At 32.7% G+C, this 72089-nt stretch overlaps 1 long non-coding RNA gene across 1 annotated transcript; it reads right to left on the bottom strand.

Moving 5' to 3' along the window:
- Positions 1-35247: 35247 nt before the first annotated feature.
- LOC107875008 lies at positions 35248-44645 on the bottom strand. Its single transcript, XR_001675687.2, has 3 exons — positions 44274-44645; positions 43781-43846; positions 35248-35500 (listed from the first exon to the last, which is right to left on the bottom strand). It is a non-coding gene; the product is annotated as an uncharacterized LOC107875008 (long non-coding RNA).
- Between the last annotated feature and the right edge of the window lie 27444 nt (positions 44646-72089).

A 72089-nucleotide genomic window follows, 5' to 3' on the forward strand; every position in this document is an offset into this window, starting at 1 on the left:
TATTGATCGCATACTCATTTCTTGAGCTATGATGTCTCATATCATAGGTTCAAACTCTTAGGTTCCCTACCCCATTTAGATATTCCAGTACATCAGCAGCTGCCATTGTGAGTCCTCATATTTCAAGGATCGATTATTTTTATTTCCATGCTTTTAATTCAGTAGTTAGTTGGGGCCTATCCTATCAACTCTTATTTAGTCAGTTTTAGAGGCTTTCGAAAACTTTAGATAGTCAATCAGTTTGTCATTATTCTTATCAGCTTTCAGATAGTTGTTTTCAGATTTATGACTTAGAAATGTTTTAATATTTAAAACCTTATGGCATATTTCGATATTCCACATATTTTTATTTTGTTATTATTGTTCAGTGCTCACATAGGTACCATCTCATGGGTTAGCTTGTGGTCACTTATAACCGTAAGCATTGTGTAGCTTCTAGGATGTAATCCTAGGGTATTACAAACTTGATATTAGAGCCTAAGGTTTTAACGTGTCCTAGGAAATCTGAATGTCACGTCAACTAGATTCTTGTACATGGGTATAAAGCGTGCCACACTTATGGACAAGAGGCTACAAGCTGTTTTATGAAAAGTTTCCCTTCTTTCATATCTCAGATCATGCTATAGAAAGGTCCTTTAAGAAATTTATAAAGATTTTTATCTTGCTATATTCATGACAGTCCTGCCTTATTCAAGCTTAAATCCAGATAAAGATTTTCTCAGATAGTTCCCACAGACAATTATGGGATTGTATGCAGGCTTAAAAGTATCCCATCAGTGCCTTTATGTTCCAAAGTATGAAATATTTCATTCATGATTCATGAAAATCATGCTTTGAGATAAAGCCAGATAAGCTTTTAGATCCCTCCTCAAAATTCTATGATAGCATATGATCTAGAATTAGAAGAATAAAACCAAGAGTTTGGCAATAATAGTAGAGCTGGGATAGTGTCATCTTAATTCGAGCAAATTATATTTCATGAGGGCTAGTTGTATGAAAGGTCAACCAATAGGCTTGAAGCAGTCTATACAAGAATTTAGATTTGTTGTTTTGAAATATTTATTGCGGATGTAATATTTGTAGGCTATGATGAAAGTAGTATGGTTAGTAAAGATTTGGGAATATCCGTGTTATGTGTTAGAATCTAAGTTTGAATCTTTGAAGGTTGAGCTAGTAAAAAAAGAGTTGAAAATTCTATGTTAGTCAATTTTAAGTTGTTACATGATGATTGTTGGGGCTATAGAGGGCTCAAAGTTTTATCTCAGAAGAAAGTACTAGCAATAAATTTTACATTATTGGGCATAGTCATTCAGGGTGATTTTACCAATTATGTGTATTATTATACCCCAGATTCTAGAACAAGTGGTGGCAGTTCAGTTTAGAAGTGTTGATTAAGTGGTTCCCAGACTTAGAATGATGGTTTTAAGCTAAGGGGGAGATAATAGAACAAGTAACCAAGTCAAGCTCTCAGATTCTAGCAGTGATGCTAGTGTATTGTTAAATATCAATAGGGGAGGAAGATGTCCAACCCATTCTTATCTCAGTATAAAGTTTTGTATTTCAGTTACCATGATATCTACTCAAGCCTTACATGTTAGCCCTATGATCATAGCTCATATTGGTGCACTTTATAGAAAATTATGTACGCTTCCAGTTCCTAGTAAGAGGACTTCCAGTTCACCTAGAAGTCCGAATCATATTCCATGAATTTATGAACTCCAAACTCAGGTCGTGCAGCTCATGACTCGTGTATTCATGATCTATAGTATGTTTAGTTCCAGTACTCATGCTATACTCCTAATAATCATCGAAATTTAGATTATGTCATGTATATCCTTAGTTTAGGTCTATTGATGAATCCATGATATTGATATTATATTCCTCAGGCCTCTTTTAACTATCAAGTTCTATATAGTGTTCATTTATGCTTTAGGTTCTCATGTTTTAGCCTTTCAGGGACCTTTCCTTATGAAATGATATAGTTATAAACAATTGCTTAGATAGGAGAGGGTAAAAGTTTCATGTTAAGGAAAGATTGTTGCATGCTTGTTTTACTCGATGTTGTAGTTATGAAGATAGGCTTGAATGTCATGTTGGTGTGTAAGTGGATAAATGCATTATGCATTAGTGAATGGCTAGTAAGAGGTTGTATTTAGTTATTGAAGGGGAAATCAGAATTATTCATGAGATGAGAAGTTGTGAAAATAAAAGGGGTGTGTTGAATTCATGATTCAAACTAGTATTACAGTGTTATGTGTGCATTTAATATATTCGAGTAGGCTTGTACATAGTGGGAGAATTCAGTCTAGCTCAGACTTTAATAGGTAGAGTTATCAATGCCAATGTGAATATTTTTAGTAGTCTCAGGTAAAGTGCAGTATTAAGGTGAAAGGTATAGTTGAGAGAGTATTTGAGGAGTATGTCTAAGCTTGACAGTTAGTAGTTGCAGTTCATAAGGCCTAGTAGCTCTATCCTAGCTGATATTTCGTAGGCTTGTGTTCCATATTACAGAATTTTAGCCTTATTATGATTTCTTATCCAGATGTCTTATTCAGACCATGCCCAAGATTTATTGCTCCCTAAAGTTATTAGGACTTCATAGAAAGAGTGTCAAATTTAACGTGTCTCGATAGTAAGAGAGTGTGGCATACTTTTATTTCAGATTTTGGTAGATTTATTCCTCTATTACAGCTTAAGGTGGTCTTTCAAAAACTAGTGGAGGTAGACTATTCTGCAAAAGCAAAGTCATTATACAATGATTTGCTTGCTTTTATATTGTGGTACAGATGGAGAAAGAGAAATTTTATTTCTTATGGGGAAACTATTTCATCTAATAGACTATTATTGGATATTAAGAGAAGATTATACCTATTTTCCAAAGGTAAGTACCCTTAGATAACAACTATACCTTACCATTGGACACATCTCATTCATTTCCTAGAAGAATATACTTTAATGGTTAGTTGGATAGTGGTAATGTGGGAGAAGGATCAAAGTGAAAGTTTCAAGTGCAATTGCAATGGAGCATCAAGAGAAAATTCAAGGCCTAGTTCCACAGAGTTTTGCATTAGATATAAGGAGGTGATGTGAGGTATGATAAAGGTAAAAGGATTGAGGATAGTATAACCTTATTAGCTAAAGCTAGGTCTATCAAAGAGGGCATGGAATAGTACATCAACAACCAACTACTACCTACAGTTGTTGAAATAGATTCCTTGGTATTGAAATAGTTCTGTAAAGTATTTGACAGGTTCCATGGAGGATTATTTTGGAAGTTTGATGTCTTAGAGACCTAATGGAGAATGGAAACATTTCCACGGAGCAAATATATAGGGACGAAAAACCAAGTTATAGATTTTTGAACTAATCTAGCTATTAATTTTGTAGGTACTTTATCATTTCAAAGCATACATAAGTTACCAATTGAGGTAAAAATCCTAATCAACATGGAGAGGTTGCAAATAGAAACTATTAAAACAAAGAAGTGCCAAAACTCAAATTTTGGTAGCTAAACTAGCACAAATATCAATCAATAGTAGCAGGTATAAGAGAGTTATAATTCATCAATTTCTAAGGGTCTCTAACAACACAAAAGATAAATTTGCGGTCAACATTAAAGATTTAGTGTTCAAGTTTGAATCTACAAGATTGAGAAGACTAGTTGAAATTACTAACCTTAGAACGGAGTGGGGGACCAAACCGCTAAAAAATCTCACTTTAGTAGTTGTATTAGCTTATTTTGAAGCTCAATATGTTGAGAGTGACTAGTAAAGTTTAGTCAAAAAGAAATAGTGAAGGTTCATTGTCGTTCCCTAGAAGTCTCTTATACTTTTAGAGATCATGAGATGGAATAAGTACCTACAAATAGTCAAGGAAGTATTCATCAAAATTGATTACAGTATGTTAATAAGACTTGTTGACATATGAAGTGAAACCATTCCAACTCTTGTATTTTAAATTCCATAGATTGGTACTTTATAGGTAAAAGCTTCGTTGCTCGTCAGCTTGACCAACTTGCAAACATCATCTTCAATATTTTGGTTCTTCATTGAAAGTTTAGAGAAGATTTAAAAGGAACTTTTGAGTTTGTTGAAGTTGAATGATTTGAGCTATCTGTTTTTGTTAGATTAATTAGGTCCTTGTCTTTTCATTTTTTTTGTTTCCTTTCATAATTGGTTTGGGCATTTTTTTTTGGTTTTCTTTCATAATTGGTTTGGTCTATTAGGCCTAGTTGATGGACTTGTCCATATTTAATTTTGGAATCAGTGCATATATATACAATTTAAGGCTTTTATCACCAAATATATTTACTTTCTAATGTACACACACACATATTTATATGTAAATATATAAAATTAAGTAAATAATTAGAATGCATAATAGTTTTGATTTATTATTGAGTTTAAAATATTTATTTATATATCAAAAAATATTTTGTTATGATTTAGTTGGCTTAAATTTAGGAATTTTCAATTTTCATTACTTAATAAAATCTTTTAGGAACAAAATTTATTATTTGGGCTAAATTTAGGAACCTAATTAATAAAATACGTTTTACACTCTCTATTAAATAATATTTAATTATTGCAAAGGAAAACAAAGCCCCCTCTTTCTCTCTAATGATAGTTCTCATTCTTATATAATCTCTCCCAAGAAATTTGATGTTCAATCAGATATGCTCTCATAATTTTCAAGTTTCTTATTAATTTGATCGGCTGATGTTAAATTTTATTTTTGGTTGTTTTGATTTTGTGTTTGTTCGGGGTTTTCATCATTGCAATTTTCTTTGGTGTGTGTTCATCTTTGAAAATCATATCTAAAAATCAAAATTTGAATCTACTCGACGCAAGAGCTCCAGATTAGTTGAAGAGTAGTTTCGTGTTGCATATCTTCACACAAATCTATTTCGATGGAACCCTTAGTACATGGAATGGATACATAAACCGATTTTAACAAAATTGGTTAAACCAAAATCATGGATATCAAATTTTGGTCCATTTTGATAGACATAAAATCATTGATATATACTAGTTTCATCCATCCAATTACCTCGCCCACAAGCCTATGCCTGAAATCTCCCATCAATCTATGTTATGCATACATTTTATAATATATATTTTACTACTCAATTAAACCTAGCCTACATGGGCCCACTACCATATAAATCGATTTGAACTTGATTAGCTAAAATAATATAATGTTGAACATTTTTTTAAATAACCATCATTACAATCGAAATCCTTAAATATGTATTTTAATTGAGATATTTCTAACATTTAAGACCAAATAATATTGGTAATATTGAGTTTCACCTAGAATTGAGTTTTATGATTTTTGGAGGAAGAAGAAAAAGAAGTACACACACTCAATGATAAAGAAGAAGATGAACAAGAAAGGATTTAGTTAACTATGAAAGAGTAAAGGCACTTGATGATGAAGAGGAAGATGAAGAATAAAGATTATTTGCAGGTTAATTATAAATGAGGAAAGTTAGGAACAGTCTATTTTTAGTGAAATTTTAGGGGGTGATTGTTATGATCCTCCACATTATTTTCTAAATTTCCAATCATTTTTGCCAATTAGAGCTTTCCCATAGCTGGCCCAACTCATTTATGACTTGTTGGAGCTGACAGTTTAGTTATCAAATGGTTTATGTATTTTTAGAGCTAATTGTCTGTTTTGAAGTATTCGTTGGAGAAAATTGGCTACTAGGGGAGAACAATAGTCAAACAACCACATATTCCAATTCAAACAGTTCCAACAGATCCAAAATATTAATTTTAGGCTAAGTGGACATTTGGTTTAGGTCTCAAGGCTTTCAGACTCCTTCTGGGTTGTTGGCCAAAAGTTAAGAAAAATGGAACTTGAGTGTGGGACCCACTATTGGTCAAAATAAACTCGAATTGAAATTTCAACCAAGCTATTGAGTTTGGTACATCAAATTTTAAAGGGTAGCATTGTCTGTTTGCATATATGGGATTCTGGATGAATCCTGAAAGGTCGGTAGAGACTTGAAAAAAATTTTAGCCTTCAGCTAGTGCATTCTCTTAAGTGCCCATTGGGTAGCTTGAGCAAAGGCCGCTTAAGCGTCCAGCCAATCGCTTAAGGGACCAGGCTTGCTTAGATGAATCCACTTAATCGAAACCTTTAACGCTTAAATGAAGGCCCCTTAAGTGGCCAAAGGTTTGCTTAAGCGACATGTATTGATGGTATCGCAAAAATGACACTTGGCTGCTTAAGCGATGGTCACTTAAGTGGCCTAGTGTCCGATTAAGTGACAGCTGGGTAAAATAAAAGGTCCCAACTATTTCAATTTTCTCCCATTTTCACCCATTTTTAGGAGTACAGAACCCTAGAAAGTGTGAAAAGTTGGGAGAACCAATAGTAGGCGATTTTGGGGTGTTTGTACTATTGAAATACTTATTTCTTCTCCTAATTCTTGATAAGTTATCATTAATTCCATGGTAAGTTTATCAATTAATTCACAAAATCCTTTGAATATTGGTCGGTTGATTTTAGCACCATTTGAGCTTGGAATTCACCAATTCTAGAGGGTAAATATTCTTTGAGCATAGAGAGATACTTTGATAACTTTGATAGTGCGATTTTACAAGCGGGCCCCATATGTAATTTTATTTGATTTTGTACTCAAAGTATAAATATTCAATATGGGTACCGTTGTTCTCGTATGATTAGTTGATTATGTTCTTAAGAGCATTGCATCATTCAGAAGCTTTTCATTAAGGAAAATAACCAATTTAGCAAATATCACTACGGATTCTTTAATTTTGAGGTAGGCTAGGTTTACCCTTCTTTTATATTGAGCTTAATCGTAGTATAATTATGAAAATATGCTATATATGAGTGGGAAATTAGGTTTTGGAGGCATAATTAGTATAATTTTAGACTTTTAGCATACTAGATAACCGTAAATTTAAGTGTAATTGATTTAGTTGATCATGATTAGGGTAAAAGTGCTATCATAGGACAAAATGTGGATCATTTAATATCCAGAAGTAAATTTAGATGTCTTATTCTAATCTGGGGTAGAATTTGCCTTAGAATGAATTTCGGAGATTAGAAGTGGTCTTCTTTGACCCACCTTAGGCCAAGACTATTATCAGTTCCTTGTAACTTTATAGGTGTATTATATCCTTTAGATGGTATACGTAGTATCTTGAAGAGGTTATTTCTATGATACTTATGCTTGATTTGTACTTGGGATTTGATACTAGTTCTTGTTTAAGTCTGATGATTTATGGTCTTATATGGAATTATTCCTGATTTGAGTGTCAGTTCAAGTCAAGAAATTGATTATCAGAGTTCTAGTTTAGTCTGACATTTGATTATACAGGTTCTGATTCTAGTCCAGCATGGAGGGGTTGCTTATGATGTCTATTTAATTTGTTCTAGTCCAAGGTTTATGGTATGGAAGAATTCTTGGTTATGGATTGAGATGCACTTATTTATTATAAATCCAATTACTTAATATCTTTGATTGCACCCTCCGGGATTTTGGGGACCTGGATTGGGTTATTTACTTTTTACACTTGTTGCTTATGGGGGCTAGTTCTACAGTGATAGTTATACACTCCTTTACATTATGGTTCTGATCTAATTATTTATCTGTAATCCTTGACCTAGCTTATTTATATCACATATTTATTATACTTATATTATGATTTAGTTTAGTTGAGCAATATGCCTACCGAGTACCCATGGACTCGGTAGTCATACTGTACTTCTGTACCCTTTTTGGTGCAGATTTAAGTACTAGTAACTGCCGCTAATTTCACAATTGTTCTTCTTAGAGTTTAGAGATAGGGTGAACTCTAGAAGCTGGGGTTAACCTTTTCTCATTCTTCTACTTTTTCCTAGTTTTGGATTATCCGAGAATAATGTATATTAAATATTATAGTACTCATATTTCTTTTGTTAGTGGATGTCACGACCCAAATCAGGGCCTAGCCGTGACAGGTATTTCAAGTCCCTTGTGGACCGAAGATCACCCCCTTTACCTCACCTAACTAATATATCAACCACAAGTGACTGATGAATTCCGATATATATAATAAGATAGAGCAATGTAAGACTAACATCAACTCATAAAATGTATAATCCATTCATCATCACCACACACTAAACAAGCGCACCTAAGTCCATAGTAATCCATAAAGCCTCTATAATCTAAAGTCAATAGAATATTAGGACATTACCCCGACAATAGCCAAAATTCAAGTCTAACAAAGTCTATGAAATAGAGTAAAAAAACCACGAAATGAATGCCTTCCGAACTATGGAATCTCACCACTTCAATGTCAACTCACAAGCTACTGGAACACCTGGTCACTATGCAGAAAAAGAACAAAAAACTCTGGTCCCTGTATCAGGTGTGGATATAGCGTCCAGAGATGGTTAGTGATTGGACAGCTAGCTTGTAACTCAGGGATAGAGGAATAAAATAGTGCCATAATAAAACTAAGTCAAATCATCATATGCAATCACATGTATACATACATATATATATATATATCATGCCAGGATAGGTAACAAGGCTTAGCATGAACTTTGAAAATGTTATCCTGCACTGTGTAGCATAACTATCATATAACAAGGCACCCAAGGGCTATATGGGCACAACTATTCCCTAGCTGGAAGGGCCCTAATACGTGTAGCCCCACGAACCAAACAATATCCCTATTCGTATATGCCATTATGGGAGACTCGAACCTCCCGATAGAATTAAGGTGATGTATCACCAATGTATACAATATGGAATCCCTTTCCATTCATATATTCATTTAGAAGACTCAAACCTCCCGGTCATATAGACACCCACATCGGCTAGTATGGTTTCCGGTGTGAGTCCTTCAGAATCCACTTTAAAGCCCAATTTAAAACATCATTTTCATATACACATAACCATTAGTCCGATTACTTACCAAAGGCATCCCGTTGGTATCATCATGCTAACCCCACTTGCAAGCGTTCAACATGCCATAACTATTATCATTCGAATTTGGGTCTCAAACCCATTATCTATACAAAGTCATCAATTCAATTTAACAATTTAGGGAATCAAACCCATTTAGCCAATTAAACCACTAAGGTTATAATTTAAAATTTTTTATGACCCACAAGGTCTTCATGAAACCCTTTTCCAACCATTTACATTATTATGTCAATACCTTAGTTCAAATTATAATTCAATTCAGTTCATGGTCAGCAATACCTTCACAAAATCGTTCATATTTTGTTAGCATTCTCATACCAAGCATTAGTTCAAAATACAATTCATCATATGACAAGATACTTCTCATAGACATTTTCACAAACAGGTTGAGGGCATACCATTATAAAACCATTATTCAAGTTAAAAACTATCAAGTTAGGGTTAATCATGACCCCTTAGTTTAAATCATAATTTCCAAGCACCCACATGTGCAAAACCATTATTAAATCATGAATAAACACAATTTAATACATGAGAGAATCATACTAAACAATATGCATTCAAACCCTCAACCACGGATTTCAAAACCATTATTTATGATTTAATAAAAATGTTTAAAACACATGATTTGTATGAACTAACAATAAGGCAAGAGTCACATGCCTGAGTTACAATGATTCACAGAGAGATTTCAATCCTTAAGCCTTTAGATGACCACTTTGATGAAACCCTAACCCAATCTCTTTGAGTGGTTTCTATAGGGTTTATGAGAGTGTTTTTTTATCTTCCCGAGTAAGGAATAAGGGACCAAATAATATTATAATACATGGGGTCTTGAGGGCTTGGGATGGGAAATTTCTAAAATACCCTCAGCATAAAAGTTGTAAGAGACTCATAGGAGGGTAGGGTATGGCCTCTTCACTCATTCCCATATCATACGAGTGGTACCCTCCACTCGTACCTTGATTAGAATATTGTATATCACATTCTCTCCAACATACAACTCCTTACCCTAAATCATACCCTACCATATGACTAGTACCTTTCAAGTCGTACCCTAAGTATAATATCAAGGCTAGACACTGAATAACATATAATTTGGCACTATACTTCTTATATCATGATCATACAACTCATATGATTCCTTCTCGTAACTAGAATAGAAGTTGTCCACTATGACACCAACCAACATACGACTAGGATCCTTGACACGTATCCACAAAATACAAGTGGTATAATATAATCGTATGATGCACAAAAAGTTTAAGACCCAGGAAATTTTTCAAGGGCCAAAGTTTGGGATATTTCAGTGGCTCTCCAACACAACTAGGTCATGGGTTATATTTATCATCTTTAACCTTTATATTAGTACTACTATCCATATTATTTACCTGATTTATTGTAACACCCTATATTTTTGTGAAAGAATTCTAATCGTCGTTCCTGCGTGTATAAACTTTAATCTTATGATTTGTATGTTAATACATATTTCATGATTATTATCTTATTTTATTAAGTGCTTGATAGGTGAAAGATTTTCATTGAAATCACTTAGAACAAAGTAGAGCTAAGAGCCTTTGATTTGTCTAAAGTTTAGTATTTGATTCTATAAAGGTCTACTTTGAATATGTATACATTTTGATATACATAGAATTTTGTAGTTCGAGGCCAACCAAGTTGTATATAATTAAGTTATCTTTCTAACGATACCAATTTTGCCTTAATTCAATACCAGATCAAAATGTTATAGCCATTTTTGTGAAGAGAGGCAGTGAGGTCGCGCGATTAGCCCGCGATGCGCGCTCCATCGCCCGCACCTATTTTACAGTTTTTATTTCCATTTTTTAAGATCAAATGGGTCTTTTCCTCCACCCTAATTCATCTATAATAGATAATTAAAGCCCCAAAAGCATAAGTTACATAATTATTCATCTTTTTCTCTATAAGAAAACCCTAGCCCCCTCAAGAACAGCAAGAACTCCATCAAATTTTCTTTAAGAAAAGCAAGAACCCAAGCTTCCTAATCCAATAAGTTCAATAATAAGCCTTCAAGAACATCTTAGGAGTTCAAATTCAGCTCTCTACATCAAAGTAATCCAATAAGGTATGTGGGGTTATAAATAAAGATACTTCTTTCATCCTTGTGCCCAAAACTAGCTTTTAAAGTTTAGTTGACATGTATTTCAGTCTAGGATTTATACCCAACGATCATTATTTGAAGTTTATGAAGTTACAAGTGATTTAAATGTTGAATTGCATGTCTACTTTCTCATACTTATGCGTCTGACTTAATTTTATAAATATTGAGAAGTGAATTTCATTATTTGGACTAGAACTGTTAAAGAATTTCAAGATTATTATTATTGAGCATGAACTTTGTGATGATTTAATATGATTTTAAAGCATGGGTTTTAAGCCCTAATTTTAAGTATTGATATTTCAAGAATATTATGCTTTTAAGCATTCTATGACTAGCTTATATTTTTATTTTAAGCAAGTTTTGATCTTTTGATCCACAGTTAAGATATGGAATCCACATTTTAATTTTGATTACAGTTTAAAGTAAATAGATGCATAACTGGTTTTCGTTATAAACCCTTATGCTAGTTTTAAGGTGGATTTTCAATAGAATGAGCATACAAATTAAAAAGAGTAGTATTTAGAACCTTGTTGGGTATGTGACCTAGTTCACATGCCCCAGAACTATGAGCCAACATAGGTACAGATTTAGAATTTTTCCATTTATATGGATGCAGATACAAATTATGATCGCTTAGCTCAGGTTATACTCCTTGGAAAGAGTATGAAAGCTCTCCTCAATATGAGATTTTCCCCTCAAGTGAACAAGACATTTGACACTATGATAGCTCACATAGTGTATATCGATTAGAAGAACCTCCCTAAGTCCTAAAATAGAATAATAAAACAACTTTTAGAAGTATGCCTTCTTTATAAGTATATGCATATTTAGTTACCGTTTTTACTTATGCATTCACCCCCACATGCTCAGTACATTCCAAAAGTACTAATTCACATATACGTCTATGTGCTACATTATTTAATAATATAGGTACAAGTTATAGCGCGTACGTCATAATCAAAAAGTTTGTAGCTTCATATCAGCAGGTGATGGGTCCTTTTGATTCAAGGTTTCGAGTCAATCATAGTTCGAGTGACGTTTTATTTTATTTATTCAGTCATATTGATTAGGGATAGTTGGAGATCATGTACCGACTACCTATAGTCAATATTAGTAGAGGATTCATAGACAGATAGTAGAATTGATGTATTTAATTCCAGTCTTATTTTGTAAAAATTAGAGTTGTAATCATTTTAATGTAGTTTTGTATTGATCATATTAAGAAAAGATTTATGTTCCGCTTATTTCGTTCAGGTTTATGCATTTTATGCAGTTTCTCATGAGTTATCCCAGTAAAAGGGATAGCTTGGGATTACTTATGGTCCTAAGCAACGTGTGATGACTAGGGGGTAGTCTCGGATCGTTATATTTATTTTTTTGAATCTTTACTTATACATTTCTGAAATTTATATCATTTTTTCCACCAAATTAGCCCATTTTTCATAGCTCCGGGCTATAGTTTGGCTTACCTACTGGTGGGATAAAATAGGCCCCATCATGAATCAAAAATCAAGTTATGATAAATTGGTATCAGATCTAGATATTTTAAAACAATAGCAAGTGTTGAGTAGAGTCCCGCAGATCAAAATGATGACGTTCATTTCCTATCTTTGAGAGTATATAGGAAATTCTTAGGAGATATTCACTTCTTTCACTCATTTTTTGCTAAGAGTCTGAGTTGGTTTCCAAAGATTCCTTTGGTTTTACTCCTTTATAGATGGCTTGGATACGTGCTACCGCTATAAGAGATGAGGATCCCTAGTTAATGACTAGGGATCCTATTACAGTCTGTGGATGACCAAGAGGTTGAGCATAATCTAGGGATACAACTTCAGATAGAGACATAGGGAGTCTTCACCAGACCCTATTTTTCCCTCGAGCCAAAGATTTCTCCTCCCAACCGATGGTAGTCTAGGGGCATCCGGGCTTGTCCGAGGTTTATTTCTTCTTCACTACTCTGGGATGTAATGGTTGAGCTCTTAGGATTGGTTGGTGGTGCACCTCTAATAATGCACACTCTACAGTTCAAAACGATACTAAGGAGTAGCTATATCCTGTAGCTATAGCTCCCAAAGTTGAGGTCCCTTCTGCACTGATGGTTGCTTAGTTGGTAGTTTTTCAGCCAGTGGTTACGCAGCCTACTATGTTTATGGAATAGTGCACCGGCCAAGGATGCCTAAGAGTTTCTAGTTGCTTTCAAGGATAGATTCCATAATTTAGGCCTAGTTGAGACTCATGGTGTATAATATACTATTTTTCAAGTGGATTTGGTGGCTTGACCTTGGTGGAGAGTTCATCTTGATTCTAGGCCAACTGGATCTTCCTCTATGACATGGTATTAGTTCTCCAAGGTATTCTTAGATAAGTATATGCCTCATAGTCTCAGAGATTTCTTAAGAGATCAGTTCTAAAGGTTGGAGTAAGGATCTATGACTTTTGTGGTGTATGAGGCTCAATTTCATGAGGTTTCTAGGCATGATACTTTTATTTTACCAACTGAGTACAATCAGGTTTAATGTTTTATGTGGGGATTGAGACTTCCTCTCCATATTTCCACACATAGTTTGGTTACTGCTGGTAGATTATTTACTTAGGTTTCTAATTATTTGCAAGGGACTCTTACCAATCACAGATATTCAAGAAAGAGACTCTAACCATATGCTCACATATTAGCTCGAGGATTCTAACCTTATGACATATTAGATAGGGAATTATCCATCGGATGTCAAAACAGAATATGCCAGTAGATTCAAAACATTGATTGTAGAGTGGTAATATGGTTGGTGTGGTTTTAGGGCTTTTATATCTCATTTTGACTCTCGATTCAGAATGTTGTAAAATTGAGTTTCGGGGGTCAACTTTGTGAAAAAAAAATTCAAAAATCTAATATCTCTATTAAGTTTGGGGAATCAAAATTAATCTAGTATCATAGTTCATTTTCATAGTTGGGATTTTGGTTAAATCCTGTAGGGTCAGTGGAGAGTTGAAATTCTCCAAGTCTCCAGTTGGTGCACCCCCTTAGGCGATCTGTTGGTCACTTAAGCAACCTGGTATCTAATTAAGGGTATCGCTTATCCAACAAGGCGGGCATCGTATAAGCAATGCCTGGTCGAGTAAACAATGGTCTCTTAGGCGATGCCTAAGTAGGTCATATCTCCTTTTTTATAATTTTTTCACAATCGAGACTTGGAGGTTGGGGTTTCGAATTTTTGGACAATTTATTCCATTTGTAAGCTTGGGTAAGCACCAAACACCTATTTCAATTACTTTGCTTTGATGTCTGTCATTTTAATCTTGTTAAACTTGGATTGAAAAGTAAAATTTGAGGATTTTGGCTTGGAAGTCCTAAAATTTAGAATTCTTTGATTTAAACCACAATTCCAACCCATTTTTACTTGGGTTTTCTTCTATAAGTACTTTTATTCATGGGAAATATATTTTTGGACTAATATTTTGGTTTTACCATCATTTTTCGAAAATTTATTTTGGGAGTCCGTTTTGACCCCGACTCAAAAATAGGCAATATGGGTATTGTTGGCTTTGTTTTTATGCATAGATTCCATATATGTGTGTTTTAGCTAATTTTGGATCTTTATGAGAGGTGAAATCTTAGTTTTAAAGGCTTATTTTGTACCGATTTTATCATTAAGGTATGTTATGACTTAACTTTCTTTAGATTGGATGGGTAGTTAATGATGGTATAAAATCATGTTATGGGTGTGGGAACTAATCATGGAAATGTCTTTATAATTGTGTTGTGCTTGTGTGAAGGCCTAAGTTGTTGTTGTTTGGTGGTTTTTGAGACATTATTTGCTATGTGTGACCTTATGAGGGTGTTATATGATGTTGTTGGCCTTGATTTTGTACATTTGATCATATCTTTTCTGGTGAAACATCCTAAAATGGAGTTTATGTGGTATCAATGTTAATGGTTATGTATTTTACTTTATTGGCATATGGTTTAAGTTGCATTCATGGATGGTTGGCATAATGAGTGGATTTTGGCTCACATGGTTGGTATATTGTTTGAATTTGGAAACTCTTATTTTGGTTGGTTTTGTGCATTTAATCCTCACATCATATATATTCATGAAACATTGGTACCACTATAAAAGTTCTGGAAACATGGACTTTTTCTGACAGAAATGTTACATCTTTAAAAACCCTCTGTTGATGTATGTGTTGGTGATAAGTTATGGATATTGGTATTGGATAATGGATTGTATAAGGGTTGTACGCCCCTCTTCCCCCCCCCCCCCCCATGGTTCCTACCTGGAAGCACAACTTGATAGGTATATACAAAGGTTGTGTGACAACGTCAAGCATCACGTCATCATCACACCATCATCATCATTATTTTCATTGTATTGCATACATAGTGTGCTCATTTTGTGTTATATTATTGTCCTTGATGTGATATTAGTTTATTTGTATTTCCTTCTTATACTTGTATTTGTTATATATTTATATTAGTATTTTTTTCTCATATTTATATATGGTATATGCGTATATTGTAGAATTATTAGTGGAGACGGTGTGGACAACCATTTGGGACATTTTCTGACTGCAGGTGATGTGCCCATAGTATGTATTTTATATGGTTTATTTTCTACTTTGCTAAGTCGGCCTATTAGACCTATTGAGTATAAGTGGAATGTACTCACCCCTATTGCACCCTTTGAGTGAAGATCCAGGTACGAGTACACCATTTAGTAGCTGATTCAGGTGGTATTTGGAATATATTCGAGGTAGCGATTGATTTACATTTTTGGAGTTGACCTACTATCTCTTTCTATCTAGCTAATGTCTTATTTTCTATTAAGAAATAAATTTTGATTCTCTTTGGACTATCATGGTGTCTTTGACATTCGAGATGTATTTAGTTGTTCTTATAATCTAACACCAGGTTTTGGGATATTGTATGATATTTTTAGTTATGTACTTTTGCTATTTTCATAATTTTATGGTTTGACTTATTGTAGAAGCCTTTTCTTGGGTTTTGGTACTGATTTCTCATTTCATATCAATTTAGCTGATTAGCTTACTTGTCAAGTCTTGCCACGACAAGTGTCATTATGACCTTTTATTTTTGTGTCATGATAACTTGATGGTGTGAATTTATATTTTTGACCCCAGGAGGATTTTTGCTAGTATTAAGGCAAGGTATACCTTATTTGAGCATATTTGGAGTCGTCGGTTTGAGGATATGAGACTTTGTATCATCCAGTAATTTCGAGGGTATTTTGATATTTGATGGCTGCATTTGTGTTCCGAGGGTTAGAGATTTGATTCATTCAATTTTTCTTGAGGCTCATAACTCTAGATATTCTATTCACTGAGGTATAACTAAGATGTATAAAGATTTGAGGCAACATTATTGGTGGGGTGGTATAAAGAGAGATGTGGTAGATTTTGTAGCTCGTTCCCTATATTGTCAGTAGGTAAAGGTTGAGCATCAAGGACCCAATGGCTTGATTCAGAGGTTGGTCATTCTCAAATGGAAGTGGGAGAGAATCAAAACTACTTTGTTAGTGGTTTGCCTCGTACTTCTCGTTGTTTCAATGATATTTGGGTCATTGAAGATCGGTTGAACAAATTGGCACATTTTGTTCCTATTCAGATATCTTATAGTGCCGAGTGGTTAGCCTATATCTATATTTGGGAGATAGTCTATTTGCATGGTATGTTTGTATCTATCATTTCATATTGACGCTCAGTGTTCATTTTTTGCTTTTAGAGAGCTTTCAAGGAAGAGTTGGGTACTCAAGTGGATCTTAGCACAACCTGCTTCCCTTAGACCAACAAGTAGTCTGAGTGGACAATTGAGGTCCTTGAAGATATGCTCCGATCTTATGTTATGGTGTTTGGAGGTCAGTGGGATTCACTTAGCTTTGGCGAAGTTCACGCATAATAACGTGTACCATTTGAGTATTGATATGGCATCATTTGAGGCATTATATGGGAGGTATTGTCATTGTAGAATTGTTTTTTTCGAGACTTTAAGTGGCTCCATATAAAAGTTCATGTTAATTTAAAACATCAAAAAATAATTCATCATTTTACATCTATTTTACCTTTTTTATTAAATATTATTAATTTTTTAATACTTAAGTTACTTATAATAATTAACTATGGGTAATTTTGTAAAATTATGATTGAAGTAGTTGAAACAGTCAGGTCATAAATATCTATTTTAGTTTTTTAATTAAATATTATTAAATTTTTAATATGTAAATGATTTATAATAATTACTTAGGGCTAATTTAGTAAAATCACGATTGAAACAGTTGAGGCAGGCATGTCGAACATGAGCAGCTTGTTTTAGCTGCTTATTGTGACTTCTTATATAGGATACTAATAATATAATTTTTTTAATTCTTAAATAACCATAATAAGTAATTAGGGATGGTATAGTAAAATCACGATTGAAGCCGCAAAGCAGACATGCATCAAAAGTGATATAACATAATAACTAAAAAAATTACTTGTGAAATTAACCTGAATGAGACTCATATAAGATGTCAAGCTAATTTAAAACATCAAGATTTAATTTATTATTTTATATCTATTTTATCTTTTTTATTAAATGCTATTAATTCTTTAATACTTAGATGATTTATAATAATTAATTAGGAGTGATATGGTAAAATTACGGTTGAAGCAGCTGAAGCAGACATGTCAGAAATGTTTATTTTATTTATTTATATTAAATATTATTAATTTTCTAATACGTAAATAACTTATACTAATTAATTAAGGGTGATACGGTAAAAACACGATTGAAGCAGTTAAAGCAAGCATGTCGACCTGCTGCCTGCTCCAGCACTCAAACTCCCTCTTATATATAATAATATTCTAAAAGTGGAAGCCCCAAAGTTGAAAGTTGATAGACCAATTCACCATTCACCCTTTAATCTAAAATCACCCCTATTATCTAAAATCACCCCTATAATATTTTATGTACGAAAAAATTAAATTTACAGTGTATAAATATTAGAGCATTAAGTATTTTAAAATGAATTATCTCTAATCTATCAAATCTATCTAATATATTAAAAATGTGAAGACTCTTAAAAAGTTATTCGAATTTTTTGTCCTTCATTAATACACTCTGTAATAGACAAAATCGTCTTTTCACCTTTTTTTTATCAATTAAATTTCTCAAAAATAAATTATTTTATTTAAAAAATAATCGTGTTCTATTTGGTTTAAGTGACAATTTGCTGAAAACTTTTCCTACGTGATTTTTAGCAAAATTCTACATAAAGATTTTTATACCCTTAAAAATTCTAACCATAAATAGTAGGTTATCCCAAGTTGGTTTAGAACTGTTTTACCAGTGTGAATATGATGATACCTAATAAATGTAAACTCTCTTTTTCACGGGATCTCTCTCGCCTTCTTTCTTTATTCCTTTTTCTTCACTTTAAATTAATATTCAACTTCAATAGTTTTTAATAGCCTTCTTTCACCGAGATACACTTCTTCTAAATTTAGCTATTTTATCCGTAGTATTGCAAGATTTACTCCATAGTAATGTATGATTTTACTTTTTAATTAATTTTTGAATCAAATTTTATGCAATGTATATAATGATTTCATATTGTTCGGGGGGGGGGGGGGGGGGGGTTATTACTGATTATTTTAGTTACATGTAGAATTCTTATTTTATATGTTTGTTATTATATTGTAAACAACTTATTAATGTTAGAAGTTTATTTTTTCCTTTGGTTTGAGAAAAACACTATCTTAAACGAGACAAAAGGAATTTTCAATCACTTTGTTTTGGAGCATTAGGGCAATGTAACGGACAAATCACATATCAGGTACCAAATAAATTTACATAACCTTTGATTAGCTTTCTAGGAACATAATACTTATTTTCAACAAATTTATAGTGTATAAATATTAGGGTATTAAGTACTTTAAAATGAATTATCTCTAATCTCTAATATATTAAAAGTGTGAAGACCTTAAAAAGTTATTCGAATTTTTTATCCTTCATTAAAACACTTTGTAATAAATAAAATCGGCTTTTCACCTTTTTCCATCTATTAAATTTCTCAAAAATAACTTATACAATTTTTTTTTTTTAATTCGTGTTCTATTTGGTTTAAGTGACAATTTGCTGAAAACTTTTCCTACGTGATTTTCTTGCAAAATTCTAACTAAAGATTTTTATACCGTTCAAAATTCTAACCATAAATAGTAGGTTATCCAAGTTAGGCTCCATTTGTTTTTTTTTTTAAGATTCAGATGTCTGAATCTGAATGCACATCTGAATGATTAAGATGTTGTCTCTAGATCTGAAAACTGAATGATTAAGACTATTTGTTTTTCAACATCTGAATGTGTAAAAAAAAATTATTTGTATACATAATAAAATAAAAAATACAATTCAAATAAAAAATTAATTATATATTAAAAAAGCATGTAATTTAATACGACCAAATTATTAGTATTTGATTGAGAAAAATCATTTATGTTTGTTAGTGATAGTGAAGATGGCTTATAATGATGGTTGCGGTGACGATGATTGATGTTGGTGATTAATAATATTGTTGGTGATAATTATGATTGTTGGTATTCTAGTGACTGTAGTGACTGTTATGATGTTATTTGTTGTGATGGTGGAGATTGTTGTAAGTAGAGATAAATTATAGTGATGGTACTGGTTGAAGTGGTGGTAGAGGTGGCATTACTAGTGACAATGGTGGTGGCGGCCAAAGAATGTGTAGAGGTTGTGATGTATTAATGGTAGTTAGTGATGGTGCTAGTTGTGATAGATGAGTTGGTTGGTAGTAGGGATTAACCGGTAGTGATTGCTAATTATGGTGTTGTTGACGATAGTGGTGGCGGTGAATATAATTAGAATAAAAGAGGTAATAAGTGTGGTAGCGGTTGACAATTGTGGTTGGTAGCAGTATTTTTTGTCGATGTTGGTTGTGATGGTGGAGGTGGTTGGTGGTGGTGACGGTGATAGATATGGTTAGTGGTGGTGCCTGTTGAATATGAATAGAGTGGTGAATATTATCCAACACCAGAATATACCTTTAGACCTATTAAGACTTGGTTCTAGATCTGAATGATTAAAACATATTAAGAGTTAAAATCTTAATAAAAAATAAATGCACTTAATGGTCTGAAGTCTGAACCATTCAGATTCAGACCTCCATTAAGTGTAAACAAATAATGCCTTAGTTTAGAACTGTTTTACCTGTGTGAATATGATGATACCTAATAAATGTAAACTCTCTTGTCACGGATCTCTCTTGCCTTCTTTATTTGTACCTTTTTCTTCACTTTAAATTAATATTCAACCTCAATACTGTTATGAAATGATAAAGAATAAAGAAGAAGAAGAATTAAAAGAGAGAGAAGGGACTTCTTTATTTCTTTTGAGGGATTTTCTTATATGAGAGATTATAAGATTGAGATTATAGGGGAAAATACTCTTAGTTTCTGACTAAAAGACATATACTTCAAATCCTGATAGATATCTACTAGATCTTGATAGATCTTAATAGACATTCACTATAATGTAAATACATTTATAACACTCTCCCTTGAATGTCTAGATAGATAATGTGCCTCGTTAAAACCTTACTAAAAAAATTACTGGAAAAAAAATCTAGTGAAGGAGAAAGAGTATACATCTCTAATAATATGTATTTCGGCTGCCTCATTAAAAACCTTACAAGGAAAATACGGCGGGACAAAACCTTGAAAGGAAAAAAGAGTATAGCGCGTATGCAGGGACGGACCTGCATATGCTTGTGGGGTGCTCCGACACCCACTAAACTCGACGAGGAATAGATAAAATTATATTAAAAAATATACGAAAATAGGTATATAATATATAAAGCACCCACTAAAATAAAAGTTAGTTGGGTGCATTGGAATTTAGGTTGACTTTAAGGTTTATTTTTTTAGCTTTAAAAAATTTTAAGCATCCACTATCCTTAAATCTTGGGTCCTCCACTGTGCGTATTAACTCCACCTAATGAGAACATCCTTGAACCTTCGCATCCCAATCTTGTGCACCATCTTCTTGAAAGTTGCAATAGGAGAAAATTTGGGGAATAAATTAGCCACCTTGTCACTTGAACGAATCTATTGCACGTTAATATCACCATTCTTTTGTAGCTAATGTATGTAGAAAAACTTTGATGAAGTGTGCTTTGTTCTATCTCCTTTTATGAATCCTCCCTTAAGATATGCTATGCATGCTGCATTATATCTATATAAAACTGTGGGTACGTTGTCACATTTCAAATCACATTTTTCTTGAATGAGATGTATCATGAACCTCAATCATACACATTCTTGGCTAGCTTTATAAATAGCTATTACCTCATCATTATTCAATGAAGTGTCTAGATACACTACTTTGTATATCTCCAAGATATGACAGTGTCCCCACATGTGAACACATTGCATGTTTGAGACCGAAATGTATGTGGGTCAAATAAGTATCCAACATCAGCATGACCAATAAGATCGGGACTTCAATCTTTAGAATAAAATAAACTCATGTATTTTATCCCATTTTGATGTATCCTAGTAGGAGCAAAAATATGTATTACTTAACAAATTGACTAAAAAGGCTATATCAGGCATTATAGTATTTGCAAGATACACTAGTGTACCACTTGCACTAGGATATAGTACTTTATAACCAATTCAATTCGATATATTTTTCATGTCAGCAAACAATCTATTGCTTTTGAAAAATCTCCAAGAGTTTCAATGATACTCAAATCATCAAATTATCTCTTATAAGGATAATAAAAAGTTTCTCAGAAACTTTATATGCTTCAGGCATTTTGAATCCTTTAGGGATTTTCATATGGAGTTTTGTCAAGTAACAATATTCAACATGTCAAGTGTGACATCTTCAAGTGCCTGGACTACAAATCAAATAAGTTTTACACTTACCAAAATGTATCCTTTCAGGTCACTTGATAAATATTTTTATGTCTACATACTTAAATAAACATAGAATTCGGATCCTCGTAATCTTTTACAATATTGCGCCAATATTGTATCAAAGATATCATTGATGATATATTATTTAGTATCGGTTCACAGTATGACATAACATTTTGAGATCTCATCACTTCATTATTTTCAGGTACTTGAACCTCTCATAAGGTTTCATGAAGTGTTATGTCATAGGTTCTTCAAGAGCACATTGCCTTCTTATTATGATTATTTGCTTCTTAACCTTTCCAAGGATTATTTTATTTAGCACCAATTGTTCTACTACGCTTCACGCTTGCATAAACTTTGTCCTTTATGAACATAAAATAGGAACATTTGCAGCTTAAATATGAGATGCGTTTGGTATTTTACTAGAATTATCTTTTGAATGAGGATCTGATGATAATTCCTAATATATTTTATAGCTGCTTATAATCTCCCTTATATTAGAAAAACTAACATACATCCTCCATCTTTGTCCATCATGATATATTCATTAATCATATACCGCACATTAAAACTATTAGATGGAATAGTTGGTTCCTGACCTTGAACCAATTGAGATAAAAGAAATAATCATAATTTATTGGTCTAATACATACAGTACTATTGTATGCAACATATCAAATTTCAAACCAACACATGAAGCTTTGTTCTCATTAGTAATGATTTAGCTATTTATCGAAGGCATTCAATGTCAAACCATTATCATCAAGATAAATTGTCTTGATTACACAATCTGAAAGTTATGCTCTTAACTTAATTTTATTGAGCAAGCAACTTTATGAATGTCAAACTGCAGGTTGACAATGAATGTACATATGATCATTTTATTGATGCACCTTTTCAAGATATCACATGATCGGTGAATGGGCCCTTATTCACCTTTTATACTTTTCAGATTTTAAGGGATCCAATCCCAAAATAGTTGATCCAATCAACTTATCATGAGAACAAATAACATAGATAATTTTTGAAGAATCTTCTAGTTCTTTATTACATGTTCAATACTCAATATGCATATTTTCAGAATGTCACGATTGTTCATGTCAATTTATGAATTTTTATTCTAGCAAACTCCAAGTTTACCATGCCATGTACCTTTTACTTTAGTAAATTTCAGATTTACTATTACATAAATAAAGTTTAGATTTACTACTTCAGAAGTAGATTTCAAAATAACCCTTCTCAGTTATTTTATCAAATGCATATTTATATTAATAAGCTTTACTAAATATTATCATATTCACCCCAGGGAATGAATTTGTGCTTATAATAATCAAAATTTTTATTCTCAGGAATGAAATATAATCGTGTCTTAAGCCTATCAAATTATGATAGCTTATAACCTCTCATCAAAATCATGCTAAGGCTATGATTTTCTTGCGTCATCATCTTGACGAAATTCTGAAAATTAAATACTTTACTACTAAGAATCCACTTGTTCTGTGGAATAGAGAAAGATTTGGCCACTTGAAGATGGTCATCCTCCCAAAAGCACGATATGAATGCATGCATCATTAAAATAAGATGTTGGGTTCAAGTCCCATCGATTTATGCCTAAGACGCCTTTATATGGATAAGATGCTGAGTTTGAAGCTCAATGCACCACATTGATAATATAATGATGGCTAAGTCAAAGTAATGTATTTTTGATAAAAAGACATGAATCTGTCCCATTGAATATGCTTCATTTCAAGTAGTGAATGTGGTAGCAATATATAATAAGTCAAAATTGCTTCATTATTGAAGTGAATGTGGTAGCAATGTATGATAAGTTTGAAAGATGACAAATTGTTTTATTCTTGAAGTGAATATTGTAGCAATATATGATACACCCTGAAAGGTATGCTAAGAGAAATATGTATTAGACCAATAAATTATGATTATTTCTTTCCTCTCAATTAGTTCAAGGTCAGGAAGTATTTCTTTCTTTATTGCGTCTCCAAGACCCATATCATCTAAGTGGATTTCAACATTCAATACTCCTTAAAGATAGTTCTTGCTCGAGGAAACGAACTCAGATTTTGTAATATTATTAGCACTATGAAAACAAAGATACCTTAGCTTTCAAATTTGAGACGACAGAGTCTTGTGCTGATAACGTGTTATGAAATAATAAAGAATAAAGAAGAAGAAGAATAAATAGAGAGAGAAGAGACTTCTTTATTTCTCTTGAGGCGTTCTCTTGTATGAGAGACTATAAGATTGAGATTACAATGAATAAAATCCCTCTATTTATAGGGGAATATACTCTTAGTTTCTGACTAAAAGACAGATACTTCAAATCCTGATAGATATCAACTAGATCTTGATAGACATTCGTTGTGTTGTAAATACATTTATAAGAAATAGTTTTTAATAGCCTCTTTCACAGAGATACACGTTTAATTGTTTTCTTCTTCTAAATTTAGCTATTTTATCCGTAGTATTGCACGTTTTACTTCATAGTAATGTATGATTTTACTTTTTAAATAATTTTAAAATCAAATTTTATGCAATGTATATAGTGATTTCATATTGTTCGGGGGTGGGGGAGGGGGGCGTATTACTGATTATTATAGTTACATGTAGAATTTTTATTTTATGTTTGTTATTATATTGTAAACAACTTATTTAATGTTAGAAGTTGATTTTTTTTTCTTTTGGTTTCAGAAAAAAAAACTATCTTAAACTGAGACAAAAGGATTTTTCAAGCACTTTGTTGAGCATTAGGGCAATGTAACGGACAAATCACATATCAGGTACCAAATAAATTTACATAACCTCTGATTAGCTTTCTATGAACATAATACTTATTTTTCATATTGATTCTATCACTACAAGAAAATGGCGAAATTGTGACGGAGATTTTAGTCACAAATCTATCACAAATCACTGTTTGTGATGGATTTGTGACAAAAAACTGTGCGTTTCAGAACCTTTGCTCATAAAATCATTGTGACGGATTTAATTTCCGTCACAAAATTATTGTGACAAAACTGAGATAGATCGTCTGTCACAATATAAATCCTTAAATTTGACTTACATTCCATCACAAATTTATGATAGATTTTTGACAAAATATTTCATTATAAAATAGTGACAAAATAATTTCCGTAACAAATTTTCAAACCTAGTCACCACAATTGTGACAATATATTTCGTTACAAATAATTTGTGATAGACTAATTTAGTCAAAATTTATGATAGATTGCAACAGATTAAATCTGTCACAAATTTTATTTGAATTTTTAATTTTAATAAATTATAATTAGGAAATACTATGCTCTCTCTCTCTCTCACACACACACACTATATATATATAACATAACACAAAATTTATAATAAAAAACTTATGAAGTTATTAAAACGTGCAAAATCACAACTTCAATAAACAAAGGTCTACCAATGTTTAAAATTTAAAGCATATAACTATCCAAAAAAGTGTGACAATGTTTCGACACTTCAACAAATTAAAATTTCAAAATATTAAACACTTAAGCATTAGATGAGTCCCTATTTGGGAGAGTAGGATTACTAAATGAGCGAGAAGATAATGCCATGTCGGTCATCATGCGAGACCATTGCTCCTCCGTGGATTTTAATCGATCATCACTTTGTTGCCTCAAACGGGAAACCTCTTGCTCTACTCGTTATTGCACCTCCGTAGATTTTGATGCGCTCTTCGGCAACATGATCGGACACTATAGGCAATTGCATGTCATATCTTTATACAAGGTTAAAGCTTCAGATCTCAATCCATACACACGTTGTTTTTTTTCTCCACCCATAATATCAAAGTACTTGCGATTTATATCAAGTTCTTGATCTTCTGGTGAATTATCTGTTGATCCCGAAAGAGCAGTAGCTATGAAAAAGTTCATTTTATCCTAAAAAATACAAATAATCAGCCAACAAAAACAGTATGAAACCAAAAAAATGCTAAAACTATTTATTAATAAGCAGAATGTAGATGCTACAGGTATTATTGAATGACGTTAAAGTATAAGAGAAGGAATTGTAAGAGCTACTAGTAGTACTGCTAAAATTTCTGTTTTTAGTTATGTATTGAGAAGGGTCAGGTTGATAAATTCATGATTTCTACACTTTAAACCATATTCAAAGTATTTTCAACCAGCCATTGTAGTTTAGGAAAATCGCACGTGCCTTAGATTTTGTAGTTAGAAAAATGGAATCTGAATCTTAATCATTTCTTGGAATTCTTGGACTTAGAGGCTTGAATTTTTTATCTTTGATGAAGACCCTAATTTGATCTTGTTCTCGAGAGTGGAGAGGGTTTGGTATGTCGAAAACTAATATAACATATATTATACTGGTTAGGGTAGATTTATATTCATGACGGGTAGGTTCTAGGGTGAGGAAAAGACCAAAATAATCCTAAAGAAATAAAAAAAAAGTTACAGAAATTTCTGCCAGTTGACAAACTGATATGCTGAAATAAAATGGGCATAACTTTTTACTCCGATGTTGGATTTGGACAAAATTAATTGCATTGGAAAGAAGACTCAAAGACCTTTAATTTGATATATAGAAGTCCACCCAGTTCTTTATATAACAGAAGTTATTATTGACAAAAATTGACCCAAGTTGAAGTATCCACTAAAACTTAATCGATGAAATTATTTTCAACTCATCTTAGAGTTAGGGGATTCTTGTGACCTCAATTCATATTCAAAGGATTTTCCACACTATAGGAGTGATCACCACACATACATTAACAAGAAATAATTTAGTTCGAGTCTATACGCATAGGAACGATGGTCTAAATTCTAGCTCGAAAGTACGGGATGTTACGACGTACTTAGAGTGGAGAATTTGGTGATGTACTACAACAATGTTGAAATATGGGGAATTTGGTTACAACATCTGACTTGATATATATTGCGTACATTTCACTTGTCATATCAGACGAGTTAGGAGCATGTTTCAATTTTTTAAGATTCGATGAAAGACGAAAAGAAACACAATGGGATAAGTAGAAAGTTTTCCTAAATGAAGAAAACGTGTTGGACATTAAGTATCTTTCACAAGAGTGATGTAGTTATCATGAAATGGATTACACATAAAGTATAAGAATAGTTTATGCTAACAACTTGAAAACAAGGTGGACGAGCTACTAATGTTTTACTACAATTGCATATAACATTACACATTCTGAAGGAATACACACATTCCTTGTGATTCAGAATGATAAGATACACAAGAAATTTATATTTAAGTGATAAAGAATGGACACACCAGGAAAGAAGAGCCTTTGTCGCTAACAAAAATAAGATTGTGTAGGAAGTTGGGTTAATGAAATAAGGGGTCCAGGAATTATACATTTCAAATAAATTCAAATTAGTCCATTAAAACAAACCAAAAGAGCAATGCAAAAGATATTTTTGATCTTTCTACTTAACTAACAACACCTAAAAGATATACACAGGATCATAAGTCGCACAATTCAACGCTTAATGATGTTGAGGAACACCAATCAAACTTAGCCTAGATCTATGCTAAACAAGGAAAGCATGGATGGCCTGGATGAACAAGAAATTTACCAATTAAAATTTTCATTAGTCAAAGCTAATTAGTTGTTCACAACAAAAATGAAGGTACTTAGAGAAACATAAAACAGAAGTGGAAAGATCATTACATGAACATGTTGCACGCATACATAAATATTGATACAAGATCAAGTTCAAACACAAGAAGCAAACCACAACAAGATGTCAACGACAATGCTAGTGAATCAAAATAGGCCACACACGGCTTCACTAGACGTCAAGATTTCAACAAAAACCAAATTTTTAAGAGTATAAATTGCAACAAGTGTAGTGAATCGAAATTGGCCCCACACGGATTCACTACTTCAAGATACAAACAATAAGCCACTCTACGTGCAAGATCAATATTGATCTCATGCTTTCAAGAACTAAAGAATGAGAAGCTTATTAGCAAACCTACATTAATCCTCTTCGACTTAATATCAACAAAACGACCAATCTTTTTTTGGTGTAACTTCTTAAATATCTCCAATGAATTTGGTTCATAGTCCATTTTGGTTACGTGAAAAAAATTCCACTGATAGTTTACAAGGTCTACTCAATAAAGTGAGGCCGCTAGAAAGTAGCAGGATAACTTTTACCTGCAAAACTGAACGTTACCAATCAGAAGTGAAGATGCAGCTAAAGAACAACTGATGAAAACTTAAAAGATCTTGTCTATAGCAAACCCATAGCTGCGGCTAAAGAACAAGCTCAGTTCTGTTCCTCTTTTACATGAACCAAATAGCAAGAGATGCTTAAATAGGGTATAAGCTATATTTTGACTTCAAAAGAAAATTCACCAGAGAGTAATTAGTAAAATAAAAAATTCTGATAGACTGAACAAAAGTTATACAAGTTGCTTTTTATGTATTTTATTTATTTATCAAATTTTCACAAGAGTTTTGGTAATTCACTTCAATGTCCATGATTTTCTGATTTTCATCGGCTATAGGTAATTCACTTCTGTAGAAAAGAATGTATATATTTCTCACTACTGTTTTGGCATCAAGGAGACCAAAATCAGCTTCAGCTCTACCTGGTTCCTGCAAATAATTCACACACACAGCACCAAGCAGAACTTGCTCGTCAGCAGAATAAAGAGGTTGCTCTTCGTTTTGCTGACGGAGGAGCGTTTACCTGGGAATAGCAGGGGTGCTGCCAGCTGCTAAGACCTACTCCCTTACAAGGTCTCAAGTTTATATGCTAATCTGATTCCAAACCCATCTAAACGTCTAACTATAAGCAGGACACAGAAATTAGGCAATCACAACATCATTTAGACACTAAGAAAATATAGCATGGATGACATAATAAGCATAGGGCGACGACCAACGTTGTCAGCTATGGATACAAAATAAATTGTGACAAGGAACAACCCCATCAGTGCCTTCTAACCCCACAAACAACCCCATGAGTTCTAACAAACAACAAAACTCATGATACATCACTAGTTAAGGGCAATTCTATTGGAATCAATCTATTTCATACCTCAACAAGCAAAAAAATGACTTAATTCATACCTCAATAAGTTGAAAAGGATAGAAATTAAGATAAATTACCTCAATAAGTTGAAGAAGAATTGAAATTGAGATGAACTAAGTGCTTGCGGAAGAAGAATGCGATTGCTTTGTGGAAGAAATTGAATGCCTATGAAGAAAGGAGATGAAAAATTAAGGGTTTTGAGTGTAGCCCTTAACTAGAATGCCCTGTTCTTCTAATTGGAAAAAAAGATGATGTAAAAAAAAAGAGGAAAAACGAAAAATATTTTAGAAGGAACCCAATTTTATTTTTGACGGAAATATATCTGTCACAAGTAATTTTTTTTTATAATTTTTGTTGTGACGGAATAAATCAGTCACAATTTTTTATAACATTAATTACTTTTTTGAAAAAAAAAATTATGATGGAATGTTCAATCTGTCACAAATTTAGTAATAGATTTGTGACAGAAAGTTATTATTTTTTCTCATCAACTTTAATTTGTGACAAAAATATTTCTGTCACAAAAATTATATTTAAATCTGTCAAAAATTTATTACAAATCTGTTACTCTTTCAATATTTATGTGAAAATAAAAAAATTAAAAATTTTATATTTATGAAAACAAAAATCCATCATAAATGCATCAAAATTCTGTCACAAATTGTGACAGAAGTGTTCCGTCTCAAATATTCCGTCACAATTTAACTATTTTCTTGTAGTATATTTTGGCTCATACATTTATGCAACATGGTATACAATATTTAGATACTTTAATTTCTAGCTTCAACAATAAATATATAGAGGCAGATTCAAGATTTAAACTTAACCAGTTCATTCTAAAAAGCTTTTAAAGTGTTGAATTCATTATACTTTTAAAATTAAGAGCTCAGATTTAAAAAACTATCAATATTTTACTTGATGTGTGCTTCTAATGCCAAATACTTGTCTTCTACAAGAATATGATAATATTTGTAGTGGAGGAAGGAGGAAACGAACTCCTAAATTTAAAAATCTTCGCAATAGCTAAAACCATCATTTTAATATTTTTATCAAATTATTATTAGAAAAGTCTAAATTAAATACTCTAGAATAGCTTCAGAATCACTTTAGTACTAAGATTTGTTTAATCACTTTATTATTAGGATTTCTTTACCAAATAAGGATTATTTCTTACGTCAATTACTTTAGTGCTAGAATTTATTTAATCACTTTAGTCTAGGATAGGATTTCCTTAACCAATTAAAGAATGCCTCTCCCTATTTAGATTTAGGTTGGAATGGTGTCGTTGCACCACTTTGATATTTTTGTAACTGAAGTGAAAAAAAAAAAAAAGAACAAGCATATCTAAGGTTCATCAAGAGCTTGAGATGATCGAATGATTGATTGACAAAAGAAGGACTTGGACCTTTCAGATCAAAAATTAGAATCAGATAAGAATTGTTTTCATCAAAGATCAGAACTTTGCGATCATTACTGTATTATTTTGTTGTAGTTTGCAGGTCATAGGTGAATGCTTGTCGGCTTTGATGAATTTTTGTGTTCAAATTAAACTTAATTGTATTGTTTTGATATCTTTGTTATCGTTGTTTTGTTGTACTTATCACATGATAGATGAATGTTGGTCGGCTTTGACGAATTTTTTTAGGTAAAGGTTAGATTTAATTATATTATTTTGATATCTCTATTAGTGTATTGCTTTGTGGTAGCTTATATGTCGTAGACTAATATCGATCGACTTTGAGGAATTTTTTATATAAACGTCAGGTCTAATTGTATTGTTCTGATATCTCAATTATTGTATATTTTAATGTAGTTTAGAGGGGCTAGATAACTGTCGATCGGCTTAAACAATTTTTTTTTACATAAAAGTAATGTTTAATTGTATCTTTTTGATATCTTTTCTTTGAGATTTTTTTTGTGTAAACGTTAGGCTTAATTGTATTATTTTGATAGCTCTATTATCATATTATTTTGTTCTAGTTTATAGGTGGTAGATGAATGTCTCGACTTTGAAGAATTCTTTCTGTGAAGGTTAGGTTTAATTTTATTGTTTTGATATCTCTATTCTCGTATTATTCTGTTATAGTTTACATGTGGTAGATGAATATTGGTCGGCATTGAGAATTTTTTTTTAAAGTTAGGTTTCATCATATTGATTTGATATCTCTATTATCATATTATTTTGTTGTAGTTTACATATGGCAGATAAATGTCGGTCGACTTTGAGAAATTTTTGTGTAAATGTTAGACTTGATTATATTATTTTGATATCTCTATTATTACATTTTATTGTTGTAGCTTATAAGTGTTAGATAGTGTAGATCGTCCTTGAGAATTTTTTTTAAGGTGAAGGGTAGGTTTAATTTAAAAAACCTTCATCTTTACATGTTCAAAAGATGTTCAATTTAATTATTATATTCATCTTTATTATTTAAAAAAATATCTTATTTAGTGTAATGTTTGAACTCATTAAACATATACGAAGCACATACACCTAAATTAATTTAGATGAAAAATGAAAAAAAGAACCAAAATATACCTAAACTTTGACAAAAATTATTATAACACACCTCAACTTTGTGAGGGTCCAATGACCCCATGAATTATTTATTACCATATTATAGTGGCATATATTTATTCAGTTGTACCACAGTGTGAATACACACACGTAGCACCTCAAGTGTCCTTCATTTTGCATATTTTTCATTAAATTCCTTTTTTCTTTTCATTATAAATTATCTTAATTTGTTAAAGATGGGGTATGAACCTCCTTCTTCACTTCTTTCATCATTGTCGTTGAATGTAAGCTTTTTTTTTTTTTTTTTGCCATTCTCCGAAATTCTGATTTCTTTATTTGTTAAAAATTTCTTTTCATTAGTTTCTAATTTCTTTTCGCTTATTTCAGATTTCTTAAATTAAGATTAGCTATGGAAGAGGTAAAATTGAATTTAAATAATATTTGTATAAATAAGAAAGATCCAATTTTAAATGCGGAAGTGTGATGCAATCATCGATGAGGTTCCATTAATAGGAGATACCTCAAAAGAAGGATAACGAAAGTAACAATGAGATGGGTTATCGATGAAAACACCGATGCGATTCCATTAACAACCTGGATCAATATACCAAAATTCAAATATCAAATTTAAAATTTATACAATTCAAATAAATACAATTAATTAATAATTTTTTTTAAAAAATAAAAGATGAAGAAGAAACTTTTAGTAGAATGGAGGAAGATAGAGAGGAGTAATAGAAAGGTGAGTGTCTGAAGATTTTGGATCGATTGTTTGGAGAGGAAAAAATAGGAGAGTTTGAATCCTTTGATCAACATGAAAGAAAATTGGACAAGATTGAGATTGACGAAGGAGATTCAAAAGCTTAAAAAAATGATGACGTTTTGGAAAGAGCAAAATTGTAGTCAAGACCCTTTAATTTTTAAATTAAATGGCACATGTTAATCATCGCATTTCGATGAACTGAATAAGTGATCCAGCTAGGTAAATATATTCCACCATAATACGGTAATAAATAGTCCGCAGGGTTATAGGATCCCTGCAAAGTTAAGGCGTGTTACACTAACTTTCATCAAAGTTAAGGTATATTTTGAACTCTTTTCTCATGAAAATTGGTACCCTGTTAATTTAGCTCATCTAATTATTTTCAATAATTAAAAGATGAAGGAAACAAAATGGCTAAATGATTAATTTAAATCATGAGAGATAGACGTATTATCAGTCATTATATTTGTGTGTATTGTGACTGTTTTATCCATTTTGAGTTTTATTAAAATAAAATAATTTTGATCTTTTCAAACTATTTTAAAAAAAATTCAATTTTTTTTTTTTTTTTAAATAACTTTGAGAAATTTACTAGTTGTCGCTTGATTTTTATAGGAAATATCAAGAAAAAACTTAATGTAATTTCAATGACTTAAAAATAGAAATAAATCCTTAAAATAAGAAAAACTGAGTAAAGCTTCAATTAAGGTTTAGTACTTTTAGGCCATCTCCTACTATATTGCAACCCGAATGGCATCAGTTGTACAAGAATTGAGCAAGAGCAACATGATAAGAAAAATAAATAGTGTAGAAGAGCTCTAAAAAAATTACCTATCTGTTTCATAAATTTTGTAGCTACACATTCTTGGACTCTTTCATGATTTCGAATATAAGAAGCCAGATCCCCTCCCGCACAAAACTCCAAGACAAGGAAAATAAAGTTTTCAGCCTGAGAGATAAAACAGTTTTCTCAAATTAAGAAGTCATACAATGATTATATGTTTGCACTAGATATTCTGGCTAATGAATATCACCTTTTGAAAGTTAAATAAACAAGCCATACACTGATGCAGGTTTACAATTTGTACACACTATTGACACTGCTTGGTATTTACAAATACAATTTTTAGCTAATCAAAACAAATATTGTGAAAACTAGTGGTTAGTAGTACTCTCAAGTTCTCTTAGTCAAGATACAGAGCAATAATCAAGACTATTTTAATATAACAAAAGAAACGCAATAGTTTCTCCCAAAGGCTAAAGGTGTTGGGTCATTGGTCTTTTCCCTTTCTATGCGGATAAATAAAGCTCAAATTGGACCAACTCACTTTTACCCATAGGCCCATTACTATGAGACATAAATATATATCTTTTTAGGTATTATTTCACCATCCACAAAGAGAGATTTAGCAGCCACAAAAGAGAGAAAGTGTGCAGATTTTTGCACCCCAATTTCAGCCACAACAGTCAACTTCAAATTACGATTTTGGCTTCATTTCTCGTTCGATTAAGCTGATTTTTGAACAGCTTGTTTCTCTCATATCAATCTTTGATTATAAACTGACGGAGTTGGATTTGGTGGCCTGTAGCTCCTGTTTTGTTAGGGTTTTTGCTCTAATTTTCTTACCAAATTTAAGTTTACTTTTTTCTGAAGGAATATAAAAGTAATACCATAATTACTTTTACTTTTCCTGAAAAAAAAAATATAAAACTTTTCCATATTTGGCTAACCTCTTTCTTAGAGGAAAGGTTTTGGATCTCTATAAATAGAAAACTCCTCTTCTCATACCATAACATAATAGAATCTACAATGTAGTTGTTTAAGAAACTTGTTTAGGGGGAGATTTTCTTCCAACAGTTTTTATATGTTCTTTAATATGAGTTATCTTTTATGGCCGATTGACTCAATCATATCAGTAATATTATGTTTTAGTATTCTTTAATTTGTCATCTAAATTATCACCATCTTGGTTTGCAAACTTTATGCTTCCACATAATGCCCTTTTAATTTTAAACCCAACTAGTAGTATTAGAGCCTACGGTTCAAAGATCTAATTGATTGGTGAAATGAGGATGAAGACAAGTTCAAGGCGGTTCAAACCAACTTCCAATCAATTTGATGATAATGAAGATATATGTCCATAAGCTACATGTGGAGATGATTTTCAATCATATTTTCAACAATCCTGCTGTTATATATTTGAAAATAAAGCTCACTTTTAACCCTACAAAGGACTCCAATATTTTTAACCCAAAAAGAATCATATATTTTTTAATCCAGAAGCTCCATTTTAAGCATGCAAAACAACAGTGATACATGAAGGTTATGTGAAGATGAAGATTATGCATATGAAGAAGGTGACTCAAGTTTTGTCAAGAAAATCAAGCCAAAAAAGGGAGATTTGTTAGGGTTTTTTCCCTGATTTTCTTACCAAATTTAAGTTTTACTTTTATTGAAAGGAAAATAAAAGTAATACCATAATTACTTTTACTTTTTCTGAAAGAAAAATATAAAATTTTTCCATATTGGCTAACCTTTTTCTTAGAGGAAAGGTTTTGGACCTATATAAATAGAAGACTTCTTTCTTATACCATAACATAATAGTTGTTTAAGAATCTTGTTTAGGGGGAGATTTTCTCCCAACAATTTTTATATGTTCTTTAATATTAGCTATCTTTTATGGTGTAACACCCCGAAAATGGTCCCGAGAGTCACATGGTGCTTAAGACCACAAGTGATCCCAAGCTAACCCTTCTACTGGCATAACTAATAAGCAACTGAATAAAATACATAATCTAATCGAAATAAGCGAAAGATAACTCTTTTCTAAATCTGATCAATACAGAACTAAATTAAGATGTTTACAACTCTGCTTTTACAAAAAAATGCTGGAATCAAATACATTAACTCTATTGACTGTCGATGAAGCCTCTACTAGTATTGACTATAGGTAGCTGAGATATGACTCCTAGCTATCCTAAATCAATACGACTAAATCAAGAAAAATGAAATACTACTCAAACTATATGATTGACTCAAGCCCTTGAATCAAGAGGACTCATCACCTGTTGATTGGAAGCTGCAATCTCTCTGAATATGGTATGCGTGCTACAACTAAACTGATACCTACATTATGAGATAATATAGCACATAGACATATATGTGGATCAGTACTTTAATGATGTACTAAGTATATGGGCGTGAATGCAATAAGCAAGCAATATCATCACAATTTATAAAATCATGCATGTTAAATGTAAATAACTTACATAGGCTTGAGTAATCTAAAATCTGAAGATCATAAATCATGAATAGTAAAGCATATAATACAATTCTTGTGAGTCGTAACACTTAGTTCTGAAATCTATATTCTGTTCTTATTCTCGAATTATATAGGCTAAGTGAAATCTGTAAGTCTTTATAGAAATACTTTATCTTCAAGGGTTTAGAATTCTGAAATCTTATTCTGAAAGAAAAAGGCTTTATCTGAAGTCTTTAAGGAAATACTTTAGCTTTTATCTGAAGGAAGGTTCTTTTAACCGACATAAACCATGTGAGCATTCATGGAGTTCAATGTTCTTGTCCCCCTAAGGAGGAATCCTCACGTTGGGGAGAGGAGTCATACTCTTGCTAGGGAGTATAACCTATCTGAGTGATCACATATCTATCATCCATGTAAAAGTGGAAACAATCTAAATCCTATGTTGACAAGTATTTATAGGGTATGAAACCGTAGTAACTTACCCATCTCGGTGCTAAATACTACTCCCATTAAATCTGTATGCTCATTCTGATGAAAATCTACTTTTAAAATAGTCTAATGGTTTATGATAAAAACCAACTGATATTTGTAAAGGTCAATCTGTAATCTATAAAGTGGATTTTATATCTATTCTGAGACCAAAAGGTCAAATCTTTAACAACAATCTCAAAAGAATCTAGTCATAGGATGCTTATAGCACAATCAAATCTTGAAATAATAATCTTTAATTAGGGCTTAATGACCCATGCATCAAATTCATGTTAAAACATCATAATATTCATGCTTGGTAATGTAAACATTTATAAATAAATTTAAAATCTAGAAATTTCTGCAATATGCATGAAAATATGAATATAATCATGTAATTCAACTTCTAAATCACTAAAAATCTCATAAGCTTGTAAATAACAATAAGCCTAGGTTGAATTTCATGGAAAATCATATAAAATTAAGTAAAATTGATATTAAAATAAGTTTTGGGCACAAGAACGAAAGGATTGTCCTTGTTCATAACCCCACATATCTTAATTGATGATCTTAGATGCTAAAACTTGAATCTTGGATCTCTATTGGTGCTTTGAAGAAGAATTCTTAGAGTTCTTGTATTGGAAATCTTTAATCTTGAATTTCTTTGGAGAATTAATGGAAGAATTTGGATTTCTTGGAGAAGGAGCTTTGATGATCTAGGATTTTCTTTTGAGAGAAAAGTGATGAAATAAGCATAAAGTGCTTTGGTATAAGCTTAATAATGTGTTTTGGACGAACTAAGGGCTGGGTAATTTACCATAATACCTTTTTTAAACCCCCAAATAGAACTGAAAAAATGACCAAAAATCTCAATTTACTGGGCCACCGCGACGTGCCACTATCGCGGTGGCTCACTGGAAAAGGACAAACGAGAACTGGGCGCTCACCGCGACGCGCCACAATCGCGGTGCTCCTTGGATTACCATTTTGGCTAGCGATGCGCCAGCATTGCAGAGTCTTACTGGAATGAGACAATTGAAAAAATGGGTTTCTCCGTAAAGCGGGGCTGTCGCAAAGGGACATTGGAATTTGACAATTGCGGACTTTTCCTTCTCCGCGATGTGCCAAGTGCCCAGGTGGCACACTATCAACTTAAAATGCCATAACTCCTTCACTGAGTGTCGAATTTGGGATAATTTCATATCGATTTAATTTTCCACACAATGAAAAGTTGAAATCTTGAAAATTCCACATGGAATAAATATTATTCATTTTGAAAGCTATTCCTTAATATTCAAGGAAAAAATTTAAGCTAGAAAAAATACGGGGTATTACATATGTCCAACTAGCTCAATCATATCAATAATATTTTATTTTAATATACTTTTATTTGTCATCTAAATCATCACTATCTTGGTTTGCAAACTTTAAGCTTTCGCATAATGTCCTTTCAATTTCAAACCCAACATGTTTTTTATTCTCAAACAGCAGCTACGTTTTTAGTGTTTTTACTTCTTTTTATTCTCTAGTTTTGGTTCTATCTTGTTATGTTGTTTCTCGTTATTTGATACTTGTTTGGTGGATATTTTGGATAACAATATTGTAACTATTTATGATTATAGTGGAGGTTTTAGTCCTGTGGTTTTTTGCTCTCCACACAGAAGGGTTTTTTACGTAAAATTAATGTCTCGTGTGATTGCCTTTGTTCTTGTCTTATTTTATTTGTATGGTTGGTTTATTTTCCTCCATATTATTTTTCATAGCTTGGGTTTGCTTGTCTCCTCTTTGTTCAAATTGAAAGGGAAAGTTTAGACTTGGGTATTCTTCTGCTACTACCTTGTCGGGCATTTTTATTTTGCCCTTTCCTTTTCCAACAAAGTGGTATCAGATTGTAGGTTGTCGTTGATTTAAATGATGGAGGCAAATATGAAAAAAATGATGTGTTTGAATGGAAGTAATTATCAGACTTGGAAAGGCAAGATGAAAGATCTTTTATTTGTCAAGAAAATGCATTTATCAATGTGTGTCTATTAAACCTCAGTCCATGAAAGATGAGAATTACAAATTTGAGCATCTACAGGTTTGTGGCTATATCATACAATGGGTTGAAGATAATGTTATAATCCATATTGTGAATGAGACACATGCAAGAAGTTTATGGGACAAGCTCGAGACACTTTATGATTTGAAGACTAGCAATAACAAGTTGTTTTTTATTAAGCAATTGATGAATATCAGGTATAAAGAGGGCAGTCCTATTTTAATCATATAAATGAATTTCAAGGTGTCCTTGGCCAGCTGTATGGAATGAGTGTAAAGTTTGATGAAGAAATTCAGGGACTTTGGCTTCATTATACTCTGCCAAACTCTTGGAAAACTCTTTGAGTTTCTTTGACTAATTCTTCTTCCAGTGGTGTTTTAACTATAGAATATACTAAGAGTGGTGTCTTGAATGAAGAGATGAGAAACAGATCTCAGGCCTCATCTTGTTCATCTTCACACTATGATGTTTTGATTACTGAAAAGAGAGGGAGAAATAAGTCCATAGGTCTGAATGATAGAGATAAAAGTAGAAGCAAGTCGAAGTCTAAATTCAAGAATTTTACATGTGACACTTGCAACAAAAAAGGAAATATCATGAAATATTTCTAAATGCATAAAAGTGATACAAGACAACAGAAGAAAGAAGACGATAATAAAAATCGTGTTGTTGTTGTTGCTAATGACAATCTTCTTGTTGCTTGTGGTGAGAATTTCATTAATTTTGTTCATGATGGGTCTAGCTAATTTGTGGATTCTGGTGCTATTTCTCATGTTATGCCAAAGAAGGAATTATTTTCTTCTTATAATCAAGGTAATTTTAGGATGTTGAAAGTGGAAAATAATAATGAAGTTAAAGTACTTGGCATTGGCACGGTTTGCGTGGAAAATAAAAATGGTTCCTAACTAGTTCTCAACAATGTCAAGTATGCTCCAGATGGTCTCTTGAATTTAATTTCTGTAGGAAACCTTGATGATGAGGGTTATATTAATACCCTTAGTACTGGCCAGTGGAAGCTTACTAAAGGTTCGATGATTGTGGCTCGAGGTGACAAGTTGTCTAACTTATACGTATTTTAGGGCTCCACTTTTAGAGGCTCAGTAAACTTGGTAAACTTGGTGGAGAATGATACCTCATTTGAGTTGTGGCATAAAAGGTTGAGTCATATGAGTGAGAAGAGAATTAATAGTTTAGCTAAGAAAATTTTTCTTTCTGGAGTGAAACAAGTAAAGTTGAAGAAGTGTGTTCATTGCTTAGCTGGTAAAACAGAAAAGATTTTATTTCAGAGTCATCCACCTTCAAGAAAGCTTGATTTGCTGGAGTTGGTACATTCTAATTTATGTGATCCTTTTAAAGTAAGGTCTCATGGTGGTGCACTTTATTTTGTGACTTTTATTGATGATCATTCTCATAAATTTTAGGTATTTTCTTTTAAGTCCAAGGATCAAGTACTTGATGTGTTCATGGATTTTCAGGACTTGATTGAGAGACAGATAGGGAAGAAATTAAAATGCATCCATTCAGACAATGATGGTAAGTATATTGGTCCTTTTGATAGATATTATAGAGAGAAGGGTATTCTGCATCAGAATACTCCTCCAAATACTCCTCAGTTAAATGGTTTAGTAAAGAGGATGAAGAAAACTCTAGTTGTGAGGATTAGATGTATGCTTTTAGATGCTAAGCTACCAGATTATTTTCGGGCAGAAGCACTTAATACTGGTGCTTATGTTATCAATTTATCTCCTATTGTTGCTTTGGATGGTGATGTTCTGGAAAAAGTTTGGCCTGGTAAGAATGTTTCTTACGATCATCTTAATGTCTTTAGGTGTAAAGCTTTTATGGATGTTCCTAAGAATGAAAGTTCAAAGTTGAATGTTAAAACTAAGCAGTGTATCTTCATTTGTTATGGTCAAGATGAATTTGGTGTTATCGTTTCTATGATCTAGTTGAGAAGAAACTTGTTAGAAATCGTGATGTTGTGCTCTTTTAAGACCAAACAATTGAAAATTTTGACAAGCCTAATAAGGTTCTTCTTAGAGTAGTGAAAGCCTAGTTGATGTTGATCCAATTCCTTTGACTACTGCTCCTGAAGAAAAACTTCATGATGATGAAAATCAAGTTGATAATGAAGATGATGATCATGTCCAGAATGACTAGCATGATATTGTTAATGCTCTATTCCAAGTTGATATGGTTGATCATCAACCAGTTATTGATGTTCTAGAGAGTTCTCTAGAATGATCTACTAGAGAGAGAATACATTCATGTCATTATTCTCCCAATGAGTATGTACTCTTGACTGATGGGGGAAAACTTGAGAGTCTTAATGAGGCCATTTAAATTGTAGAAAAAGAAAAATAGTTTGATGCTATGGAGGATGAGATTAAATCTTTACATGATAATTATATCTTTGATTTGGTTAAGCTACCCAATGACAGAAAAGCATTGAAAAATAGGTGGGGTTTTCAGGTAAAACATGAAGATAGTAACCCAGTTCCACAATACAAGGCTAGATTATTTGTGAAGGAATTTAACCAAAAAAAGAAAGTTAATTTTAATGATATATATTCTCCAATTGTGAAGATGTCATCCATTTGTGTGGTTCTAGGCTTAACTACAAGTCTAGATTTAGAAGTTGAGCAAATGAATATTAAAACTTCTTTCCTCTATAGTGACTTAGATGAAGAAATTTATATAAAGCAATCCAAAGGTTTTGAAGTCAACGGAAAAGAGAATTATATTTGAAAATTAAAGAAGATCTTGTATGGTTTGAAACAAGCTCCAAAGCAGTGGTACAGGAAGTTTGATCCTTTATGAGTCAACGAGGCTTCAAGAAGACTACTTCAGACAATTATATTTTTTTGCAAAAATTCTCTAATGGTGACTTTATTATTGTGTTGCTTTATGTTGATGACATCCTAATTGTCGGTCACAATGCCTGCAGGATTCAAAACTTGAAGTGAGAGTGGAGTAAATCTTTTTCTACGAAAGACTTAGGACCAACAAAGCAGATTATTGACATGCAGAATGTCCATGACAGAAAGACCAAGCACCTTTAGCTATGCACTTCAAATTGAGCACAAAGTAGTGTCCTTCCAATGATAAAGAGAAGAAAGATATGAAGAAAGTTCCTTATTCTTTAGTTATTGGTAGTTTGATATATGTAATAGTTTGTATAATATCAGATATTGCTCATGTTGTTGGTATTGTTAGCCATTTTCTTTCTAATTCGGGAAGAGAACATTAAAATGCTGTGAAGTGAATTCTGAGATATTTTTGTAGCACTTCTAGTCTGAGTTTGTGTTTTGGTATGGGGAGCCTATTATTTGTGGTTATACTGATGCAAACATGGCTGGTGATGTTGATACTCGCAAGTCTACTTCAGGATATTTGGTTACTTTTTCAGGGGGAACTATGTCATGGCAATCTAGGTTACAAAAATGTGTTGCATTATCTACTACAGAAGCTGAGACTTATTGCTTCCATTGAATTTTTTAAAGAATTGCTTTGGATGAAGAGATTCTTGGGGGAACATGGTTGTGCTTAAGAGAGGTATGTGCTTTATTGCGACAGTCAAAGTGCTATACATCTTGACAAGAATTCAACATTTCATGATCGGTCTAAACACATTGATGTGACATCCCATTAGATTTGAGATGTATTGGATTCTAAGTTGCTTGAACTTGAGAAAATTCATACGAATGATAATGGTTTCGACATGATGACTAAAGATTTTTCAAGAGGAAAGTTTGAAGATTGTTGCATGATCGCAGGATAGCGGTCTTCTCCACATAGTCGGGAAGGGAAGAATTATTGGGTCATAGGTCTTTTCCCTTCCTATGTGGATAAATAAAGCCCAATTTGGACCAATCCACTTATGTCCATAGGCCCATTACTATAGGACATATATATAGATCTTTTTAGGTATTGTTTCACCATCCACAAAGAGAGATTTAGCAGCCATAAAAGAGAGAAAGTGTGCAGATTTTTGCACCTCAATTTCAGCCGCAGCAGTCAACTTCAAATTGAGATTCCTGCTTCGTTTTTTGTCCGATTGAGCTGAATTTTGGACAACTTGTTTCTATCATCTCAATCTTTGATTAGAAACTGATGAAGTTGGATTTGGCAGCCTGTAGCTCCTATTTTTCATTCCCTAACAGCAGCTACAATTTTATTGTTTTTACTCCTTTTTATTCTCTAGTTTTGGTGCTATTTTGTTGTGTTTTTTATCGTTATTTGACACTTGTTTGGTGACCATTTTGGAGAATAATATTGTAACTCTTTGTGATTATAGTGGAGGTTTTAGTCCCGTGATTTTTAATCTTCACATAGAAGGGTTTTCCACGTAAATTTGGTGTCTCGTGTGATTGCCTTTATTTCTGCCTTATCGTATTTATGTGGTTGATTTATTTGTTGTCTTGTTACTATATTTTTTTTTCTTGGGTTTGCTTGTCTCCTCTAATTTCAAATTGAAAGAAAAAGTTTAGACTTTTAGGTATTCTTTCACTGCTACCCGGGCGAACTAAGATTCAAAGAATTTGATTTGAAGAAAGCTGGTTCCTTCTTTAAGACACCAATTACACAACAACACTACACAATCTCCTAATTAATAAAACCCCATAAGGTGTGAACTTAAGCAGTTACTGGATCTACATTTAAAATAACGCAACCTCAAGAGGACAACTACATAGCTAAAAGAATAAAGCAAAGCAAGAACTCTTGATACTGTAACATATGTTCCTTCATATTTGTTTGAATATTTTTATTCAAAATTATTGAGCTAATATAGATGTTCAGAAAAGTAGAAGAGGGTGATTGTATCTCTTGTCTGTTTTTAGTTTTTCATAGTGAATTGACATTTATGCCAAGTACAACATGACCCCTAAGAAGTGATAAAGTTTATCATTTATATGAAGTAAAGGAATGAGTGCATGATTTACTAACATAAGAAAAAGCTCAAACACAAGACCTTTCACTTGTTTTGACAATTTTATTTAGCATACACCTTTTTGACAATGAGTTAAAATTGACTCCCCCTAGTTTTAAATGATAATGTCTTTACTTCCTTTTGAAAAAGGATGGAATGATGACTTGTAGTAGGTAGCACACAAGCGAAGCACAACGAGTTATTCAATTTCCCTCTCTCTTGAATAAAGAGAAAGGTTTTAATCTTCCATTTTTATTCACCAGTTAACTTTCTGGGAGTAATCTGATAGAATAGAATGAAAATAATCTAATTGAATAGAACTTTCCTGCTTATTTTTTCCTAGCTTTGAAAACTATCAGATCAAAAACTTGATTGTTTGTTTGGTGTGAGAAATTAACTAATTTGGAGAGTATTTATAAATGGTGGGATCGTTATCCCATATTTAGAGGTGGGATAAAATAGCCCTATGGGATATCTAACTCACTCCTTATCCCATCTGTTAATATCATGGATCATTATTGTTATCCTCCCGCACCTAAAACTTGTTAGTCTTCCTGATTAAGGGATATTTTTTATTTTCATCACATCCTTTTATTTTGTTATATCTACAGTAGCTTTCATAATCATTTAGCAATATAGGTAAGCATATATATATATATATGTAGAGAAAGAAAGAGAGCTAGAATAAACAAGTGCTTGAATTACCTCTTAGAGGAAACGCAAGCAGAGTCCTGTTCTTTCCTCCCCTGAGCAACAGCTACTTTCACGAACCTATGAAATCATAGTTATGTAACGATAATATTCCAACTAAATGACAACTTATCCACAATGTTGTGTTTTGAAGAATTAAAAACTTCACAAAATATAACAAAAAAGATATAAACAGATAGACCCATGCAATAATAGAACAACAGAGTAGGCAGTAATAGAATCAACAATAAGAAAACAACAATATGCATCTTTTGAAGCTAGAGATATGAAAATAACTAAGCACTATAAATTTCTTCTATCAAGAAAATAACGCCTTCACCAACAGAATTGACACAAATAAGTACTTTCATTCTCCATTGATGTAGTCCTGTAAGCGGAGTTCACAAGAAATAAAATAGGTTTTGATCAAATAATGTCTAGAATTTAAACTACATTGTGGCTGCAAAAAAACTAGTTGCATGTGACAAGAAGCATCAAAATCACATACCATTAAGACAAAGCATGGGCGTCATTATCTTTATGCCCAATTAATCGATCTTAAAAATATCCAAGGTTTGCCAAGGCAAAGCATGTGTCTCAAAATCAGATTCATCTTTAAAAGAGAAGTGCCAAAGAGCTAATATGCATTAATTTCTGTAAGAGCAAAGAAAACAATAAAAGAGGAGAAAATAAACACAAATGTCACCAAATCAACTCTTCGGGGATTGTCTCTGGTGGGGATGAGGCATTGATCTAATATCATAGTACAAATCACCAAGAAATAAAATAAGAGATGAAATGTAAGTACCAAAATACCCAAATAATATGATGTTATTTTGAAAGTACCATTGATAGTACCATCCAACATTCACTTGTTATATACTCCCTCCGTTTCAAATTAATTGATCTTCTTTCTAAAAAAAAATAAAAAATAAAAAAAAAAAAAAATTTATTTCAATTTATTTGTCCAACTTATCAAATCAAGACTATTTTACACAAATTCTTTTCATTCTACCCTTAATAGATATTAAATATAATTATACTTTCAAAAATTTTGAAAATAACACTTATATTTTCAATACAAACTTTATGAAACTTGATTTTTTTTCTACTTTTCAAGGAGTACTACTAGTATTCCTATAAGATTTTCAACTATGCATGCATGTGCTATAATTTTTCATGCTTGATTAATTATTGAATCTTACAATGTTAAGAAGGGTAAAAAGGTAAAATATACTCCTAATCATTGGATTTCTTAATAGGTGTGTTAAGATTGAAAGGGCCATCTAATTCGAAACGAAAGGAGCAGTAGAAATTTAGAATATTTCCTTTTCCTATTCCAATTATTATTTGTTTTGGTCCTTTAAGACTCCTACAGTTATAAAAGTAACATTTATAACGTAGCATTTACTCACGATTTATTTACTTTCACCGTACAAAAGTAGACATATCAGTGTGTTGAAAGATTGCTTTGTATAATGTTAGCTCCAATTAAAATATTCAGGTTTTTTCATTTTAAAGATGTTTTTTATTCCTGATGGCTACTACACTTTGTTGACTATTCAACTAATTTATATCATTATAAAAAAATCTATTTATTTCTACTTGCTGTCGAACAATTGTTGTACCGTTATTTCCACCATATATGTAGTCAAAGAACGTGTTCATGTGCCTGTCCCTTGTTGTCATGATTTTATATTACAATTAGTGCTAAATGGGCACAAGAATTTGTTGTCTTTCGAATTTGATAAAATCTTTATTTTACAACACGAACTTCAAACATATGTTCAAACTAAAGTATGAACAATTAAATAAATTTATAACTCTGTATTCATAATTTTGAGCTTTTAACAATAAGTTCAACTGAACTTATGAACAACCAAAAATGAGGTTCAGACTATTTTTTGAAAAATAGCAAAACCAAACTTTTAGAAAGAGATGAAGATCGAAAAATTCAAGTCCACCGAATTCACGGTATGTCCTTAATGAAATTCCTTAAGTACCCGAAGTTATGAAATATATTCTTTCAGGATAAAATGAACCACTTCGATAGAATGGTGGTACCTCAAACCCTAGCAAACTACTATCACACTCAATGGTAGCAAATCACACTCGAATTTTTTAAGAAAGAAGAGTATTTTTACTTCAAAATTTCATGTATGTACCTGAAGAAAAATTAAGGTATTTATAGCCATCAAGGTGTTGCTTCCTGAACAGAAGTAATGGTTCATAAAGGTGAACCTCTTCATAAAGGTGCAACTCTTCAAAAAAGGTGCAACTCTTCAGAAAAGTCACAACCCATTCGAAAAGTCATAACCATCGAAAGTGAAAAGGTACCTATTCAAAATGCATCCTTTCCTTGGTGTATCTTCGGTAAAAACACCTATTCATTTTTCATTCACCCCTCTTCAAAACCTAACAATTCTCTATATGATTGGGGATGGCCATTTTATCAAAATATACAAAAAAGTGTGTGATCTACAAGCAAAGACTAATTGCATTTGGATAAGTAGATTTTCCTTTGAACTTTCCATAGTGAAAATTCATCGGATGCACTTGGTTAATTAGTAGATGTGATATCTTTGAACCATCAAACTTTAATGTACACCTAGATAACACAGGTCATATAATCAACCTTTTACCATTTATGATTCTCACGATTTTGTTCCTTTCAACCATGAACACTTTTTATTTTTCTAAGAGCTTAAAGAATAGGACTTTACAATCATTCTCCTTGAGGTGGTTTCCACTTCATTCTCACATAGGTGATTTCTACATGCTTAGTCATATAGATCAAATTATTTGGTCAAATCTACCAAACATAGAAAGCAATACAAAGCTTCATCTATAAGCTTTAGCTTTGTTTCCTGAACATTGTATTTATCATGAGAATGAGTTGAGTTAAGTTGACAATATTGACTGTCAGTCACAACTTTATTTGATTTCCTTGAACCTAACTCTTGGGATCTCTAGTCTGCTAGGTAGAGTTACTTCCGTGATGACTTGTTCTAGGCAGTAAACTCATTTCATTACATATTATCCGTTGACCTCACATAGTTAATCATGATAATTCCACTAGAGAGTAGTTCTCTAATGATATTATGTTTTTATCTTATATGACAATATTTTCCATTATACATCATTCTCCTTTCCTTACCTATCGCCGCTTGACTATCACAATGTATGTATGCTGGTGTCAAAGGTTTGAGCCAATAAGGAATATCTTTCATGAAATTTCATAGCCATTCAGCTTCTTCACTGGCTTTATCTGATAGGATAAATTCAGATTCTATTATAGAGTGAGCAATATATGTTAGTTTGAAAAATTTTAAAAAAACTGCTCCTCCACCAAGAGTAAATACATAATTATTCATAAATTTTACTTTATTTGATCCATTGATCCAATTTGCATCATTATATCATTCAATTATCACTGGATATTTGTTATAATGCATAACATAGTCTTGAGTATGTTCTAAATATCCCAAAACTCTTTTCATTGCCATCCAATGAGTTTGAATGAGATTACTCACGTACCGACTTAATTTTACTAATAGTGCATGCTATATCTAATTGCATACAAATCATGATATACATCAAATTTTCCAACACTCTTGTGTACTTCAATTATGAGTCATTTTCACCTTTATTCGTTTGAAGTGCAAAGCTCACGTCTAATGGAGTCTTGAAAATATTGAAGTCCAACTTTTTGAACTTGTCAAGTACCTTTTAAATGTAATAAGATAGTGACAATGCCAACCCTAAGATCATATCAGCAACTCCAAGGTCTTTCATATCAAATTTTCTCTCAAGCATTTTTTTAGAAGCATTTATGTTAGAAAGTCTTTACTGATGATCAACATGTCATCCACATACAAATAAACAATAATTTTGTGATTTGGAGTTTTGTTAATGCTAATAAATTTCACATTCATTTATCATGAATCCATTTACCAATATTATTTGGCCAAACTGTGTATGCCATTGTTTGAGTGCTTACTTTAGTCCATAGAGTGACTTAACGAGTTTACATACTTTTCTTTCCTTATCAGAAATCACAAAATTCTAGGGTTGTTCTATGTAAATTTCTTCCTCCAATTCTCCATTTAAGAAATCTATTTTCACATCCATTTGATGGATTTTAAGACAACATACCACAACTAATGCAACCAACATCCGAATTCATGTTATCCTTGTTACTGACACGTATATGTCGAAATAATCAAGGCATTTTTTTGTGTAAAGGCTTTCACATAAAGTCTTGCCTTGTATTTGTCAATAATACCAGTTGTTTTTATTTTCATTTTTAGAATCCATTTAGAACCTAAAGGATTATATACCGGAGGAAGATCAACCAACTCCCAAGTATAGTTGCTCAAGATTGAAATAACCTCACTAATTGACTGTCTTTTTCCAAAAGGATGAGTCTACAGATGACATTGCTTCTTCAAATGTGTAAGGCACATTTTTAATACAAAATATTATAAAATATGATTCGAAGAAATTCAATATTCTTTATCTATTACTACGCCTTAAATTCTCTTTATTAAGTACATTATTCCTTGATTTATCACTAGTCCTTTTATACCTTTCACTAGACAACTCATGTTTAATCTTATATGGATAAATATAATCAAATAACTCTGCATAATTTGATTCAATTACCATATTATCATAGATATCCAGATGTTCAGCTTTGTGAACAAAAAATTGGCATGCTTGACTATTTGTAGCATATCCGATGAAAATACAATCCACAATATTTGGTCCTATTTTCATCCTTTTGGGTATAGAAACTTGAATTTTGGATAGACACCCCCACACTTTGAAATATTTCAAGTTGGATTTTCTTTCTTTCTATTTATCATATAGAATAGATTGTTTCTTTCTATGGAGCACTCTATTGTGTATTCGATTAGCTGTAAGGATAGTTTCCCCTTAAGTTTTGCAGTAAACCTAAATTTATAAGTAAGGTATTCATTATTTTCTTCAACGTATGATTTTTTCTTTCCGCAATTATATTCAATTGAGGTAAATATGGAGCATTATTTTGATGGAAAATCTTATTTTCAATCATATCTCTATAAAAGGAGATTCATACTCTCCATACCTATCATTTCCTTTTAATCTTTTTATAAACTAATTTTCAACTTCAGTTTTATATTGTTTAAATTTTTCTACTACTTCATACTTACTATTCAACAAATAAACATAACAACATCTAGTACAATTGTTAATAAAAATTATGAATTTTTTTCATTACGAGATGGTGTTGACTTCATATCGCAAACGTCTGTATGAATTAAGTCTAAGGAAATGAAATTCCTTTCAATAGACTTATACAGATGCTTAGCATACTTTGATTTAACATATACACTTAAATTTATTACCCTCAAAGTTAGGCAATACTTTCAAACTAATCAGTTTTTGCAAGGTTTTATAACTTACATGTCCTAAATGACTATGCCACAAATCATTTAACTCAAGCAAGTAAGAAGAAGCCTCAACTTTATTTAATTCAATAATCATTACAGCAAGTTTGAAAAAGCCCTCATTGAGGTAGTCCTTTCTTACATATATTTCATCTTGCTTATTACAACTTTCTTCGAAATAAACACACACTTAGATCCACTTTTAATGAGAAGTGTTGTCAATTCTAAGTTCTTCCTAATAGTAGGAATATGGAGAACATTATTGAGAGTCAACACCTTATCGAAAGTCATTTTTAGAAATATCTTCCCACTTTTTCAAACCTTGATTTTTGTAGTATTTTCCATAAAGGTCACTTTCTTGGGATCAACATATCATCACTAGTGAAAACATCTTTGTCTGCACAAATATGTCGAGTGGCTCCTGAATCAAACGACCATTCATTTAGATTTTAAACTAAATTGCATTCAGTGATCACAACTCACACATTTTAAATCTTTCTAGTTGTTTTCACCATGTTTATCTGATTTCATTTCTTGTTCTTCTTCAGAACTTGATAATTTAGAGCTTTCTAGCCAGCTTCACTATAATTACAACATCACCTTTGAATGTTTTCTTGTTATGCTCTTTCTCTTGTCTAGACGACTTCTTTCTCTTTTTATTACTTTGAGCATCCTTAATAGGATTTGCACCCATCATTGATGATTTCTCATTTAACTTATTATTCTCTTCTATCTTCAGATGAATCAAAAGATTTTCATACTAGATAGTTAGTTTTCAAACTTTATTTCTTCAAGAACATAAGAATCTCTACTTGTGAACCTTTTCATTTAAGTTTGGTCAACCAAAAGAATATTATTTGCTACCATTCTTTGAAGTTCACACCACAATGTTTTTTCGATTTCTCAGTTGTTGCTATTGCTAGAGAAACATCTCAATAACTTAATGATGTAACATTAATTATTGTTAGGAAAACACCATTCACAACTGAATTAATTTATTATTCAGTTTCATTCATCATTTTTCTGTCAATCTTTGACAAAAACTCTATTATTTTTGAATACTAACAATAAAGACTTATTTTTTAAACAACTTATTTCTAGCCAACATTTATGTCTTCAAATCATCAATTGAATTATATTTGACTCATGATGAAGTATTTATATCTTTACATCACTATCAAGTTCAAATAGAGTGAAAGTCCACACATTTTAATCTACAAAAACCAATACAAAGAATTCAATGAATCGATGAAGTTTTTATGTTCTTTAAACAGAATTTTCAATCCAATTTTTCAATAAAGATTTTATATTTTTCTAACCGAGGGAGTAGAAATCAAAAGATTTTAGTCTCCACAAAATCAAATTCAATACATATTAACCAAGTACTTAATAATTTTCTTAAGATTGTTGTCTTTCGGGTTAGGTAAAATCTGTGTTTTACAACAAGAACTTCAAACACATGTTCAAACTAAAGTATGAACAATCAAATAAATTTGTAACTCTGTATTCCCAACTTTAAACTATTAACAATAAGTTCATCCCAACTTATGAATAATCAAAAATGAAGTTCAAACTATTATTTGGAAAATAAAAAAACTAAATGTTTAGAAAGAGATGAAGATTGAAAGATTTAAGTACACCGAATTCACGATGTGTCCTTAAGGAAATTGTTCCCCTCAAGTACCCAAGGTTATGAAATATATCCTTAAGGATAAAATTAATCACTTCAATAGAATAGCGATAGCTCAAACTTTGTCAAACTATGAATGCACTATAGTAGCAAATCACACTATAACTTTTCAAGAAATAAGAGTGTTTTTACTTCAAAATTTTATATATGTACCTTAGGAAATATCAGGTCTTTATAGTCATCAAGGTGTTGCTTCATGAAGAGAAATAATGGTCTAGAAAGGTACACCTCTTTATAAACATGGAACTCTTCAAAAAATTTCGAACCCATTAAAAAGGTCATAACCATCGAAAGTGAAAAGGTACCTATTCAAATTGCATAATTTCTCTTGGTGTCTTTTTAAAAAAACACCTTTTCATTTTTCAATTTACACCTCTTCAAAACCTTATAGAATCTGGCCCAAATTTGACCACAAATGTAAAATAAAGATAATCTTTTATTATTTCCTAAAATCTAAAACTAAATGTCATCAATTGTGTTAGTGAATCATTTAAAACTTTTATATGTGGGACCCACCACATATATAGTCTCATTTCACCTTTGATTGTGTGAGCTAATATGTTTTTATTCGGTCCTCTTCCATTAATCGTCTAATCTTTTTCTTTTCCTTTTTAAATGTTTTTATTAAATTTTATATCTTATTCTATTATACAAATCATAGTTCATTAGGATATTTTGAAAAAAAGAACATCATTGGTAATTTAATTTTAAACTTATCATATAAAAGTTTCATTTTTATTATATAAAAGTCATCCAATTCTAGAGTATCACAACTTTTTAAAAATTGACTTCTTATCGTAAAGTCATTCAACTTTAAAATCTATCATATTAGGTTTTTAACATTTTTTTCACTTAACAGTATTCAAATTTGACCATGTAATTAAAAAGTAAATTTTATGTGAAATTTAATATTCTATACTGAAAATATAAAATTACAATGACCCTTGCATTGAAATTTAGATTTTTTATTTGACCATTCTACCCTTCTCTGTAGTTTCCCCATATTGATTCTGGAGTGTAGGAATGATTGGCATGGCTCCCAAGACCTTCAGGAAGGTTTTGAGAGAGTTTGAGGTTTTTTTGAGGTTTTAAGAGTCAATAGTTAACTTCGGTAAATATTTCTTGATCCGAGGGATGGATGACAAATTAAACTACTCCAAAAAATCCAAAATTTTGAATTTAGGTTAATAGCAGGGTTGGTTCAATTTTGGGACCTTTATATATCATTTTGGCTCTATGTTTAAAAAATAGTAAAAAGGGGTCTCGAGGGTTGATTTTGTGAAAAAAATCTTTTTTTTTTAAATTCAACGTTACCATTGAGTTCAAAATATCAAAATTATCCTATTAGCATTATTTGTTTATTTTTGTGGGGTTCCGAATAAATTCTGTGGGGCCCTTAAAAGAGTTTTTGAACTTAAGAGTTGTTATTCTAGTGTATGATCCCTTCTTTGCAATTAAGTCCCCACCTATTGCGTTTGTGAAGAACAATCGGCGAGGGTATCATGATCGTGTAGTGGGTGAATCACGATCATAAGTAATAGTTCTAGGTTAGTTTCTCTTCTTCATCACGTTTGCGGTCTCAATATCCGCATTTGCAAGTCTCAGTTCGGTTCATGTCGCGATTGTGATGGTTTTTCTGTGATCACAACGACCATTTTTATTTTTCATTAAAGGTTGACTCTTGCAATCGTGATAGGTTGACCTCGATCACGAGGCACCACATCCAAAACCAATTAAAACTGTTTTTTTCTTGATTTTTCTCCATTTTTAGACTTCTAGTGCTCAAATTAAAGTGATTTCAATTATTTCTTACATGGAAAGTTCCTAATTCTTATTCCATTATTCCCTATTGATTCCATCTTCAAAATGACTTTAAATCTATGAGTTTAAATGTGTCTTATGGGTTTTACCCGCTAAATTATTAAATACTTTTTTCTTCAATTCAAGGTATGATTCTACTCATTTTCATGTGGATTTTCAACTATAGACTCCTCTTTTTAAGGAAAACATTATTCTTACATAAAATTCTGGTTTTCTCCCTTTCAATTTTGGACTCATTTTTTGAACCCGTTTGGACCTTCTTAAATAATGTCAATAAAGGTATCATTTGCTTTATTTTGGCTTATAGATGTTATTTTTGAGTACAGTGAATGCGTTTAGTGTTGATTTGAGGGATTCATGCTTTTGGTTGAGGCTTCAAACGATGTTTGGACTTGCGAATCTTTATTTCAGGAAAGTTGAGATGTACCTTGACTTTTTTTAAAGTGTTTATGTGATGTATGCCTATTTGTATGTATTTTTTTATTTGTTTAGGATTGGGGGTTCTTTTTAGGTGATATGGAGAACATATCTGCAGGTATAAGAGTCTTTGGTGGATTGTACAGATCAATGCTTATTCTAGTTAGTTTTGCTACTCGTACGTACCTTTAGGACGGATTATAAATGGATAACTAGTGTTATTAAATAATTGATAGGTATTGCCTATATTATGAGCTTCTATCGAACTTGGTTACTTTCTAGAGGACAACACGTTATTCTTACCTTGCTATGGAATGGTAGTAAACATATAGGTATAAACGGACTTGTGTCAGTTGATGAGACTTAGTGTATGGAACAAAATAGTTTGGATAGTTTCATGATATATTATTCTTGGTATTTTTGTTTATTTTGTATTTCTTATGTGGGGGTATGTGAATATATTTATGGACTTGAGAAACTATTTGTGATCGTGTGCCTGAGTGGGGGCTATAATGCGTATTTCTTATTGATTTGTGAGGATATATTATTGTGGTGCCTGAGTGGGGTTTGACTTGATTTTATTGGTTATATTTTTGAATTAAATGTATTATTTATTATCATGTCTCTCATGTGACGGATTGACTTGTTATCATAGCCCTTATCTGTATATTATAATGCCTTATCAAGCATTGTGTCATCCGAGTAGGGGCTTGACTTGACATTAAGCCTTATTTAAGCATTTAATTGCATTATCATTGTAGTGATTCCTCAGTGATAGGTTGGAAATGATATTATTGATGATTACATGACTATTATTCTGGTGGCGCCAAGTAGAAACTGAAAACTTGAATGATTGATACATTAAGTTGATTCTAAGATCACTAGACATATATAGAATGGATTTTGATCTTAATACTGATTGGTTATGAATATTACATCCTCATATCAAGCATGCATATTCATGAGACATTGGTATAATAGGGAAATACTATTTTTTGAAGGAAAATGAGATACTCTTATGAAAACCCTCTTCGTGAATACAAGTCAGAGAGGAGAGATAAGATTAAGATTGAGATTGAGATATGAGATACAATATATAGGTCCTACCTGATAGCTGCAAGCTCGGTGGGTGTGCACAAAAATTTATGCAATGACTTTCATCATTCATCATTATGCCATTATCATTATTCTATTGCATTGCATTATTTGTATTGTATTACATTCCTTATTTTGGTTTGATATTATATTCATATTTTTATTTCTATATTATATTACTTTTCTAGAACCCTATTTGTGATATTATGTTTGAGCATTCATTTCATGAAACACCTAGGCTTTAAACCTTAGAGAATTCCCTTGGTTCGAGGATTCTGGACTTGGTACGACTAAGGGTACTAGTTGTACCCTTTGGATATGACTTGGTGAACCTTCTCTTATACCCTAGGTCGTGTGGTAAGGGTTACACATTGTCCTAGGTATAAATTAGACTTCCCATGGTCATATATTAGGGTACGAGTCGTACCAAGCTAAGTCGTATGGAGTGTTGTCTTGATCTAGTGCATATTGTTGTGGGTACGATTTGTGAGTATGGATTAGCGTGCCAATCATAACCTTTGGACATGAGTATAGGGTGTGTGGTCAAACCTTGGGCAGTGTAGGGGTCTTAGGTAAAGCCTAGTGTATGAGTTAAGGTACCACTCATACCCTAGGGTATGGTTCACTTAAATGAGTCGTACCCTACCTTGGGTTTATTTTCCATCTTATAAGCAAGGGACCTATGGTCATTTCCCACCCCAAAACCCTTGAGTCCCCTCTCTATATAACACATTGTGTCCTCCTAAACCCTTATTTTGCAAGATTCAAACCTCCCAAATATTCTCTCAAACACATCTTTGAAGATTTGGAGGCTAGGGTTTCAAGGGTGGTCATCTAAAGGCAAAGATGAGTCAAATTTCTAGGTGGATCATCTTTTTTAAGGCATGTAACTCCTTCCCTTGTTAAATAACTCAAAAACTATGTATTTTACACATGGATTACTAATTGAAAATAGTGATTTTGAAATCAAATGATAAGGGTTTTGTTGCCTAATGATGAATAATATTTGTTCTTGCTTATACTTGTGATTATACATGTTATTGGTGATTATTTGTACATATAGGTGCTTTTTGTATTTAGTTCAACAAATGGGTCTTGAGTAACCCTAAGAATGATGAATTATTATTTGATTTTGTCCGTGGTAAAGACATGCACACAAGGTTTTTGTGAAAATATGTACGTGAAATATCTAGTCACATGTTGATGATGTCTTGAACTAGGGCAATGGCCCAATAGGTATGAATGACTGGTAAATGGTATTGTAAAGACATTGTTAGCTATGTCATTAGTTACAATATGACCATGTTGGCTTGATGATTAACAAGGGGTTAAAGTCCCTAAATATGACATTGAATTATGTTTGAACTAAAGTGTAGTATAAGATTGTTAATAAAGAATGAATGGCTTGAAAGGTCTTGATGGCTATATATTGAGTTGAATGATAAATTGAAATAAGGCATTAGCTAATTATAGTATTTGATGGACAAATGGTCCCATGAAGACCTTATGGTCATATATGGTGTTGATTTGGTTAAAATAGGTTAAAGTCCTTACGTTTGAATTGAATGGATGTGGTGTATGGACAAAGGTTTAGAGTCCCAATATGGACTAATGATAGTCACGAAGGCTTGTGGTTAAAGTGTAATGCCCCAAAAATTGATTCTCGAGACACTACACAGTGCTTAGGGTCACAAGTGACCCCAAGCTAACCCTTTCATAGGTATAACTCAAAAGCAACTGATTTAAAACATAATTATGAGAGAAGGAAGCTGAAAATACCTCAATACAGAATCTGTTCAATACAATATTAGAATTACAAGATGACAATTCTACTAACACATATACATATACAAGAAGGAGACTGAATACATCAACCACTACTACTGTCTATGAAGCCTCTACTAGTATTTCCTGTACATAAACGGGTCATGACTCCCAACCATCCTACTCAATATGGCCAACAGAAGAAGATACAGTGTCTCTGAACTGAAACAACCAACATAAGACCTTGAACTATAAGGACTCCTTTACTTGCTGACCAGATGCTGCAACTGAATAGAATAGTAGATGGGGGTCAGCACAAAGAGAATGTACTGAGTATGTGGGGGTGCATGAAACACTTTAAATAACATCATCAATTTCATGAAAACACGCATACAGACAATGATGACTCACTTGGCTTGAGTTATATCAAATCATACTCTTCATACTTTCATAATAAATAGTTCAAATGCTAAAATCTCATAATCCATGTAAATCATCAAAAATCATAAATTATGATAAATCATCATAAATTATCATATCATCAAAATTCATCATAGGTAATCACAATTCATCATAATATCTCAACTCTTTGACTCAAATCTCGGAGTGACTCGGTAATTTAAGAAACATGACTTTTATGGTCAGGGGTGTTTCCTATAACCAACAACCCCACATGAGCTATGTGGAATACCAATGTTTGAAACCCCCGTTGGCGGGAGCGTCATACTCTTTGCCAGGGAGTACGACCTTAAAACTGCAATAATCACAATCGGGCTCTCTGGCCAATAATATCATCATCAAACAACCCTATGGTGGCACATAGGTTTGGAAAAATACCAAATTTTCCTCTCGGTGCTAAGTACTACTCCCCAACAAGCTCAGAACGCGTTAGGAAATCCACCATCATTATCACAAGGGTCTATCATAAAGACCAAAACAAATATCTCAATTTATAATTCATCAACAATTTGTGGATTCCTAACCCCAACTTCAACTTAAAATATTTCAATCTTTTTCAACATCAACAAGGTATCAATGCATTGAACCATAATCAACTCGACATTTGGACAAGGATATGAAGACTCAATACGTAATATTTTCAACAATTCAACTCATCAAAATCATCCGAAAAGAAAATACCAAATTCATCTCAACATCTATATCAAAATCAATCTTTCTCATAGTCAAAATCATCTCGACTCTGCAAGTTCAAAGTCAATATACTCAAATGATTATTCTTTCAATTCGACAATTAAATCATGACAACATCTTTTGAAAAGCACTTGAGACCTTCAATTCATAATAAGAATACATATCCCGTAGTACAACTCAAATCACGACTTTTATCTAGAAAGCTTTTAGAAATATCAATTCATTGTAGTAGTATGCAATTCATAGCATAATTTCTCAATTTAAGAAGTAGAGTAATAAAGTAATCATGTATATCCATATTGAAAAAAAATTCAAAGTCTTATAAATCCTTCATAAAGTAATTTGAGTGTATACCCATTTTTGAATATCATGAAATTTCAATAATAGAACTCAAGCTTTTTAAATGTCAAAATGTAACAAGTCATGACAACATCAATATTTTTAAGAAAATATCAAGACTCATGGTAACATCTCAAACGTCATATCTCAATATGTTCATTGATTCAATTTAGTCATAAAGAAGCTTTAAGCTTATCATAAATCTCAAAATCATTCCAAAATACCATTTCAACATATATCTCGAAATCATTCAAAATAAAAATATGAAATTTACAATTATAGATATCAAGACATCTCATGCCTTAAATATATATTCAATAATTCAAATCGTCATTGGGAAGAATAAAGCTTGACACATATCTCAAAATATTATTTCAAAATACCAGCTTGACATACGTCCCAAAATCATTCAAAATACCACCTCGTGGTAAAAGTGTGTAATTCACAATGAAAATTATTAAATAATATCATGAAAACATTGAGATAATCATATAAATCAAAGTTTATTCATTCAACCATCATAATCTCATAATCAAATTATTTAGACATAATCTCACTTGCAGAATCATGTAAAACCATAATAAAATTAAAGCTTTGGGCACAAGAACGGAAGATTGCTCTTGTTCAAAACCCCACATACCTTGAAATTGAATTATTGATTACGGAATCCTATTCATAAAAATAATGGGTGCTCCTCGAAGGTCTTGAAATGAGGAGTTCGTTTATTGGATTAATTTTGGATTTCTATGGTGAAATTAAAAGATATTTGAAGGTGAAATTTGGCTAGGGTTTCATTATCCCAAATATTTCATGGAGAAAATGAATTTTGAAGGTTAAAATATGGATTAAATGGACAAATTTTCGTCCCAGAGGGGGTGTGTGTGAAATGACCAAATTGCCCTTAAAAACAAATAATGTCAAATCTGTCCTTTGGTGGACTATTTGGATAGGCTGAAGTAGATCAATCATAATGTTTTACGTAGAAAGCTAAATTGGATGAAACTAATTTCATTAGAAAGAGGACTCTTAGAGCTTTCCGTTGATATATAGTAGCTCACCCAGATCATTATGTACAAGGAGTTATGGTCATTTGAAGTTGACCCTGAAATTCGCCTGGCTGCTGTAATTTTTAATTTCCTGCACGTTTTACTATTCACAGTTTGATCGGAATGGTCATAACTCATCACTTGAGTGTCCTTTTTTGATGATCTACATATCATTGGAAAGCTTATTCGATACTCTACAAAATGGTAGGTCAACGTCTTGGAAATACTACACAAAATTTATGGATCACCCTAAAGCGTAGAACTCGATACTTTTCTCACGAAATCTTTACGAAGAAATTTTCTGGGGTATTACATAAAGTCCCTTTCCTAGTTAGTGGTTTGTTGTTAGAGTCCTTTTCCTAATAATATTAATTGAGGTTGAAGTCCCTTGCTTAATGGAACTACGTGTGGTTAGAGTCCCTTACCAAATGAGCTCACTTGTGGTTAAAGTCCCTTATCTAATACCACTTGAGGTTAGAGTCCCTTTCCTAATGTAATTTAACGAGGTTAGAGTCCCATGCCTCATGAAAGTGTATGTAATGTCATCCAATGAAAGTGAATGTCGTTAGACTTCTTTTCATACTAAGAAATGTTTGAATTTATAAGTGTGGAAGGTCAGAGTCCTCCACTTCATATCTCTTAACTGAGTGTTTCATGATTGGCTAAGTCTTGTTTCTTTTTAACATTATAACGACCCGAGACTACCCCCTAGTCGTCACATGGCGCCCCGCAGGACCATAATCTAACCCATGAATGATATCTGCTGTGAGCACTGAACAATAATACTAAAATAATTACGGAATAATAGGCTAAAATGCCATAAGATTCAAAACATCTAGAATACTGATAATTAATAATAACATTTGAATCTAAAATACTGTCTAAAAATCAAGTCTGAAAAGCCTCTAACTGAATCTGTCTGAAAGAAGAGTTGATAGGACAATCCCCCAACTAACTCCATCTACTAAAATATTGCTAAGCTGAAGTACTAAAATAAAAGCATATCCTTAATAGATGAGTACTCATTGCTAAATCTGCTACTGTCGGCTGAATTTGGCTAAGCGCAGTTAGGAACCTGAGCTTCTAAACCTATTATATAAAATATCATAGCGCAAGAAAGAGGTATGCGATCAATACGTGAGAATGTACTGGTATGCTAAATGAGGTAAGGCTGAATGCATGGGTTTATATGCATGAATAATAACTAACTGAATGATATGCAAGAGCTGGATTAGCATACATGGAGGATCTATAACTACTGAACATACTATGTATACAGTAACTGATAACTGAATATACTGATAATCTAAGATCACTGATAATATGAATTAATGATAACTGAGTGACTGTATCTGACAGTCCTGATTTTGTAGAACTGAATTGAGTTCTATTCTAAAGACTGATATTGAAACTAAAACTGTAGGAATTCTCACTTAACTGACATGTCCCCTAAGTAAACTGAGTGGGGTCCAACCTGTAACCTCAATTGAAAGGGTGCCAGTACCATGCCATGGGTAATGACACTGCTGTGGTCAAGCCTATCTGACGGGTGACCCTGAATAGGAAGTCAAGACTAATCTAACGAGTGGTCCCTGGGAGGTAGCCAAGCCTTAATCTGATGGGGGACTCCTCACATCCTATATTGGCTATGTAGTTCTATCGTATGATACTGCTACTAACAACTCTACCTTCCTAACGGGAGAAGTCACCACCTCTACACTTGCTCGGTGCTAGTTCCTATTCCCAACTAAAAGATACTGAACTGAGTATACTGAACTGGACTGGACTGATACTGAGATTACTGAGTTTTCCTAAGTTCTATAACTGACTGAATTTTATCAGTTTTTTAACTGACTGAGAATACTACTGATCGTGACACGACTGATACTATTCTACCACTAACATTGGCTCTAGGTAAATAGCTAAATTGTCGGGTATTAAATACCCCCAGGACTCAATAGCATGAAAAGTAATGCAAAGCATCATCTTGAATAATATAATAATATTCACTTGGTCATAATTCATTCATAGATATATTTCATCAAACACTTGTAATGCATTAACCTGTACATGGATGGGGAATATATGTTAGCATGCTACAATGGCATTGTTTCATTCTCATAGACAATTTATCAAACACATGAGAAGCATACTTGGTTCATTAAATCATAAACACTTAGATTTAATGTGGTTACAACAATCAACTTGCAAATTGGAGGGTTTATCATGAATATCACGTAATTCAACGCATACTAGCATCAATTCTTGGAACTTGTAAACTAAATCATGGATTAAAATTCAAAAACACCGTGAACATGAATTCAATCTAATTTAAACATGAAAATCATAAATCATAAATCTTGTATTTTGAAAAAGGATTCTTGGGCTCCATGGAAGGTAAGGATCCATGGATTAACATCTAACATACCTTAATTCATGAGATTCTTGGAGTTCTTGAAGAGATTCTTGGGATTAACCTTGATTCTTAAGAGCTAGGGTTTGTTTTCTTGTGAGATAAATACCTTTTGATTTTGGGGGAAAGTGAATAATGAAGGGTTTAAACATTTTTAGGGTTTAAATCCCACATCTGGGAAAAATAAAATCATGGAAAAAGACTGGTTTAACCCTGCGCACAACTTTAATTTTTTTTGTAAAATTTTCCCGATCTAGACCCCTGGTGATGCCGTGTCACTGGAAAATGAAAAAATGGAAAATTTCATGGTGGCAAAATGTGGTGGTATCGCGTTCCCGCTTTGTTTATGAACTGGAAGTGCACCGCGATGCGGTGGAATCGTGTTGGTATACTGGAAATTGACAATTGTGAACTGGGTCTATAGCGAGGCATACAAATATCATGGATCAACACTGGAAATTGACAATTTCTACTTTGACACACTCCGTGATGTGCTACTGGCCTGAATAACGATGTTTAACGATCGAAACTCAAAATCGCCATAACTTCTTACCCAGTTGTTGAATTTAGGCGAATTTTATATTGTTGGAAAGCTAATTGAATTTCCTACTCAATGGAAGGCTCTAATTTGAAAATCACTGATTATTATAAAAATTTTATTTAGGATAAACCATGTTCTGAAGGTTAATCTAGGCTAGGGAATTATAGGGTATTGCAAACATGCTATGGGATGATATGGATTTAAATGTATAATTATGTATATAAATGTGGTTAAATATGATATAATGGCTTGGATTTGAATAACGATGCTATCTTATCCTTATCCTTGAGTTACATGCTAGCGCTCCAACCGTTAATCATCACCGGACGCTATTATAATGATCCGAGACTACCCCTAGTCATCACACGGTGCTTGGAACCATAAGTGATCCCAAGCTAAACCATGAACTGGTATACTACTAAGCAATTGAATTATAATAAAATAAATAACAAGTTTTGTTGTGCGAAAACATAATCACGGCATAATCCGAATAAATTCATTACTGATAAAGTTTACAATCTGATAAAACTGAAGGAAGAAACTGAAATTTACATAACTGACTCTGACTAACATCTATGAAGACTCTACTATATTGACTATAGATAGCTGGGACATACCTCCAACTACCACTAATCAATTCATATGAAAATAAATGAACTGTACATGAATTGGGATATGGTAAAATATGGATACTGTATGAAAACTAAGGCTTTAACTACGTGATGGAGACTAACATAATTCAAGGATCTGAATATGCAATTATACTAAGCATGAATATGTAATACCCCATACCTTTTCTAGCCAAAATCCGTCCTAAGAATATTAAAAAATAGCTTCCAAAATCTATGATAATTATTTCATGTAAAATTTCCCAGTTTTGGACTTTTCATGTTGTGAGAAATTGATTAAGCTTTCCATCGATACCAAATTCGCCCAATTACAACTCTCGGTGAAGGAGTTATGGCACTTTTAGGTTGGCAGTGTATCACTTGGACCCTTAGCTCACTGCAGAGATGAGAAAATTCACATTTGTCGATTTCCAGTGGCCTTCTACGATAGTGGCGCATCGCGGAGAGGGCCAAATCCCTAATTGTCCGATTCCAGTGAAGGTCCGGGATAGTGGCGTGTTGTGCCAAGTTTCCAGGTCCCATCCAAGGTGGCAACGCGATTCCTCTACATCGCACCGCCAAGTATTTTCCTAGTTGGCAATTTTCAGTGGCTTAGCGCGATAGTGGCACATCGCATCAAGGCTAAAAATGGGTACCCAGTTTATTTTTTCAGTTTCATTTAGGAGTTAAAGGAGGGTATTTTAGACTTTTCCCCAACCCCCAATCCATCCAAACACATGATTAAATCCTTTTAGAAGCATTATATACTAAGTTTTATCAAAATTACTCTCACCCAAAACACTAGGCTTCAACATTCATCTCTAAGAAACTCAAGATTCTACCATCCTTTTTCCAGATTGTTTTAATATTTAAGATCCCTAGACCAAGAGCTTCAAGAATCTTCATTCTAGAGTACAAATAGAATCTCAAAAAGCAAGATTATTCATTTAGTTCATCTAAGGTATGTGGGGGTTTCAACAAGGACAATCCTTTCGTCGTTATACCCAAAATTATATTTTAAGAAAATTTCTTATGTTTGAGATTAGGTTTATACCCAATTATTAATGATTTTGAGCATGATATTATTGAATTATCAAATTCCACGATTGTTTTGAGTTAAAGAATGCTTTTTTATTATTTTGAATACCACGAGTGTATTCTGAGATATTGATTTCTTTTTGATTGAGTTTAAGCTTATATTTGTGATTCTTGATTTTTGTATTTTGATTTGGTTGAAGTGTTTTCAAGAAAACCTATTGAGCATGATGATTTACTATGAAGTTTCATGAGTTTGAGACATGGGTTATTAGACTCTAATTTGAGCATTTATATTTCAAGAACTTGTTCTTTGAGCACCCTGAGATTAGTATATTTTGAGTTGAATAAAAAGTATTTGATCTTCGGATCCCTGTTGAGTTTTGGAATCCACTTTTCAGAGTTTATTTCAGATTACAGATATATATAGTTGGTTTATATTATAAACCATGAGATTATTTTTAAAAGAAGATTTCCAATGAGATCAGCGTAGTAAATAAAAAGGGAGTAGTATTTAGCACCGAATTGATTATGTTTCAAAGGTTTAATACCCCAGAACTACGTACCACCATAGGATTGAAATTAAAGTCCCCATAGAGGTAGAGATAGTGATCACTTAAGCTAAGGTTATACTCTCTAGCAAGAGTATGACACCTCCCCCCAACGTGAGGTTTTCTCTTTAGGAGGACGAGATATTAGACTCCACGTTGCTTGTATGGTTTATGTTAGTTAAGAGAGCCTCCCTGCTAGTATAAAATAATGAATGAATTTTTAGATAAAGTATTTTCCTTAAAGTTTTAAAGCTTATAGACTACAGATTCTAGAACAAAAAAGCTTTTAGAGACTAAGTGTGATGACTTATAAGAATTAGATTGCATGTTTTGCTATTCATGCTTTATACTTTCAGATTTCAGATATCTCTAGTCTATGTGAGTCATTTACATTTAGCATGCATTGTTTTATAAATTTAGATGATATTGTTTAGTTGTTGCATGTAGGTTCAGGTGCTCAGTCTTGGTAGCGTGAGTGATTTTTGAGTACCTCATCTACATCTTTACAGTTGGTGAGTCCTCATAGTTTGAGGACTTAGTATTCAGATTTCTAGTCTTATTATTAGATGTTTTTTTTAATTATTCATTCCAGACATTTTGAGTTAGCTGAGGCCTATCCCAGTGGCTCTCCAGATTCAGTCATTAGAGACTTGTCGGACTATTATTTTAGTTGTAGACTATGAGTCAGCATTCAAATTTTTTTTCAGTATTGCTTTACTAAGACTTGAGAGATTGATATATTTTAGATAAGTATTCTGCAGTTATCATGATTTTATAATTATATTTCCTTACTTTGAGATTTAGATTTAGTAGGAAGCAGCCAGGATTAGCTCAGGACTACTCATAGTTTAGAGCATCGTGTGGCATCCCAGGAACTAGATTTTGAGGCATTACAAACTTAGAATTAGAGCCTAAGGTTTAGAAAGTCCTAGGGAGTCAGATAGCCACGTTATGTAGAGTCTTAATTATCATGTGAAGCGCGCCACATCTATGAGCAAGAGACTATGGAGCAATTTAGGAAAAACCTCTCTTTTCTTTAATAATCAATCGTACTTACAACTGTCTTTATATGCTATTAAATCGTGATCTTTTACTATAGAATATGCCTCCTCGCAGAGCTAATTCCCATAGAAATGATAACCAGCCACCTCAGCCCGCAGATCCTTTGAATGAGAATGTGTCACATGCAAAGTTTTGAGCAGCTTTTCAGGCACTAGCCCAAGCTCTGACAGCTAATATTTAGGGTAACTATTAGGCTGCAACGCTACCTCAGTAGGATGGGGATTTAGGCACAGACAGAATTCAAGATTTCATGAGGATGAATCTGCCAGAATTCTTTGTGTTGAAGAAAGATGAGGACCCACAGCTTTATCTTGATAAGGTGAGAAAGATCACCTAAATTCTATATGTTTTTGAAATAGAGAGTGTGGAATAGAATTATATAGACTGAAGAATATTGCTTATGATTGGCTGGTGATGTGGAAGAAGAGTAGGGGGAAGGATGCAGCTCCCATGACTTGGCAGGTGTTTCAGGATGCATTTCTAAACAAGTTCTTCCTACTTGAGATGAGGGAAGATAATATAGAAGAGTTCATGAACCTGAGGTAGGGATCCATAACAGTGAAAGAGTATTGCCTCAAGTTTAACCAGTTGTCTAAGTATGCCCCTGATCAGATCGCTGACCTTAGGTCAAGCATGAGTAAGTTTATGATTGGTTTGTCTGGGTTGGTAGTTAAGGAGTGTAGGAATGCTATGCTTAATAGGGACATGGAACTTTCTAGATTGATGATGCACACTCAACAGATTGACGCAGAAAAAGCTAAGAAAAAGGAGAGAGTTAATAAGAGGGCTAGAACAGGGCAGTTTAACTTTGGTCAGAATAGGTTCGGAGGAGGCAATCATTCATAGTTTCAAACTTAGTCATCTATGACAACACCATCTTCAGCAAGTTCTCGTGCACCCAGGAATAGATAGGACCAGTGGGGTAAGTCTTCTATGTCTAGATCTCAGTACAGTGTAAGCGAAAAACTTCGTTATCCTCTATATGCTAAGTACGATAGGGAACATCCCGGTGAGTGCTTGACTAGGCAGAAGGGTTTTTTTGGTTGTGGTAAGTTGGGTCATGTTTTTAGATATTGCTTACATACTAGATAGGGAAATAGAGATGTTCATCCCCAGGCTCAGGCTAATAGTGCACCAACTCCTTTAGGTCATCCAGCCCCTCCTCAGGGTGTATTATCCAGTACTGGTGGCGGTCAGTGCCAAAACAAGTTTTATGCTTTATCATCCCGTTAGGAGCATGAAGATTCGCCAGATATTGTTAATGGTATGCTTCGTGTTTTTCATCTTGATATTTATGTGTTGTTAGACCTTGGGTCAAGTTTCTCTTATATGACCCCGTTAGTTGCTGTGAATTTGGAGATAAGGTCTAAAAAGATTTCTGAGCCTTTATTGCTTTCCACCCTTGTCGGTGAGTCAGTCATTGCTAAATAAATTTACAAAAACTATTCTATCACTATCCTTCATAAGGTCATATTCTCAGACTTAATAGAATTAGATATGGTTGATTTTGATCTTATTCTATGTATGGATTGACTCCATTCCTACTATGCTTCTATAGATTGTCACACCTGAGTGGTGAAGTTTTAGTTTTCAGATGAGCCAGTCTTTGAGTGGTCAGGTAATTCAGTATCTCCCAAGAGTCATTTCATATCTTATCTTAGGGCCAGAAAGTTGATTTCCAAAGGTTGTATTTACTATCTAGTTTGAGTTAAAGATACTAAGTCTAAGACTCCAACAGTTCAGTCAGTCAATGTAGTAAATGAGTTTCCTGATGTTTTTTTAGAAGATCTCTCAGAGGTACCTCCCGATAGAGAGATAGAATTTGGGATTGACCTTCTTACTGATACTCAACCTATTTCTATCCCTCCTTATCATATGAATCCCACGAAGCTTAAAGAGTTGAAGGAGCAACTCAAAGATCTTTTAGATAAAGGTTTCATAAGGCCTAGTGTTTCTCTATGGGTTATTTCCGTCCTATTCGTGTAAAATAAAGATGGTTCATTGCGAATGTGTATTGATTATCATCAGCTAAATAAGGTCATAATCAAGAATAAATACCCTTTTCCTAGAATTGATGACTTATTTGATCAATTGTAAGGTGCAAGTTATTTCTCAAAGATAGACCTCAGATCAGGCTATTATCAACTTAAGGTAAAGTAGTGTGATATTCTGAAGACAGCCTTTAGAACCCATTATGGACAATTTAAGTTCCTAGTCATGTCTTTCAGGCTAACCAATCTCCAACAGCCTTCAGGACCTTATGAATCTAGTGTTCAAAGTGTATCTTGATATTTTTTTCATAGTGGTCATACATGATATCATTGTATACTCCCGTAGTGAGGATGACCATGCAGATCATCTTAGAATTGTCCTAAAAACTGTTTGAGATCATTAATTCTTCGCCAAATTCAGCAAGTGTGAGTTTTGGCTTAGATCAGTAGCCTTTATTGGTCATATTTTTTCTGCCGATGGCATTAGAGTTGCTCTCCAGAAGATAGAAGCCGTAAGAAATTGCCTAGACCTATCTCTCCGTCAGATATTAGAATTTTCTTGGTTCTAGCTAGCTATTACCACCTTTTTATTGAAGGTTTCTCATCTATTGTGTCTCCTATGTCTAGATTGACCCAAAATAAAGTTTTCCAATGGTCAAATTCCTGCGAGAAGAGTTTTCAGGAGTTGAAGACTTGACTCAATTCAGCCCCAGTTCTAGCATTACCCGATGGTACAGATGGTTTTGTTATTTATTGTGATACCTCTAGAGTTGGTTTGGGTTGTGTGTTTATGTATAGAGGTAAGGTCATAGCCAATGCCTCTAAGCAATTGAAGCCTCATGAAAAGAATTACCCAACCCATGATCTGGAATTAGCTGCTGTTGTGTTTGCTTTGAAAATCTGGAGACACTATCTATATAGTGTTCATGTTGATGTGTTCACGGACCACAAAAGTTTGTAGTATGTGTTCACCTAAAAGGAGTTAAACCTTTATTATAGAAGGTGGTTAGAGTTGCTAAAATATTATGATATGAGTGTGTTGTGTCATCAGCGCAAGGCCAATGTAGTGGCAGGTGCCCTTAGTAGGTTTTCTATAGGTTGTATTGCTCATGTGGAGAAAGATAAGAAAGAGTTGGCTTGAGAAGTGCATCGTTTGTCTAGATTTGGCGTTGCTTTGCTTGATCCAGATGAAGGAAATATTTGTGTTCAGAGTAGCTCCGAATCCTCTTTAGTTTTGGAAGTGAAGGAGAAAAAAGATACGGACCCTAGTTTAATCAAACTGAAGGAGTCAGTTAACTAAAATTATTCTATAGATAATGAAAACTAGGTAAACAGCTAAATTTTGGGTATTCATAACCCCAGGACTCAATAGCAATAACAACATAACATACTAAAGCTTCAGGACATAACAAGTAGTCAATATTCAAAATCCAATCATTAGGGAATTTCATCAAACACTTGGGAATCATGAACTTGAACATGGGAATGTCTAAAACATGGGAGCATAGCATGATTACATGACTAAAATCATGAATTAGGGAATTTACACGAAATTTGTTTAAAATAGGACATGAGCATTTTATAAAAACATGTAAAGATCATAGCTTGAACGTAAGAATGTCTTAAACATGAAGGAACAATAGAGTTACATGACAAAATTCATAACTTAGGGATTCATCTTGAAATTAATTGAACATGATATGGAAATTTTATCAAACACATGGGAGACATAAATTTAAAATATGGGAATATTGCTAAACATCATGAATTTAGGATTTATCATAGAATTTACTTGAATAAAGCATGGGAAACTTAAATTCATAGCAAGAGGAATTCAAAATCTTGTATGGAATCATACATGGGCTGAATTGAAGTAAAAACACCATGAAAACATGCAATTCAATCTTTCTTGAACATCTAAAATAATATAATGATCGAAAAATCCATTCTTTAATTAAAATAAAAGGGTTTTGGGCTTCATGGGTGAAAGAGGACCCATGGATGAACTCCCACATACCTTAATAGATGATTTGAACTTGAAAACTTGACTTGGAAGTCTTAGGAATGTTATTGAAAACTTTTTTCTTGAACTTCTTGGATTAGGAACTTTAATTTCTTGATTGTGGTGAAGAAACTTTGATGAAGTTCTTGGTGTTCTTGAGGGGGCTAGGTTTTTTCTTGGAGAGAAAAAGATGAGAAATTATGTATCTAATGCTACTGGGGGCTGAAATTAAGTATTATGGGTGGATTTTGGTGAAGGGAATTGACCAAAGTGCCCCTATACCCTTTAGGAACTAAAATAGCGTGTGAAATAGTTCATTGATGTGGTTTTAATTGCATCGTGTCGCTAATTACATTGATGACTGACGCGTCATGTCCCAATTGCGTCGGCTTACTGCCTCTCACGAAAAATGTCACAACTTTTTGTTCGGGTATTGGATTAAGCCAAAATTGGTATTGTTGGAAAGATAATTCAATTATCTATAATTTTGAGGGTCTTTAAATGCAAAATTACATATATATAAAAGGTTAAACATGTTCAAAGTATACCCTTGAAGAATCAAACACCAAACTTTGGACGAATCTAAGGTTCTTACCTCAACTTGGCTCTAAGTGATTCTTATGAACATTTTTCACGTTGAAAGAACATCAAACATAAGGATAAATATCATGAAACTCATATTCACATATAAATAATTTTGATTATAACTTATATACGTAGGAACGACAGTTCAAAAACTAGCCCAAAAATACGGGGTGTTATAACTATGTCCCTACGCGACATAGGGGTCGAAGCTTTTTCTTCTCTTCCTGTACAATGACATGTGCTCGAGTAATTCGTGTATTTACATTGAAGTGGTGATCTTCTATTTTTTGGAAGGCATACATTTCATAAGTCTCTTATCTTTGGTTGTAGATATATGTTTAGACTTGGTTTGACTAGGGTCGGGGGCTTGTCCCGACATATATATGTATATATAGACATCAGATTTGTGTAAAGGCATTATGGATGACTGTGTACTTGGGTATGTTTGTAGTACATTGATGTGAATGAAATGTTTATACATTGTCTAAGTTGTTATTATAAGATATGTTTTCATTACCTTTATTATATAGTCGGAGTTCACTCGACACTATGGATTGATGTGATGGTTAGGTTGGTCTAGCGAGGAGACCTTTGATTCAATTTGGGCTTGAGATACCCATACGACAAGGCCCGATCTTAGATCGTGTGATTATATTTCATTACATTTTCTTATATTATATTCTACGAGTTATGAGGTTATGAGACGTAGGGTAAGTCTGAGTCTTAATATGAGAGATAGATGTGTAGCCCCTATTTGTAATATGACATACACTCATATATATGTGCAATCTCTCCCTATTTTTCATTCCATATTACTTGGTTAATTATAATTAATTAAGACATACATATCTTATTAGTGAGTAATAAATTTTCTTCCACATTAATCATGGAATGAATAGTGTTGACGCACCTAAATTGATGTGCCTTTCCTGTATTTAGTAAATATATTGATTTTTGTGTTGGGTTATCCTTATATCAAGAAATGATGACATTTCAGGATATAGATTATTGGGGAAACATGGGTAGTTGGAATAATGGTTATTGTAATCACTTTAGATTAGGTACGATTATTAATGATGCTTGTTGAGTTCACGTGGTTTTATACTCACCCTAGTTTTTCTTTCCCTTTTTTATTTTTCTGCACCCCGTAAAAGTATTGGTTTAATTGATAGATAGTAGATGATGTTTTGTAGGATGCTAACATTGTAGAGATTGAGTTAGTAGTTGATGGACTTTGGAATATCACGAATCTCCCCATTTTGTCTTATGTTTTTATTCATATTTAAGACTTCTTAGATGATTATTATTAGTTGAATCTATATAGAGGCTTGTGTTTATGACAATAAACTTGGGATGCATTTTTAGACTTGTTTCTCATGTGTGTGTGTGTGTTTGTATATTTGGGGTTCATCTGTTTCTTCTATTTCCTCTTTTGAACTCTCTTTAACTCTTATTTTTTGGGTTGTGTTTCGCTTACTTGTCCCAAGGATTTTACAAAGGCCATCATATGACCAGTTTTTGGTAGTGAAAAATTTGTATCAGAGCACAGGTTCATTGGTCTCATTAGTATACGCCTATTTTAGTAGAGTCTTGCGGATTGGTACAAAGACGTCCATTATCTATCTTTAAGAATCTATAGGACTTTAGGAGATATTCATTCTTTCTTTCTATTTTTGGTATTCAGAGCTTTGTGTAACTCACAAACTTCTTATTCACTCTCTCATAAATAGTAAGCAACCATTCTTCTGTGGCTAGAGATTTAGTGTCTGTACCTTTAGTGTGCAGAGGAGTAGGGTTTATCTAGAGGTTGGATCAAGATAATTAAACCACCTAGAGGTCAGAGTAGAGTTGTCTCTTTAGGTTAAAGGGTTGCTAATGGTGGTAAGTCTGTATGTTAGAGAGGTTGAGGCTAGTGCAGACACCACCTATGAGCACACCTATGATTGAGGATTGTTTGGCTCTAGTATTTGGTTTTCTTCAAAGAGTGGCACTTATTTTGGTTTAGCATGCTACTTCAGGGCTTCAGACTCAAGATGAACATATTACTACTAATGATTCTCCTAGTGTTGGTAAGTTATTACTGGGGATTGATCCACATCCAGTGACCTTACCCTTTATGTCTATAGAAGGATAAGTAGTATGTAGAGTTCATGAGGACAAGTCCACCTTATTTTGATGGAAATCTTAAAGTTCGATGATTCTTATATGTTCTTACTTATTGTCATGAGAGGTTGCACAGGTTGGGTTTAGTGGATTATAATAAGTAGGCTACACTTTCTTTTAGTTCTTTGGGACAGCTAAATAGTGGCGAAGGACCTTTGTAAAGGGTAGATGATACACCCAAATTACACCTCTCCTATGAGAGAGTAAGTGGTCATTATCAAATATATAACCCAACTAGGTTGGGGTCAAATCCCACAGGGAATATGCTGTTAATTAATATTATTTGTGATTCCATCGACTAAAGACTAATAGCTTCCTGTCAATGGGGGTTTTTTTAGGGATTAAACAAATGTAACTATTCACTTTTTTTAGTAACTCACGGCCAAGATTTCAATGCTTCAAATTGATGATATGGACAAAACAGAGTTGTGTTCACTATGAGTATTGACACTTGATGTACATTAGTTGTAGCCTAAGATTCTCATGACATGTAGGAACAACAGATTATCATTATCAATGTTATGTCTAAATGTCTTCCAACCTATTTAGATATTGGATTACCTAACTTTATCAAACTTAGGAAATTCTTCTACTTAACCTGATCTTGTCTCGAGTTC

Source organism: Capsicum annuum, chromosome 6 (genome assembly GCF_002878395.1).
Source record: "Capsicum annuum cultivar UCD-10X-F1 chromosome 6, UCD10Xv1.1, whole genome shotgun sequence".
Classification (NCBI taxonomy): Eukaryota; Viridiplantae; Streptophyta; class Magnoliopsida; order Solanales; family Solanaceae; genus Capsicum; species Capsicum annuum.